Here is a 72089-nt window from a genome sequence, read left to right on the forward strand (position 1 = left end):
AATATAATGCCGAGGTCTCTTTGGTGTTGCGCCTTTTCATTCACATTCTGGAGGCTGTCTGTGGATTCATCTCCGTGCCCAGAATAACCTCATGAGATGTGACTGAGTAGAAATTTAGTCATGCAGGTGAAATTGTTTTGGTGCTACTTGGTACACGATTTGCATTTTCTGATTAAATGGAAAGTCTGTGATATCAATTTATGCAGGAGAAATACTTTGGTGAGTGGAAGGCTTGTATGCGTCCATTTCATGGATTTGCCCTCACAAGAACCTCTCTGGCCGCACATTACAGTGGAAACATTATCGAGTCACCCTCCAATCACTCTGTTTCTTTGAAAATGTTGACATTAATCAGTTGTTTTCTTATTGTGACCGTCCCGGTAATCAGTCTGTTGTTTTATTTTATGTGCCAGAGATGCTTCATGAATTCACAAGCAGACGCTACAATTTGCTCAGTTAGACATGCTTCAGTGTCAACACGAAGAAAAACAAGCTTGACATTACGTCGTTTTCTTCGTGGAGGAGAGGACAAGGGTTTTGAAAAAGCTTGCAGCAGACTTTCACGCTGAGCCGTGAGAGGATATGTTGGTGCAGCAGCAGGGCTATAAACGTATGCCGCTGAGAGGGATCAATTTGTGATTTGGTATGTGGGAGAAGAGGAAAAAGAAAGCTATTTTTAGCCTCAAAGAAAGCCTTCTCATCTCGTGTTATTATGAAAAACTGCATGTGATAAGGTGTCAAAAAAAATCTTTGAATTCATCTTTCAAGTGGCTGAATAACTTTGTTTTGTTTTCTGTGCCCTCAACTATAGAGCAATATTCATGTCATTTTGAGACTATGACACAAATAATGATGCCGACGATGTGAATTTGCCTCTGAAAGCATTCATTTGCCTAATAGTGTGTTAATAATCGAATTCTCTGGAAAATATCTATCATGTTAATATGAACGTCCACGCCTCCAAGCATTGTGGTTGACAGGTTTGAGATTAAGAACTTGGCGAGGTCAGCGACACAATCAAACAAAATCAATCAGATTATATATTTATTTACATCACGCTACTAATGCCCGACATCTTTTACTGTGAGCATTACTCATTTCCAAGGGGACTCATCTGCATGATAGATGGACGGTGCCAAGGTAAACCACCGACTCATAGCTTACCGGGGGTGTGAGTGAGAGGACAGAGTGGTACAGAATCTATGAAAGGAATGCGAAAGCACAAACTCTGCCCGCCAGGGGAGGATTACTTCTCAAATTTATAGCAACGTTTTCTCACACCAGTTTTTTTTCTTTCTTTCTTTAGTTCTGGCTGTTGGTTGCTTTGGCCTCATAAACCGTGGTCAGTGATCAGGCTCCAGTGAGAGCTTGGCGTGGATGGTGCAGAGCTCAGTTATGTGAACAAATGCACGTCAGCCCAAGATCGTAAGCCTCTTCTGTGGCATGACTCTTCTCCTGATAACTCATTTATTGTCCCTCATTATAGTCACTCAGACATTATGAGATTAGTCAGTAATAAAGGAGCATGCAATGGAGTCTGTCTCCACTTCAGCACAAAGGTCGAGATGTTATCTGAAATTAATTTGACAAACTGTGCAATCAACTGAAGACAGAGGCTGTTTGGCTGTTTGTTAACAGGAAAGAAAGATAGAAAGAAAGAAAAGTGCTGGAAGACTTGGAGGTTAAAGAAAGTGATGGTACACTTGTCCCAACCGATGGAATGATGCCACAATCATGTTGAATGGCTCATAGTTATAAAATAATCTGCTGTTTATTTTCTTAAAGGTGAAGTGCAACGATTGCACAAATGCTGAGATATGACTGATTTCGACAGAAGCAAGGCTAGCTGGTTAGCATGATAATTTCAGTAGATAACTTCCTAACACAGGCTAATTTTTTAATGCTTTGCAATAAAATGTTCATATTGCACCAGTGAGTATTCATAATGAGTCAAGCACTAAAAATATTGGATCCATCACTCCCCCATCAAATCAGATGTGCAGGGAACTTCAAATGTGCCTAAATAAAGCGTAGCACAAGCAGTCCAGCATATTCCAAGAAACTGATACTGTACTGCAATTTGTGGGTTGTATCCACATGGGTAAGTGCACTTATTGTCAGTCGCTTTGAATATAAGCTTAACAAGTGAAACATTAGATAATATAAGTAAATGAGATGGAATGTAAAGTGGGATGATGTCCCCTGTCATTATTATAATTAAGAAAATACTTTAAAAGCCTTGAGAACAGCCTAAAATCCAAAGCCAAACAAGCAGAGACGACAATCATTTTGCTCCATTCTCTATGTTTACAAATTAAAACATGGCCATCTGTGCCAGTTCTTTGAGTAACAACATCATCTACCTCGCCACAAAGCTGACAAGGATAACAAACCCCAATACAAATATTGCTCCTATTTCTGCGCTCCTGAATTCCAAAAAAAAAAAAGGGTTGCAATCGCAGTTAAACTATTGACCAGAAGCAGATGTTGAAGCCTTTCAATTTTCCAGGTCACAGCACAGGAGCAGACCTCATGTTTGCCACAACAAACATGAAACAGGCTGGTAGGAGCCAGAGAGCCTTTCCAAAGCCCAGCGGGGTCGGCTGATTGGCCGGGGCTACTTTCCCTTCCCAGTGAGCCAAACACAGATGATGTAATGGGCATCATCAAAACCAGCATTGTTATAGCTTTGTTTTACTTTTGTCCCCATCATCTTAATTTGGGTACAGAGCTGGGAGAGTCTCCAGTTTATCACACTTACTCACACCCACAGTAGTAGCTATGGGCTTATGTAGATCTGATGTGCCTCCGGTTTGGAGAAAAGAGGAAGTTATCTGGTAAGTGTATGTGGGTGTAAGTGTGTGTGTGTGTGTGTGTGTGTGTGTGTGTGTGTGTGTGTGTGTGTGTGTGTGTGTGTGTGTGTGTGTGTGTGTGTGTGAGAGATAAGGTTAAGTGTCCTTCTGGAGATCTCTGATCAAAATCTTCCATCAGAGCATGTTGTCAACTCTTTATCCTGCCATGCAAAGGCAGATAGCAGTAATTACTTAAGTGGATAAGTTGAGAAAGAAAAGGGTGACAAACCGTGAAACAGAAAGAAAAGTTGTGTTACCATTTAGGCCAATAATTTGAATCCCCAAATCCCAGGCATATAGATGCAACATGAATGAATGAAACATGATGCAGTCTGGCTCTTGGCTGTGTTGACTGAACGCAAGAGAACATCATCTAGTCCTACAAATAACGGATTATTTACAGTTTTAAATATCCGTTTTGCTAGCTAGCTGTCTATGTACAATACATATTTATGGTAAAATGTTAAAAATGTATGTAAAAATGAATCTGGGCTGTAAGATAGCTCTGATATTTGGGGATTTAACGGTATCTTAAATCAAAACTCTCGCCAAAATTCAACTTAGGCTTTTTTTTGTGAATGTATATGAGTCAAACTTTCGTGTTAAAGCATAATTACGATAAAAGAGGGACGAAAATTTACCGTATTCTCGTTTCAATGAGATTGCTTGGGCCAAATTAGTGATAGCGTCAAAATCGCTATTTTCAAAACACTAAGAAGGCTCGATACAACATGAAACTTTGCTCGTAGTATCACCAGGGTCTCTACACGTGAACACGAGCGTTGAGAACATTGTATGTGTACACAGAGTTTACTAAAAAGAAGGTTCTTCACTAACTCACGTTAGCAGTAGCTTGTTACGCTAGCCGCAGTCATGGCAGCCGAGAAGTATCGATCTCAGAATGCAACATAACCTGGAGGGCAGTTAAGGTGGACCGCTACTGTCTTCTGGTAACAACCATCCACGCGATATCTCACGTGACTTTTCCTGCTTTTGATTTGAGTATTGCTTCTTATATGAGGCTTCTTTTTCACCTTCAAGGTCAATATTGTTTTTTGCTAATGACAAAACAATGAATTAGATGTGCATTTATATGGAACTAAGATTTAGGAGCGGTCTACCTTAGGTCATCTGCTAATGTGAGTTGTCCAAAAACTTTCTTTGAACTCTGTGTACACAAACAATGTTCTCAATGCTCATATTAATGTGCAGAGACCCTGGTGATACTATGAGCAAAGTCTCATGTTGCGTCGAGCCTTCGACTTTGATGCTATTGCTAATTTTCCCATAGCACTCCCATTTAAAATGAGTTTGACCTGAAAATACAGCAAATCTTAATAGTGTCTCTTTCGTCGTAATTATGCTTTTACACAAAGGACTGACTCATATACATTCACATAAAAATGCTAGGTGGCATTTTGGCACGTGTTTCACTTTAATCAATACATGCTGAGATGGCAGTTATTGTTACTCTGCTAAGCTAGGCTACTTTTTTTTTTAGCCTGATTTTGTCCTTTTTTACCTTCTTCACCATAATCTAGTGAGACTACTGTTCCATTCAGTTATGTGGGATAACACATTGAATTTAATATTTCTCATTAGAGTGCTAGCAGCTACGCTAAATTTGTCTTCTCCGTAGCTTTTCCACTTGAGACAGTTGTCAAGCATTAGGTAGCTGTACGGATGGCTGTGTTCTGTAGTGAGCTTAGTCCAACTAAATTAAAGTGTTGTCACAAAATCATATTTCTATGAAATGTTTATATGATAAAACAGACACCAGGCCTGTTCAGATTCAGGTCTTAACAGCTTTTGACTGAGTTACTGTTATTTTTTATCACATCTTCAGTGGCACTGATCAATTAAATGCATTGAACAACTCGGCCCACTGTGAGACGTATATTATATGTTAACCACAAAATATATTTATTTCAGGATCTGGCAACAATGATCTGAAGTTTGGTAGTGCTGCTCGGTATTACATGCCTGCTGTTTCTGAACCCTCTGACAACTTAGTTCTCAGGAGCTGCCCACTTTCTTTTCTTGTGAAATCTCCATCTTGGCGACAATCACCATCTCATTGATGGTGATGATGCAATATCCCAACTGCTGGGAGACATCATACCGTCAAATATGTCCAATACAGGCTGCAAATGTATGTGCCTCAGGTCCTGCTGAGACCGTAAGAGTCTGATTATTATGTATCACGGTTCATCTATCAGAGGTTTATCTCTTCCATGTGTTTGTTAGCTTATTGTTAACACCGAGTGTTGGACTGAGACGGTGTAGACTGATGGATGGATCAGCAGAGGTGCACTGTGTTCAGGTAGACAAACAGTGAGGAGAGGACACACACTGAGCGACACTTCCCTCTCGCCAGGAGAGGAGCTGACAGCTGTGGACTCAGCTGGCAGTCTGTTTCTGACTAAAGCTCACTTCAATCAGAGTAACTAAAACAAACAAACAAACAAACAAAACATGGTAAGGAAGTGGTAAATGCCAAGTTACATATTTAAAGTTTCTTTAGAATTAGGCCCCAATTACCAGAATAATTACCTCAATATATATTGGAAATTACCCCAACATGATTTATGATAATAATAACAATACTCACAATACAATTTCCAAGATACAGTTAATAAGAAGATCATTTCTATTTCATTTCCAGGAAACGTTCAACTGGTTTATTTTGAAACATCTGCTGATTATGCTGTTTCAACTTCCTCTCAGTAGAAGTGAAGTGAGATGTTGCAGCATCTAGTTCCTGCAGATCAGTTATGATAACGCAGTTCGTTTCTTGAATGTTTTAAACTAAAATTCTGTCCATCACATTACAAATAGCACCTTTAACTGAGCCACAAAATGCATAGACACGACGGGCGAAATGTCCCCAAAGGTGGCATGCTTAATACACCCCATCCAATGAGATCACGTTGACTGTTCGGTCCGTGCAGTACGCTGGATGCATGCTGTAGAAATCAGCCATCTTTACATTTGTTCCCACACAATGGCAGCTACCAACACTCGAACCACAGATACCACAAGATACCAACGTCATTTTACTTCGGTTGCACGAACATTGTTAGTAGCTGGAAACTACCATCAGATCGCTCACACAGAGATAAACAAAATAATCATTTTGGACCCAACAAACAATTTTAAATTTGAGTCACTATTGTAATAATGTTTTGAGGACAACTTTTATTCTGCACCTGTGGACACGCTCTGTAGATGTGTTACATTAAAAAAAAAAAAAGAAGAAAAGATTTGCTTATGTAAAATGTATTTGAACAGTGATAATGAGCAGATATGTGTGTTTATGTTTCTTCTCAGGAGGTGAATAATATAGATTGAGTGAAAACAGATTTAGAGGGATTTTAGGATCCCCTTTCCACGGACCACTGATCCAGAGCATTGGCTTCATGGCCCAGAGCGACCGGGGGGGTGAATGTCATTAACAAGTCAGACTGGACACCAAGTCAACCTTGGCTCGGATAGCAGCCTTTGCATATCGCCTGGAATGGACGACTTCACGACAGAGGGTCCTATTTTTTTTTAATGAAGATTCCAATGTTGATATGAGAGAGAAATTAAACTAGTTTAATTTCACAGACACTAGCTGTGGAGTCCCACTGGTACCTCTCTGGTAATGATGTTACTTTACCTCAGCTTCCTCCAAGGCTGCCCCGGCTCCTCAAACACATTGTAAAAAACAAATTAGCAGTATATATAAAGGGAGACAGGGCTGACAAAGGAGGCCTGAGGTACATGAAGACGTGAGACAAACACACATTCAGACAATTTACTTGGTCAAATTGCTCGTGTTTATTCATTACTGTGCTCCATGTGGGAGCCGCTCAAATAGATACTGTAAACACAGCCTGGCTCTGAGATGCATAATTAGCATGTTGTTTACCCGAAGCAGCGACATGAAACAACCTGCTTCTTGTATAATGGGAATGGTAAAAACGCTCATGTGTGAAATCCATCGTTGGGAATGACAAATGGGTATATTCACACCATAATTAGACAGTCTGGCTAGAATGTGTTTGTGTATAATATGTGAAATTGAGAGGAGTGTGAAATCTTGAAGTTGAGTGTGGAAACCCACATTTGTACGCATATTACACTTATGTCTTCACCGTCCCTCCGTTCTGTGTTAACATTGCACTTTAATGACTACATATCTTGGGGTTTATTTGCTAAATAAACATCATCCAAGAAATAATTAAACATTAAAACCAGACCAATATTAAGATTCCTCTCCCAATCACATCATCTCTTCTTTACATATCAGGTTATAAATAACTGAGGTCAACATTGTACCATTTTATTCATAGACAGTTCCTCAGTTGTCTATACAAGCCTGTGGACCTTTTGTTAAAATTGTTATTGATGCTGGACTGTGGATTTTCTTTGTGATAGACTGGGGTCGGATTCTCCGCAACAGTCCTGAGGATGTGATTTTATGCACCTTTTTCAACAGCCTCGTCTCGGCTCCTCTATCCAGAGAGCAACAGTAGCTGCTGTTGGTTTGGAAAAGGAGTCACTAAACTAAATGAACCAGCAGCTTCAATCAGTGCCGTAGTTTAATGGGGCCCCTTTAAAGTGTTGATCCTGTTCACGGCTAAGCGGCGCTGCGGTCTGTCTCATCATGGACTGAACAGGTCGCCTATCCATCACAGAGCCAACAAAACAAACATAAACAGACGACAATTTCACACTCAAAGGCAAGTAAGAGGTTTCACTTTATATAAAGTGCATTCAGACAGCATGAGGAAACACACGGACAGAGGGAGAGCGTGCAGACTCTACAGTCGGCTGCTGGTTTTGACAAACAAACAAAAGCTAAATGACATTACCGACTGGAATCAAATTCTGGTCAAAGTATTTGATTGATTGTCATGGAAATTGACACTCGTGCTCCTCAGAAAATGAACCATCATGACTCATGAATAATTCCTCTACCACCACCACGAGGTTGACTATTCTTGATTATGAGTGAAATGTATAAAAGCTATTAGATCGACATTCATGGCCCTCAGAGGAAGATCCCTGATAACTTTTGGTGATCCGATGATTTTTAATCTAACACAACCAGTGGATCATTTTGCTTATTTGATTTGTTCCCATATTCCTTGCTTTCCTAAATGTATCGTTAGGGGGCCTAGAAATCCTTTGTAATAAACATGATCTAATCTACTGCATTTGCTGTTTTTGTGTATTTCCCTACTTTCCAGTTTGTCTGATGTAAAACCGAGAGAATTACATCATTAACACATGTTCCGATGTTAATACCCGAACTGGGTATTTGCAAGCTCTGGTGTTTGCCTGTCATACTTTGATTTATCGATTCAATAACAATCGGGTGTACTGGACGTGAGAAAGCTGCTGGCAGCGTAGTGTGTGCACTGTTGAACTGCAAAGTCAAACTAATTTCTCAGAAGTTAGTTTGACTTTGCAGTTCAACCGTGCACACATTACGCAGCAATGTGTGCACGGTTGAACTGCAAAGTCAGACTAATTTCTCAGAAGTTACCGGAATGAAACTCAGTAAAAGCATCAGTTCACCAACATATTCCCTTTGAGAGACAACACACAGCTGGTTTTGATTCAACATGGGACAAAAAGCATGCAGGACTGATTCCGATAGATTTTCCAATATGTAATTTATTTATTTTTTTCTCTTAGAGGTTGTATTGCAACAGTGTGTGGTTGGATTTCTGGGAAATTATGATTAAATCCAAAACCCAAACCATCCAAAACCCTCACGGACTTCAGTATCTAATTTTAAGAATCCATTGACTCTGAGAGATATCAAGACGCCATAATACTGATTAAGCCTTGTTAAATGTTAGTCTTACTGGAATCAGTTCAGTTACGTTCAATTTACTTTGTCTTCAGATTTAGTTGAAATAAATGAGTGTGCAATTTAAAATCCTTTTAGAATCCTTTGGCCTCAGCGCATTTCTGAGGAGACAGTACTGTGCGGTCACTTTGATGTGAAACATCAAACTGATTAATTTTTTAAATGCAAACATAACAAGCTGGGTTTAGAGATGGAGAGCAGAGCGAGCCTGGCCGTGGAGTCATTTCAGAACAGCTGTTTTAGCCCTGACTACTTCTGCCCGCGATACTACAGTTCAAACACCTTTAATTCTAATGTCTTCTTTAGTCGTCCTCACAATTTGAATAGAGCAGTTACACTACACACTAAAAACAAACTGATGTCAGGACTGTTACTGCGGATTTAAAATCGCCGTATCTATACCGACTGTATACACTTGTTCTCTAAAGAGTAATGACTACTATAATTATTTAATCAGGCAAATTCAATAAAGTTAGGGGACCTGAGAGAATAACAAAAGGAAGATTAAAAACAAAGTGAAATGTGACCAGCCCCTATAGACAAACAGTCATCTCAAACTCTGACTCTCCAGTTTGTAATGCAGACTTTCTTTTAAAGTGTGAGGTCTACAAAGCCAAGCGGAGATTGGCTGTGGTCGACAGCAGTGGTTATAATGACAGATACAAATTTAAACAAGACAAAATAGAAATACAGCACAGAATAGAAAACCACTGATGATGAGGAATCAATATGTCACTTGAAAAAATGTTCTCCAGCTTTTCAAAGCTACTCCAAACGCTTTTTCAGAGTTTAAGATGTCATGTTTTTGTTGATACTGCTGGGAATTCAGTTGCAGTGTGTGTTGATCGCTGAGGGCGTAGTGAAGGCCGCTACAAGGAACGCTCATTCCTTGTTCATTTATGTGCCCCACAAATAGAGTATGAGCAGCAAACCCAGGTCCACTGCAGGGAAGATAAACTTCTGTATATGGGACACCTGCTCTACCCACTGAGCTAAATGGCACCGCATGCTCAACATTTTTATACATAGTAGTGTCAACAACACATGAACACTAGAGGCGTTATCTTTGTAAGGTTAGATTTGTATAGGTGTAAATAACAAAGTGGTCTCTGTGTCTATATAGATAGTAAATTCAGTGGAATGCCCCTTTTAAACTGTCTAAAATGTTCACCTCCTAAGAAATTGTCACGTATGTAACATGTTTGTTTCCCAGTCAGGCATCCTTCTCTCAGGATTATCAAGCCTCCCCTCCCTCACATCACCCATGCATCATTACATGTTATGCTCTGAGTAATATCCAGCACACAGCTGTCGTGCCAGTGTTTTATGTACTTCAACAAAATTAAAAATCGTTTGTGTGTAGAGAATCAATTCAGCCCGTTTGAGTTTTGCGATTCCTGCAGCTCTACAGCCTCAACACGCACTTAAAGGACAAACAGACGGTCGTTGTCAGTGTTCCCTTCACTCGCCATCTGCCTCTGAGTCAACTCCACCTTCCCCTCACTGACATTCTCAATCCCTCATCTTCATGCTGCTACCTGCTCCCTTACCCTTCTTCTTAAATATTGCATGGTGTTTATTACAGACAACTGAGCAGCAGTCGAGGTGGCACTTGACAAATTTCCTAAAAAGTTTCCCAACAGAAGAAGTGCGAAGATGCTGTGTGGTTTTCAGCTACTGCGCCAAAATGGAGACTGAATTTCTTGAGAAAAATGTCAGAATTGGGACGCATGTTCTGATCCCATCAGTATAACAGTTTTGACGTCAAGACCAGTACATACTGTATATATTTGTTTACAGGATATGGCGTGATGGACTGGTGCAGATACTTGTTTTTACAACAGTCGTACAGAGTGTATTTTCTCACACTATTTGCCCAAAACAAAGTCCCTTCAGGCAGAATTTCAGAAAACATGCTCTGTTCAGTGTGTGACACAGCCCCAAGAGACTGAAATGTCCCTCTGGAAGACTTTCATGAGTTTGATGAAAAAAAGCCAACCACAACCACTCGTGAGACCTTCCCGTCATTGGTAGAAAATTGCGAGATTGTGTCTTCTTGCGATCGTCTTGTGAGCTTGTCTGGTGTGGGTCCAAATGGAACTGCAATGTTACTGGCTGAAAGAAAGCTGTCCATCCCTGGCGAGAAATTATGCAGTGACATAAAAAGAGAGATGAAAAAGAAGAGGGGTGCATACATGGACTTTCTGGAAACTTAACCTGATGTTATAACAAGTTGTTTTAGTTTATTATAGTGTGTAGGAAGACGTTTGAGGGACAGAATGAGAGATGCAAGGGGAGCAAACTGAAGGTTTTGAGTGGAGCCGTGCCAACGTGACCCTGAGAGCATGAGCTGTTTCATTTGTTGTTTTGGGCAGATTTCAGCCGTGGCTGCAGGAGATTCTAATAGCGCCTTCAGACATAGACATTCTTCCCGTAACATGGCCAAGAATCACGGCAATCTATCTATCTATCTATCTATCTATCTATCTATCTATCTATCTATCTATCTATCTATCTATCTATCTATCTATCTATCTATCTATCTATCTATCTATCTATCTATCTATCTATCTATCTATCTATCTATCTATCTATCTATCTATCTATCTCACCAGAGTTTTGCACAATCTATGATTAGTTTGTGATTATACTACACTCTGTCTCCGGAGTGGCTGAGAGCTGCAGCATATAACTAGTCTCTTAAAAGGTCTATATAATAGCTGTTTTGGAGCATTCTACTGTATCACACCAACTTCCTCCACAGGTGGAGTTTGCATAGTCATCGTGGAATCGCAGATGTGAGAATGACAGTTTTCTGACAAACCATTTGTGGGGTTTGAGGTTGAACAATGAAATTGACATGAAGTGCAAAACATGCCAGCCAAACACAATAAAACAAGAGGGGAACAGTAAAATCCACAAATACAGAGAAAATAAACACATGCATCTGTATTTTGCAATGACGTTAAAGTTTGTTCTCTCGAAACCTCAAGAAAGTGATATCACAGAAAAATGGAGGGGATTACATTATCGACCCGAAAATTTCTTTGGTACTTTATGTGAAAGTTGTTTTGGGCCATTTAAAGTGATTAAGTTCAAAAGGCTGTTTCAGCAATTTAGTGTTAAACTTGCATAAATTTGAGGACATTTTGAAAATAACCATCAAAATCAGGCTGAGCTTTAGTCCCTTGTGTGGGTTGAACTGGACCCAACTTCACTGCACCAGTTTGTAACGCAGGCTTTCTGTTAAAAATATCACAAGTGTGTTTGAGAAGTCAAGCAGTGCACACTGGCTTACTGCTTACTACTGTGAAGAATACAAGGTCATGAATAATGTATAAGAGCAGAGGCGGAAGTCTAACCCCATAGGTTAACCTTGACCAGGCAGTTGCACCATATCAATAGAAGCACACATATTTAAACATACAAACATTCAGCCTAAACTTTGAGGTCATCAGCATTTTGATTTAATGTGTCATCCTGACAGCAATAACATCTTCTGGCATAAGAAAACACTCCTAGAATAATTCATTTCTAAAAATAGTTTGGTTTGATCGTTAACAGCAGGCTAGTAAAAATACAATTCACAAGAAAAATACACATGACACATATTGCAAATATGATGGCACAGCTGAGACACCACACATGCTAGAAGCATCTTGTACATTGGTATGCTGATGGTTGCGTTGAATACTGGAATCAAGTGTACAAACAGGCCCCGGGGGCTTTAGGAGATTCAATCCTGTAAATCGGCTTCGTGCACATTTTCTCCTCGGGACAGACAGGAGACAGATGGTGGTTCAGTTTCATGGGAACAGTGACGACCGTGGAAGAATCAAAATAATCTGTAGGTTTACACGAGAGGACAAAGTTATGAAGGACCGTTGTAAACACAGGAAATAGTTGTTTGCTCGGTATTTGATAGAAATCACTCATGCTCTGCCAAACATGCAACCGGCTTCCTCAGAATTCTACAGAAGTGATCAATTAAATGAATTTTCCATGTAACGATACACTGGCCCTTTATTACCTGCAATGGGACTGAATAAACTTAGAACTCAGTATTGTTGGAAGCTGTCGGAGAAGCGGATACATCGATAAAGACATAAAAAAGCAGAAGATGCCAATTTGAGTGTGAGTGTTGCAGACAAAGAGCTGTAACCTCATTATCATAATTTCCCTCACTGATGATAGTACCTCCATTCTTCTGACACACATCTGTCAGGATCAAACAGAAGAACTTCACATGTAACAGTGTCCAGCAGCCTTACAGAACATGTTTTAGACTCACAAACAGTAAATCTACTCAGCAATATGAAATTGACTTTAAAGGAGCACTCCACTAGATTTGTAATTCAAGATCAGTTTCCTCACTGGCTCATAGAGGCTACTGAAAGTGTAATTTACGACTTTCGAGAGACATTTTTAAAACTTGAATGTAAAAAAAATATATCCAATGATGTCTTCTTTTTTAAAATTTGTACATAGAGGTTAAATATATTGAAAGACTGTTCAGTTGTGTTATTGGAAGTATATGATGACTGATGTATGATGTGGTTATTTTGATGATTAGTCTTCTAATTTAAACATTCCTTTTTGCAATCGGATTGCAATGACCAAGTATTTATTTTAAAATGTTTTGTTATTTGTGACACATTTCATGTCATTGTTCAACCTATTTTGTCTTTCACTCTCACTGTTTGTGTAGCTTCTCTAATTTCCATATATATTTTTTCATTTTCTTTCCTTATAGGGAGGAAAGCATTATTTTAAAATGTTTGTTCTCTGTTGCATCCAAGTCAAGCACTAAAGTCAAGAGAGGTGAAAACTGCTTGAAATCTTCAGTTCTGCATCTTGATGAACCAATTTCTAGTTACTGGACATTTTGCAAATACTTTCAACTTCAGCACATCTTCTGGTGAATGGTGCAGATCAGCAAATGAAGCTCATGATGCGAGGCTCTCGCCAGCAGGAACGTATCTGAACAATTCCCTCCATTTACCCGGGGCTGGAGAGGGTTGATGAGGAGCTGCACGTTCTCTCCCTAAATTATCACGCTTCAACAGCCACTGCACAGATTCAACACAATGGACCTCAATACAAGCAGGGAATCATTCAACAGGCCTGCGGAGCCTCAGTTCTTTGAAAGGGGGAGAAAAAATACTCCCAGATAAAATATTTTTCAGTGTGGAGTGCATAGAAAACAGGTGATGAAAACAACCACATTTTTAACCTTGTTCACTTAAGTGTGTTCACTTATTTGGAAATTCTGGTAAAGAAACATAGAGAAACGACCAGTAGAGCAGGTCCTGCTCCTCCTCTGCTGGATGAATCTCTTCAGACTTTATCGCAGGACATTATTGACTGATTCAGTAAATCTGTCAGATGAAAATCTCTTTCTGCCTAACAACTCATAGATGTCTGAAACTTGACAAGACTCCAACTAGATGGCGATTTTATGCAAACTGGGTTTCATCTCCAGCAAGATACTGAACTCCAGATTGCTCCTGATGTGCAGTTGACACCTTGCATGGCAGCCTCTGCCATCAGTGAGGGCCCTGCGATGAACTGTTGATGAACTTGTCCAGGGTGTACCCTGCCCTCGCCCAGAGAGACAGCTGGGACCGGCTCCAGCAAAAACCCCTGTGACCCCATAAAAGGGATAAAGCCGTTACAGACGATGGATGGATGGATGATTTCGTCACCCCCGTCTTGCCTTTGGGAATAATAAAGTTCAAGCTTAACTTATTCATTTATATCTATATATTTAATCTTTGAATTTGGTCTATATTGTTTCTTGTTATTTAATCTCTTTAATCTCAAAGTAACTTCTAACCTAGACTGGCAAATACATGTAGTAGAATTAAAAATATGATGTTTCCATCTGAAGTTCGGTAGATTAATGCAGACAGTAAATCGAATGGAAAAACTCAAGTGAAGTACAAGTTCCTCCAAATTGTATTTACTTACAATACTTGAGTAAATGTGTTTGGACACTTTCCACCACAGATGCATACAGACTGTAAACACACATGCGCATGACTAAAATGTATGTCTTATATAGTATTACATTGTTGAATTATTTATTTTCATGTAAATACATGCTGCTGCACCATGCTGAGCCTATCTGCTACAACATGCCGTTCCCATTACACTGTAAGGTGAAATTTGAATGACAATAAAAGAAAGTCTAAGACTCAAATGATTCTTTCATTTCCACCATGGTTTCTGTCTCCTCGGGCGAGTACAGTCTCTGTGAAACAGCTGTTGGACTGCAATATGTGGAGTGAAGTTAATGGGTTGAAAAGCTGTTACAGATTACAGATGTAAATGAGGTATGTTATGAGGCTTCAGCACAGTGAAGTAATAATCTCTCCTTTCACTGTTTATGGCCATACTGGGCCTCCATATTTGCATTAAGATCACGCTCGTCATTGGTGAAGTTAAACCATCCTGCACTGTGATAGGATGTGATGTCAGTCGTGGATCCGACATAGGGAGTAAGTAAATATTGAGCAGAGGGATAAGAGACTGTAACAGCCTGGTAGTGTAATGCTATACAAAAAGAAACCTACTAGGCTTATCACCAAAACTCATCAGTTTCAAAATACAGCTCGTCACTTTCGTCGTTAACGTGTCGACTTGATTAACAGCAAAATGATGTAATGTCATGCACCGATGAATCCGTCACATGGGCTCAGACTGAAGTGAAGTGACAGACGGAGCAAATATTTACGGAGATTCGCTCCAAACCCAGGGTCGCCTTCTCCAGTCAGATGTGTGACAGGAGAACAGATTTGGTCCCTCAGTGGTTCTATGTCACAAAGCCCATCCAGCCTGGGCTCTCATGCTGGCTTCTTGCACCTGTTGGCTTGGTGGTGAGTACAAAGACCGGAGCTGACAGTGTGCAGCTAAACCGGGCCACTGTGACAAACAGTCCTCACCTCGATCTGCGCCGAGAGCAACCTCCGGAGACCGTCTCACACTCCTAGCTTTGCCATTGTAGGACTGCGTGGAAACAGCAATGGTATAATTCAAACAATGATTGCAAATTCCCGGTTAAAGCGTGACTTGCAGAATCCACTGTATCATCATACAGACCTCTGTTTCTGGGGGAAAAGATTAAAGCCCTGATAAGGGCCCCTTATTTATCATACACGTTGAGAAGAGAGTGGGTTGCTGGCGAAAATAAATGCTTGGAATTTATTTAATGACTCTTCCAGTAAAAATAGTCTTGTATCACAGAGCGAAACATTGTAACTTAGAAGAGACATTCCATGATATGTCTGTCTGGACGGCCTGCTGAAGGTCAGCAGGCTGTATGAATCACATCAAAATCACGGTCATGTATCATTAATATTAGGTGGTTCCAGCAAAGATAAGAAAGTTTCAAGGCTTTCAAGTCTTCACTGTCTTTCCATGTGTGCACATGCACAGGTAGACACATGCACTCATCTTCAGATGGAGGGTCGGGGGAGACAAAATATTCTTTTACAGAAAGAAAAAAGGACAACAGAGTAAACTTTCGGAGCTCACAAGGTCAGGCACATGTTTTGAGTCAGTCTGCTCCACACAGAAAACCTCAGCAATGAAGAACAGTCACAGTGATAGAGACCTCCCAAAAGCTGCCTGGAAGACAGATAATCATCCTTTACAAGGAAATGCTCAGATGTAATCATCAGCTCTGATTCAGATTTTTTTCTTTTTGTTTGTTTTTCTTTTTTTCTTTTTTAATTGCCTTTTATGGCTCGATTCGATAAGACAGCTTGAAACACATGACAGGAGGTGAGATGAGAGAGATGCAGCAGCTGGCCGCATGTTCGGGCTCGAACCGCGACCGCTGTGGCGCGGACACAGCCTCTGTACATGGGACGGGTGCTCATCAACTGATTCAGATTTTTAAAATTACTCTGATTGCGTTTTCTATAAAACATGCAGAAGCACTCAGTCAGAGCACAGCAAACACAAACAGGATTATTAGCTGTCATCATCTGAGCGCTTTCAAGTGTGGATTTGTCTGACGAGTGCATCCCGTGAACAAATTCAAGGTTACTCAACTTTGGTCATGACACACAATACCAGAGTTACAGAACTGCCATCGTTGCCAAATCATCACGTATTCAGCGTAGTGTGGCAGCACCCCCGGACTCTCAAAGGAAGAAGAATAAGTGGAGAAAAACTGATCACTGGGTTTGCTGTATCGATTTTGATCATTTGTTTTCAGTCAGTCTGTCAGCCTTGCTATTGTTACACAGTACTGTGCTTCAGCTGAAATCAAATAGTGAGTCAAAGTGAAAGGAGTCAACCTTAAAAAAATCAAGAGAAAGTGCAAACGTTAAAATAGCTTTATTATTGTCCTCATACATATGAACATTCAATCGAAATGTGAAACATCTTTTTTTTCTCCTGAAACTGACATTGAAAATGTAGTTTAAAAAACAATGCGATAAATAAAGGTAGCGGACAATTCGCAGATAATCTAACCACTGATTGAGCCAGCGTCTTGTGCTTTTGATTCTAAAAACGTGGGAGGGCTTTTGACAAATTGCACACTCTTACAGCATAAGGCCAAAATATTTCAGGCACCTCCTCGTTATTTATGAATTCTCTGCAGATAAATCGTAGCATTTATTTCTCAGCAAGCCATGGCTAAAAACCAGGCAAGAATTTCTGAGTAGACGTGGCAGAGTGAATCGAGTTCTCATCTGCAGAGTGATGGAAATGATGATGAAAGTCAGGGCGGAGTTGCAGACACATGAAGGATTGAGGACAGAGGCCGAGATAAATCATCCTCAGGGGAAAGACCTTCACTGTAGTCAAGGTGAGAGAAAGAGGCCTCGCGCTGATCGTTTTCCGCCACTGAACAGGTTGTCACGGTGTTGATCTCTTTCCTGACTGGAGAAGATGAAAACTTTGCCCAAACTGTGTCTGTTCAAAAACTGCAGCCCTGCTTGCAATTCAGTACACATGCCTGTGTGAACAGAACGTGTATGCATCACATGCTTTTACGCGACTTGTTTATTCGTCTCATTTGCATCTAGATAGGTTTGTTTGAATGCGTCTGTCGTGCAGCTGAGTCCTGCTGTTTGCCACTGATACCGGGACAACGTTGTCCAGCATTGTTGTGTTGTCTCCCTCCGACACAAATCATCTGGCCGTTTGTCTTGGCCCAGCTTCTTTCTTAGTGTCAGAGCTTCAAAGTCTTGTGCTTTTCAAACTCTCTTCATCCTAAGCTTTCAGCCCAGGTGCCAAGACAACATTTTCTGCAAATCACTGATTCGTTGACATCTGTACGTGTCATAGACGACGTGGGATATTGACTTTTCTATAAGCTGCCTGTAATCACATTCTCATCATGTGTTTATGACCTGACTTTCACATCCAGGCAAAAAGGCGCCAAAGCCAGTGACCCCAGTTCAAGGCTGTGTTTCAACATTTTTAAGTGGGAAAACGCTAGCTAATTTAAATATTGAAAAAATTGTTTGTGGCAACAAAAGAAAAAATATATTTGGGGCAGAGCCAGCGTCTTGTTAGGTCTGAAGGTCCGAAGGTCAGTGGTTCGATTCCCCTGGTCTGCGTGTCGAAGTGTCAGCAAGACACTGAGCCTCAAACTGCTCCTGGTGGTCGGCACCTTGCACGGCAGCCAGCGCCATCAGTATACGAGTGTATCTATGAATTACTGTAAGTCGCTTTGGGCAAAAGTGTCTGCTAACTGTCCTAGATGTAAATTGTATTTTTGACAAGAAGTCTGGAGATTTCTAGCCATGTTTGTGGCGACCAAAACAGGTATCTCAAGCCCAGGCATGATCTTTTCCTAACCCCAACCAAGTGGTTTTGGCGCATAAACCTGACCAGATTGTGCACAACATTAAAGCAGATGTTCAAACCAGAGGAAACTTAATGTTGCATCACATCTGCAGTTTGCAGAAAGTACATAACCAATATTCATACTGGCATGACTGGCATGACTGGGTTAAAAAGGGAGTCTAAATGATGAAATCATGTGTAAACATCAGTGTGAGTTGCATTTCTGACACAATATGCACCTGTCATGAGAATGAATGATGTTCTCCTCCTCAGACATCAGTGTGTCCACTCCCACAGAGGGCCAGCTTTCAGTCACACATATGACTTTGCAGAAAGAAGATCAGGTTTTTTTTAAAAAAAATTTTTATTGTTGTTTTTTTTTTTGTAACAATCTGAACTCCTTTAGTGAATGTCAACATGTCTAAATTTGGATTATTTCGTGAGAAACAATTACCCAGAGGAACATAAACATTTGCGTATCTCGAGCCAATTAAATCGCGTCTGAATAAATTGGAGAGATCCTTCTGGATTGGCTGATGGCGCAATTATCAAAAAAATGAGTCAGACCGAGCAGGAAACGACACTATTTGGGATTAACTCTGTTTATTTAGCCGACCTTTGACACATGCCTGACGGGCTTTGGGAACCTGCTGGTGACTCATTCAGTTCTCCGGTCGGTCCTGTCCCTCTGCCAGCGCCAAACTGCAGGGGCCACTTCATTCTCGGAACCGCCGCCTCGGGACCGTATGGAGACCAGCGTCTTGCGCGCAGCTCGATGTCCTGGAGGAGATCCTAAAATAATACAGCGCATGGGACACTACCTCTACCTCTGTGGGGACATAAAACATGCGAACCCCAAGCCTGGCTGTCTCAGTCGGTGCCAACAAACTCCAACAGGGAACTCCCTCGACGTGTTGTGGAGCCGTTTTCTCCGCTGAGCGCGCACTCCTCCAGCATCCTTGAACATGACTTCGGGTCTGCCTGCCTCTAAAGCCCTCTACATCGGGATGGAGGTGGTGATCGCCGTGTCGTCGGTCATCGGGAACGTGATGGTGGTCTGGGCTGTGCGTATTAACCGCTCCCTGAGAGACACCACGTTTTGTTTCATCGTCTCCCTGGCCTTGGCTGACATTGCGGTCGGGGCGCTCGTCATTCCCCTCGCCATAACCATCAGCATCGGACTCCAGACGCACTTTTACAGCTGCTTGCTGGTCGCCTGCACCGTGCTCGTCCTCACTCAAAGTTCAATCCTGGCGCTGCTGGCCATCGCCATCGACCGCTATCTGAGAGTCAAGATACCCATGAGGTAGGCGGAAAGGTGAATTCTTCTAGCTGTCCATGCCTTGCGTCATGTGTCTGAACCGCTGCCTGGTCCAAGGGCACGCACCGGGGACGGTCATGCGGGGATGTCCGTTTCAGATCCGAGCAGAAGCGGATGATATGTAGCGTCCAGGTGATGTCTCATCATTTTAATTAGTTTACAGTGAAGGGCTGCGCGCATCAGCTCTGACATCTCACAGCGAGCCAGTTCGTTTTTTAACGCTGCGCCAGTTTATCAACAGCTTTCAATATGAATTCACATTCGATTTAAACTTGTCAGATCATCTTTTATTCATTCAAATCAGTGCAACACATAAATTAATACAAAATATGAGCACAAAAACCTGAACATATCGTGACCAGCAAGGGCTGGAAGGTAAAAGATAAATCAGATATGAGCTGCCCTCTTCTTTAAAACTATCCTCCCAAACACTGATACTTGACTTTAAAAGGACTTTGACCTTACAGTTGAACCGAATATATATAGATCGTATTGTATTTTAAATAATTAATAGTGTTGTAGAAAGAACCCGAGACTTATACATATGCAGTAAAGATACTGTATTAAAATGTCACTTGAGTAAAAGTGAAAGTCACCTATAAGAATGACACTTGAGTAAAAGTGTCTGATATCAAAGGCAGAAAGGTATCAACAGTAATCATCAGACAATAAGTGGACTTAAGTATCAGGCATACAAGCAACAATAAATTCATCATTACACATTTGTATATTCTGTGCACTACAGGTAAACATGTTGTTGTCTGTACAGTTATATCATACAAGATCCGATATTTGGCATTTTTCTCAATTACAGTGATTTGTTTCTCTGATTGCTGATGATGTTTATACGTTTATAAATGCACTGCTGGATCTGATGCAGCAATCTGCAAAGTAACTAGTCACTACAGTTATGAATATAGCAGAGTGCAAAGGACAATATTTACCTCTGCAATGTCGTGGATTGGAACTATGAAGCAGACGATGTAATACAAAAGTAAAGTTACCTTTAAACTGAAATTAAATACAGTACTTGAGTTACTGTATCTAGTTACATTCTATCAGGATTGTTTATAGTGGATGAGTGTGTGGATGAGAATATAGATAGATAGATAGGTAGATAGATAGATAGATAGATAGATAGATAGATAGATAGATAGATAGATAGATAGATAGATAGATAGATAGATAGATAATTAGCTTGGTGTAAACAAAAAAATACTTTAATCTATTTATAGGATTTAATTTGGAGTACTCCAGGTCCAAGGGTCAAGGTCCATTTGGCACCTTTAAAGCTGTTGAATTTCACATCTGTTCTCCATCTGCACACCAACACAAGGCACATGTGGCAGTCACACATGTTCTGCTCTTCTTCTTTCTTTTCTCTTTTCTCGTCCGGTTTCCTCGCAGTTAACCTGACGATAAACCGGCATTTCTGTTGCATGGTAACAAGGGCATTTTCTCCTCTGTCCTTGCGTCGCCCGCAATTTTAAGGAAAACTGACAAACTCGAGTTTCCACTTTAAGTTGGCTCATTTAACAATAAGCCTGATGAGTCTGGCACAGAATGCATGACTGGTCAATGGGCTCATGGTGGCTGCTTGATGGATTGCATAATTTCTCAAGCTGGCAACCAGCACACACACAGAAACATGTACACAAACTCCTCAGAAGATGTATATTCCGTTTGCAGTGACGCTACACACGGGAGCAATCAAAACACATTGTGTCGAATTATCTCAAAAATTATAGGCTTCATTGCTGTTCATCAGTTTGCTGCAGGACTGCTCAGCCCTTTTTCATCACACAGTGGGGAACTTAGTCACAATGCAAGGTAATATCTGTATTTATAATTTGGTGTAATGATAATAAAGGTCTTAGGAGTTTAAATCAGTAATCCTCTTTAGAATTTGCATCAGCAGCAGAAAGCGGGATCAGATGCTTCCCCAGAAAACAACAAAAAAAGCCAAAATTTGAGAGAAAATAGACTTCATCCTTTTCCTGTTTAAACTACCACTTAAACCACCTCTGGGGCTCCAGAGGGACACAGTTTAACAAGCGCTGATTGCTTTTTATAGTGGATGTACGGGAAGCACACTGCTATGATGAGGATGTTGTGTGTGAGATTAGAGAATGATGATAAGAAAATAAAAAATAAAACTTTGCAAGTGTGCAGAGCCTGAAGGAGTGGATTTGCAAGGTGGGGAAACAAGGATTTAAATTCCACTGGAAAGATGGAGGACAGTCGAACCCTGAAAGTATTTTTTTGGCAGACGGACAACTGATCTTTATGCAGACACGCAGCTTAGCTTTACAAACAGCTTAACAGAGAGGTGAGATAAAAAACTGTCATCACATAAGACCTACTCCAGACCAAGCCTGTTCAAACATTCTTCGAGCACTTATTCATTCATCTTGTGTTGTGTCTTCTTCACTGTGGCTAACTTCTGAGTGTGTGTGTGTGTGTGTGTGTGTGTGTGTGTGTGTGTGTGTGTGTGTGTGTGTGCTTCACAGGACAGGGAGTGAAAGGATAGAACAAAGAGGAAAAGGGCAAATATGTCAGTCTGGCACATATTTCACTGTGTGTTTATGTGCCTGTACAGCGTTAGCAAGGTTAGCCAGCGTCCAGACGGGATAAGAGGAAAAATTTACTTCACGCATGCCAGAGTGTGAAAGTGTGAGAGTGATTTACTCAACCATTTCATCACTGATTGAGTGCTAACTCGGTTATCTGGTGGATTAAGAATAATCAACAGTTTTTTCCACTGCAATAACCTTGCCATATCATGAGAATGACTAATTCATGGACCTGTCCTGATGACTGTGCGCACGGGGACAGGCCTGGTCACATCATTTGAAGATTTCAAAGAACTGCAGATTGTTGTGTTAGGCAACAACTCGCACTGCCTCTTTCTCTCTTGAAAAGCAGATACATGTCATAGCTCGTGTCTTCCAAGAATCTGATAAGTTTCTTAGAAAAGAGCAGGAGACATTTCCAGAGAAAGACAAACAAAAAGAAATTATGTTAGTGGTTTTAATTCATCACAGAGATCAAAAACGAAACTGGAATTTCATGACAAATTAACGGGATGAATATATAATATAATTATGTCCAAAACGTCAACGTCACAAAAATAACAGCCTTAAAGCAAAAGTGTGTAACTTCTGAAAATGGAGATAATTCAGTCTTCCCTTGACAAATGTAACATTTCAGCACTGCTCAACCAGCCCAAAAGATTTAGCCAATGTTTGCAGACTTCTGTTAGATACTGCTTCACAACAAGGTTTATTAAGCCATTGTGTTGACTTCAGGACTGTCCACCACTTCTGCTACTGCGGAATTAGCATTGTTTTTTTTTTATCCCCAAGACTGTTTAAACTAATCTTCTCTGTTCTGTGATTGGCTATAACTACGGTACTGTGGGGCTAGCATTCATTGCTGCTATGCAAGCTGAAAGGCTCTGTTTGAACTCAAATCTCAAATCTGAACTCATGATCTTTCCCAAACCTGACCAAGTAGTTATGGTGCCTAAACCTTACCAAACTGTGAAAAAACAAAACAAAACAAAAACAAAACAGCAACAACCTGCAACTGATTCACTATGTTTCAGCATTTACGATTATCCTGTGATTGTCAATTGTGGCGACAGTGGATACTTTTCAACAAAAAGAACGACACTACAATCACTTTTGCAATCGTTTAGATGTTTCAGTGGACTGAAATAAAAACGAGATGTTTCTGTTTTTTCCTCTTTAATCTAACGTGCAATATGCAAGATTTTAGTTATAAACATTCAAAAAATAAACAATGATTATCATCAGACTGCGAAGAAATAACAGTTTGGAAGATAGGATGTCTATGTATGGTATTGCACAAATTCTACTTAAGTTAGCATGCTAACCAGTTAGCCCCGGCCTGTCCCAGGACAAAGACCCTGTGCTAACAGTGTAAACAACAACATTTTCATGGTACTTCGAGGTCCCAGTTCAAAACCACTAGATGAATAGCTAATTCAGCTTACTAGCTAATGGCAGCTAGTTAGCAACAAGTAGTGGTTACCCTGGTGATATGCTGTCCCATGTGTTTTGAGAATGAACTCGACAGGTGGCCTGTTTTTTATATTGCACCTTTAAGGTGTTAGTTTTCTTAAACTTTTGATGACATGCAATAAAGCATATGAATTAGTAATAAAGGCACATGCAGATCGAAATGTATCATTCACTTTGCAAAAACAGTATAATGGAGAGTCAAAATGTGTCTATCTTCTCCCTTGTTGCTATAGCTACAAGCGGGTGGTGACCCCTCGGCGAGCTGGCACAGCCGTGCTATTGTGTTGGCTGGTGTCCATTGTAGTGGGCCTCACGCCCATGTTGGGTTGGAACAACCTGCAGAGTCTCCGTGACAATGGCTCCCTGGTCACCGATGACCTCTTGGTGACGTGTCAGTTTGAGACGGTCATCAGCATGGACTACATGGTCTACTTCAACTTCTTTGGCTGGGTGCTGCCCCCTCTGCTCCTCATGCTGGCCATCTACGTCGAAATTTTCTACATGATCCACAAGCAGCTCAACAAGAAGGTGGGTACTTGTGTAGGACCAATCTTGTTTGATTTGCAGCAGTCTAATGACAATCCTTTGCCATTTAAACAGGCCTAATATGAACCAATCAGACTAAAGCTAAATTTATATGCTGATGATATTCTTCTTCGTTTTTTCCACCTCTGTAGGTGACAGCTAGCCACACAGACCCCAGCCGTTACTTTGGCAAGGAGCTGAAGCTAGCCAAGTCGCTCGCCCTCGTTCTCTTCCTCTTCGCAGTCAGCTGGCTCCCTCTTCACATCCTCAACTGCATCACCCTATTTTGCCCTACCTGCAATAAGCCAGAGTTCCTCATTTACATCGCCATTATCCTCACCCATGGCAACTCGGCAGTCAACCCCATCGTTTATGCTTTCCGCATCAACAAATTCCGCACTGCGTTCCGGAAAATCTGGAAACTGTATGTGCTCTGTCAGGATCCTGTTGGTCGGCTTCCTCAAAGAGGGAGCCAGAGAGGACAGAGTCATGAGAGGAGGCTGAGGCAGAACGACGATGACGACGATGACGTGTGACCTGTGTCGACTTACAGGATTGCTGTGTAACTGTTGAGTTTCACTCCACTGGTTCACAGAATGGAAAAGACTGGCTTTTCTTTTCATGATCAAGGGACTGCCAGTCAAAATGGTCTTTAGTGGCATCGAAGGATGCCACAGGGATGACAGAGATGAGGGAACTCCATTGTTAACTGACTGATTTCCTCCATCCAACACACTGTAAGAAGGCAGGATGACAAATGTGCACGGAGACAGGCTAAATATCCTGAATCAGACTTTGATTTAAATAAGACTGATTGTTTATCTCTCCACTGGCTTACAAAACGATGATGATGTCTAATGGGAAAAGGGGCTTCTCATCAGTTCAACCTGTTGAACTTGAATCAGTAAGTGTATATCTGTAGCCCATGCGGTACGATAGTAGGGCCTACTGTGGTGCTTTTATGGTGGTGAACTATAACTCATGGCCTTTTTCATGTGAATGTTCTCATATAGTTAAGCATTGTATTGTGTTTTACATTTACATGTTTAGTCCTGTGGCCTTAATGACAGAAAGTGTCACGAAGAGGAACTAAGGCTTTAGCTGAGTCTGTGAATCTGGTAAACAAGTGGTGGGCAACAGGAAGTTTGCACAACCAGCTTGGTGCTTTGGGATGGACCATGACACACAATTTATGTGTATGCTGGCTGCCTAACTGAAGAAATGTAATATCGACTTGTTTGGAATGCCATCACTGTCATCAGACCCATGGCCTTTACAGATGTGCGGTGCATCCCAGTGGGTGTGAAGGTTTTTTGACATCTCTGAGACCATTTGACTGATAGAATGACTAATCCTAGCTAACAGTTGTCGTATATATATATATATATATATATATATATATATATATATATATATATATATATATATATATATATATATATATTATTGCTAGAGAGCTACAAACTTCATGTGACCTTCAGATTAGCCCAAGTACAGTACGCAGAGAGCTTCATGGAATGGGTTTCCATGGCCGAGCAGCTGCAGCCAAGCCACACATCACCAAGTGCAATGCAAGGCGTCGGATGCAATGGTGTAAAGCACGCCGTCACTGGCCTCTAGAGCAGTGGAGACGCGTTCTCTGGAGTGATGAATCACGCTTTTCCATCTGGCAATCTGATGGACGAGTCTGGGTTTGGAGGTTGCCAGGAGAACGGTACATTTCAGATTGCATTGTGCCAACTGTGAAATTTGGTGGAGGAGGAATTATGGTATGGGGTTGTTTTTCAGGAGCTGGGCTTGGCCCCTTAGTTCCAGTGAAAGGAACATTGAATGCTTCAGGATACCAAAACATTTTGGACAATTCCATGCTCCCAACCTTGTGGGAACAGTTTGGAGCGGGCCCCTTCCTCTTCCAACATGACTGTGCACCAGTGCACAAAGCAAGTATCTAATATTATATATATATATATATATATATATATATATATATATATATATATATATATATATATATATATATATATATATATATATATCATATATAACTGTTGCTGCATCATTCTTTTTGAATGGTGAACGGTGAATCTAAAGAACATTGGAGCGCCTCCATGCAGTTAGCTTCAAGCTGCTGTAAGCATTGCTTTATTTTTAGTGTTAAATAGCCGTATACTCCAGTGGTCATTATGATTCACTCATTCAGTCAGATTTTTTTTTTTGTATCCCTGATCACACTGCCCACAATAGGAGCCTCCTGTTTACAGGCAATGGCTAAACAACATAAGCTACCAATTCCACTGCTCCAGGTGACTTATTCTACCAAACGTGCCAAGCAAGGGAAAATGTCATGTCATCGACCGTAACCGCTTATCCCATTCCGTGGGGTCGCGGGGTGTTGCTGCTGGAGCCAATCCCAGCCTCATCTCTGGGCAATGGCAGGGTACTCCCTGGACAAGTTGCCAGCTCATCGCAGGGCCCTCACTGATGAGCAATGTGGGGTTCAGTATCTCGCTCAAGGACACTTCGACATGCAGTTCAGCCCAACCTGGAGCCGGGATTTGAACCAGCACTAGTCGACCTGCTCTACCCATTGAGCTACAGCCGCCTCCGCAAGGGAACATGCTTGAGGAGAATAAAGATGCAAACCGAGGTGATCCAAATAAAGGCATGCAAGTGTGTTGACTTGGAGAGGAGGAGTCAGGGGGTTGCTATCTGCAAAATGGAGTTGAAGTTAGTTTACATGATGACAATGCTTACAGCAGCTTTCATTTTTTGGTGATAATCATTTTAACACTATAATGTACCTCTGCTGTACACGTTTCACCACATATTGCAGGTGTTTCCAGTGACGCTTTCTTTTTCTTCCTCCTGATTATGACGAAGTCCTTATGGCAATGTAGTATTGTCACTAATTCTCCGTCATTTTTGCTCTAGGATTATATTAAACGTTCGACAAATAATTTTTAACGGGTATACAGTCTAAATTTTATACTGATGCCTTTAATTGACCCCCCTAAACAAACAAAACCAGCGGCGAGAAGCTTGACTGTCTTCTATATAGTTACCTTAGTTATTCTTGATGCCTGCCACCAGATCTGATTCCAACTTGTCCGGGTTGCAAAACAAAAATACATTGCTTCAGTTGTCCCACTTGCTTTCAGAACAAATGCACACACTGGCTAGATCAGGATTTTTACATCAGGATGCAGTGGTGTGCAGGGGCCGCCAGAAAAAAACGAAACATGAAAGTTCCTTGTAGCAGCTTTAATTTGACCAGTGTTGCCCTTTAAAATGAGTGTGATTCAACTTTAAGGATATGTGTTGAGCTGGGACTGCTAATACTTACAATATGTATTGTATGTTTCTAATGTATGTATAAATGTTAATGGAAGCTACTGCATAGAACTCAGCTTACTGATCAAACAGTTGTACATCTCTGACATGTCCTCTGACAGCCGTTGAGCGAGCAGATTGTGAGATCCGTCTTCAAAGCATCTCATTAGATTTTCTTTATGACGTATTTAGATGTAGAGAGGAAAGTAACCAACAACTGTAGCAGCATATCATGCACCTTAATTTCAATAATTTCCTTACTCTGTATGTGCTTTAGCAGGTGGAAGCATCAAAATCCACTCCGACAGAAAATAGCATCTCTTTCTCTCTCGACACGATTCTCTGCATCAAGGCTGAAGCTGAAGCTGAAACTATCAGCGGTGGGCCATTTTTTTGTGGACACGCATCGATCTTCTGTCAGACAGCAGGCTCATGTGTGAATGAACGAGCAGGTTATGGGGAATGCAGGAATTCGAGGGTGAGGTGGGACCGGGCAAAAGGAATATTCTGTTTACAAGGGAACCAGAGGGAGAGAGTGCAGCTGAGGAACTCACCAAGAGTGGAGGTCAACATCAAGGCCACCCTGACACTTTCCCATCTAATAAAGAGACCTGTTAATGTGACCCCTTAACCTGCTGTGGCACTGAGTGTTACAACCTACACAATATATAGGCAGACACATACATATGTCTACAACGGGCAGTTGTACTTACTGTATTTCCAATGCTGCTTTTGTAATAAGGATTTCATGTGATTTTTTTTCTCACTGTGTGCTTATGTGAAATGCTTTTACAGCCACTATATGTAGAATGTGATATTATATGTACAGTATATTATGTTATACTTCATTCTGTGCTCTCTGGTTGAGGGTGAAGATGTGCTCATTGTCTAACACAATGTCTTTTATGTCACTACCACTAGGGGGCACATACATTTTAAATTCTACATATAGTGGCTTTATGTTTTCATCTGTTTACTTTAACTGAACCAGTGTGACAAATGAAACATTATGTGTGCAATATTCTCAGATGTACATTAACAATATCAAAAGGAAATTCTGCAGTTTAGATCGTGTATGTGTAGACACTGTATATCAGTTTTAAGTGCTGGATGATCTAAGCATTATGTGCCGATATTGTATACTGTAATTATGAAGGAATATGTGAATACATATATGTGAATAGATGGGGTCAAAACACAGACTCTTAATCCTGGTTGAATGTGTGGATGCGGACTGTGTCGATTGCTGTGCCGTTGGAAAATAAACTTTTCCATTAAACATGTTCTTACCATGAAACCACTGTTTACTTTCATCTGGCATGTTTCAGCGTCATGTAACTATAACTTGTGTGCCATAATTTCTCTGTCTTTCTTTTGTTGTTCTGACTTGAAGGGGCATTCACGTGAACATTCCCAGTCGTAAAAAAGGTTTTTCTGGTCATTCTGACACTGTATTGTGACACAAGCAGGGTGTCTGCATTCTGGGAAAAATGAACACCAGAGTGCTTCAGTGCTTGCAAGGTTATGACGACTCATGTTAGCGAGCTTTGATGGGATAATTAATATGTCTGTATGCTATTGAATTAGACCTACATTGTATGAAAGGGTTCTTTGAGACCCTTTAATCTTCATCTTGGGATCAGTGCAGTGTGTATGTATTTTTTGCCACACTAATATAATGGAGGTGTGCTTTTTTTCCTAAATGAATAGAGGCCCTTGTAAATGGAAACACATTTTTAAAGGTGTGCACCGTGTCTGTTGGAAATATCCATCTCATAAATAGACCAAATGGATTCCAGGCTTCTTCTTCAGCCTGTAAAGCTTTTCACTGTGGATTCGCCTCCGAGCTGGTGTCATGTGTGGAGTCTCAGGACTCCCCTGTGATGTCTTACAGAGTTAGTGTGCAGCTGGTGCAGACAGCATCACCGAGAGGTGAGGTGTTAGTGCTCAAACTTGTTTTAGGAGCGGCTAGTCCATGAATGCAATGGCTGTAGATTACCTCAGATCAAATAAATAAATGTCAAGCACATTTATCTAACCCCAGAACTCATTTTTCTGTGAAGAAAGTATTTGGTGTGTGTTGTCTCTGACTGTCAGCAAGAATTTCTCACATATTTATGGTCACCCTTGACTTTCCGGCCTCTTCACTGAGGTGAAAATCCACAGTCAGATACCTTTACATCCACGTGTGAACTGCAGCCACAGAGCTGCAGGCTTGGTGATGATCCCAAATCTGCAAACGGAAGAGAAACTTGCAAACGCCACATTAAAATTGAGACGTGGGCTGAAGTGGTTCTTCTTTTTCGTCCCTTCCAATCACACATTTCCCTGCGTGTTCATGATGCTTGGCTGGTTATAAAAAAAAGTGGGCAGCAACTTTCATACATGGCATCTTAATGATTGAAGAGGCTCCGCACTGCACTCTGCTGGTTACACCCCGGTAATGAAACAACATATGAGTCAACGCAGACCTGTGGAGAGTTTAAATCTTAAAGCAAGATATTTACTTTTCTTCGCTCAAAAGTCATTTGAAGATTTGTACACAAAACAGTTTAGTTAAATTCTTCCGGTGGTAAATTATAACAGAATGTAGGTTTAACGGGTAAGAAACACATGCTGAAAAAACGTGGGTCACCTTTAAATTCATATTTAGAAATCAGCAGTTTTTTTTCACAAAGGCACCATGTTTCATGTACATATATGGTAAAAGAACAATCTTTCCAAACTGAGATATGCTTTCCTCTTCCAGTAGCACAAAACACATTTGTTAGAGGTGACATTTCTCATATCTCGAGTCATGTGCTGGCTTTATTGTCCTCCTCCAAATGTAATGTTTCCAGTTTATCTATCTGATTAAAAATGTTACAGCCTGGAAAGCGCTTCATGAAATATGGTCACTGTTTGTGTTATTATTGTGAGATAAAGAGGCAGATATGAGATGTGATCCTTTTACAGAAGCATGAGCCAAAACATGTTGGAGAAATGTGTATACTGCATATGTGAAAATATACAGAACACTGCTCCTCCTGGACACACGAGGATAGAGAATATAAAGATGTTTTATGTGTGTGTCTGTGTTTGCTCCATCTCAGTGATAAACAAAGAGGAGATGGAGCTCGATATTTTACAAGGCTGATCGCTGAAAGTAAAATGTATCTGCCTCCTAACAGCTGCTGTTTCTGTACATGATCCTGGTCTGGATGAACTAGTTGCACATTGATAGAACAGTATAAAATACTGACAGGATAATAAACACAGCAGCCACCTGTTGTACTGCAGAGACACTCTCCAAGGTGGAGTACACGACACGCACAATCAAGAATATGGCTTTAATGTAGAAAAGGTATTAAATTAACATGAACATATAATTGTCATTGTCCAGAATTTAATAATACACACATCAATTTCAGAAGTAATATGTTTAATTAAAAATGCAAATGACAACAAAACCAGCAACAAAATATTTAACTTAAATATTTCGCTGAACTATGTATACACCATACAAAACAAAAACACATTTTTACAAACATTGCATACATAACCCATGTACATGGGTTAAAAAAAAGGAAAAAACAATCATATACAGACATATGTTTTCTGGGACAAACAAAAGAAAACACACTGATTTAGTATCCCACCACATCCTGATCGAACACACACAGATTAGATGCAAACTGATGCCAAAGTGTGAACTGTTTTACTGTTCTAATTTATCTGTGAAGGAATTACAATCACTCGTAAGAGCTTTTCTGGCACTGTGAGTTGTACTATATGGAATGGCAAGCACAAAGCGGCACAGCAACAAAATTAGTCAACTTAAATTAATATCACGTTGATTTAATAAAGCAAGAAATTCAGGGCCTAATAGAGGAACCAATATGGATGGAAAAAAAATACAAAATTGGATCCTTTGATGATCACATAGGAAACTCAGCTGAAGACAAATCTATTTTTCTTTTCAGGACAGTGGAAACAATGATCTAGCGCAGAAAAAAAAGTCTGTAGTATCATGTTGTGATTTTAAGTGTCTTTTGAGGAAAAAACATTAAGAAAGAAAAAGTTACTTATTAATAGTTTGTTTTCTTCCTAGTTGGTATACCAATTAATTCACATTTTTATCAGCCGTAATTCCTTTTAACTGAACAGACGTGGTTGCATTAACCTGCTGTGACTTTCACTGCATCACTTGGACATTGGGGTTGGTGCCAGATTGTTTGAAAAAAGAACTAATTGTAATGAAGGAGGTTAGGCAATCAGATTTCTACCTGTGAAGTGCTGTAAACATACCTGAAAGTTGTACGAAAATGATTTAAAAGTTAATATATCTTATTGATATATTATTTGGTAAAAGTGAGAGTCACCTTTTTGAATAGCACTTGAGTAAAGTCAAAGAGTACATGTTTATTAAGTATATTTAATATACTTAATCATTAGAAGTAATTTTCTGATGACACATGTACTTAGTATCAAAAATACATGTCAAAGTGAATCATACATATATTTACACATATGTATGTACTGCAGCTTAAAATTAATCTGTCAGATTAAAATGATAAAAATACATAATGATAAAATAAATTAATTTAAAAGTGGCTGTACTTTCAGCTCTGATGCAGCAAGCTCCAGAAGAGCTAATTACTAAAATGATCAAATAAATGCAGTGTGGTCAAATGTAAAGTATTTGCCTCCAAAATGTAGTGGAGTCGAAGTATGATGTAAAAGAAAACTGAAATAATCACATGAACTGAAGTGCTTGAAAAAATATACTGAATGACATTCCATCACTGTACCTGTGTGATAACAGACAGACAGTTTACAGATGGATACGATGGGTCCACAGGGTCAGCTGGTGAAATATTGTTGTTCAAGTGGCTGTAGTTTATTACAGAGAGGCTGCTTGGGCAAGATTCAGTCTCAGATGTTCAATTTATTCTGAAGGAAATAAAAAGAAAATTAGAAAACAGAAGAAAATTATAGATTAACACATTTACGTGTAGGCCCACAGACTTGAAATGAAGAAGAAATTAAATGACATCTTGAGTTTCCCCAAAACTAAAAGTTAGTCCAAGATGCGCTGTTTACAGTTCATAAAATAAGCATAGTAGAAATGTCAGATAGGTCAGACATGTTACAGTTACAGTTTACAATGCATATCAACTGCCAGTTTTCCACCAGGAAGTCATTGTTGGTGTTTCCCTGTCATCACAGTGATTCAGTCTATAAGACGGGAAATCACAAGAGCTAGGGGGGCAGTTGGTGTAGACTGGCAGTGCCCCTTCATGCGTTTTGGAAAGTGGCTTTGGAGGGATGAAAGGAGGGATTTGTTTTTTGTTTAGCTTGCTCTTGCTGGTTTCTATCATCTTACCAAACTGGATAGTTTGAAAAACCAAGAGGAAGCACTTTGACTAATTGGTGAATTCTTGTAAAATGTAAAAAAAGAAAATGAAATTCAAAGTGCATGACGAAGTGCAACCCTACTTACCCATCCACCTTGCTTAGCAACCCATTTGCACAGATTCATGTTGAGGAATGAGACCATGGCACTCTGGACTGTATTTTTCAGGTCTGGGGATGATTTCACAACATAAAGGCCAAAGCCCACAGTGGCATTTATCAGCTTCATCTCTGAAGACATTTCAGCACTTTGAGTGGCCTGAGACTGAGACAAGGTCTCTACAGCATGGCAAAATGCTGTTTTTGCATCCTGTGGAGAGATGAGACAAGGTACAGATATTACATCTGATTACATCTATATCTCTCAAGTTCACTTCATTTCAAAGTCTGGAATTCCAAGTTAAGTTGCAACAAGTGTTTTTTATCTTATCAAAGTATGTGTTAAATATCTATATTCCAGCAGCAATCACTCTTATAATATGTTTGGTAAGTAACTGATGTTGCTCCATCCCCTGCCCATCTTATCATAAAGTAACAAATCTCTGTCTTTCTTTCTGTCTGTCTGTAGTTGATATATCTTGAGAAACTTCATCTGATCCACTTAAAACTTGGCAGGTTTTATGTTGATAATCCAAGGAAGAGCGCTGTCAAATTCTGTGCAATTTGGACAAACGACACTTTCAACCTTGATAAGTTTAAACAAACAATTCTACTCTGTGCAGCAGTGGAGGAGGTTCTTAGGCCTCAAGTCAAACAGACAAACCCAACAAACAGACAGACAGCTCCAGACAGGCTCAGTTTGCAGTACGATAGTCGGTTACTGAAAATATGCCCGTTGTTTGCTGCCACAGAGGAGAAATTAACAGTCCCTGTTTATGCAGCGTTACAGCATCTTAAGGCATACTTCACAGACGAGTTGGTCCGCACTGTGAGAAACTAATGGCTTCCTCCGTTACACATGTGCTGGCTCAACCTGACGCGGTCTGACTGCACCTTAACCAGCACGCAGGGATTTTAATTTCCATGACAAAAATGATACTTGCTTAAATGTCTTCAATGACACACTTATGTTGAGGAGTGGTTAAAGAAGTGGCTGTAATAACTCGCCTCTCTTCCACAATGACATTATAACAGATACACCAGCAGCGTGCCTTTCCTGGAGTCCCATTAGCCATTAGTTTGCATTAGACACATGTTTACATACAAGAAATTGTCGCAATGAAAACCTCAAAACAAAATCATCTGCACTGCGGCATAACATTAGGAATACATTTGTGTTTTATATAGTATTTTTGCAATTTGTCTGACACAATCCTTTAAGATATTTTCTAGTATTCCTTCATTGCACAGCTTATCTTTATCAGGGCTGTAAGATGTCACTTTGACTTTCACACATGATTGCAAGCTGTCATCTGTGAAGCAGGAGCGATGTTTGCTTTTTATATAGCTCATGCTGGAGAAAATCTGCTTACATATGTACGTGGATCCAAAGACCGACAGGACTCCAAATGCATAGTGTCAGGAATGGCATTCCATGTTTCGAACACAAGTTTGTCTGGTTTGGGGAAGTTTTCAGTATCACTCCATTGGTGATTCTGAGCAAGAATGGCCTTCTGACAAGCAACATCCTCAAGATCAACTTAAGACACCCATAAGTCTTTGTTAACTATGTCAGCCAGTTCGATCTCAAGATTGGGTTGACTTTCACCTGTAAATGCAGTCATATTCAACAGGGATGGATAGGTGGTCAGGAGGGTGACGGGAAAGGATAATGTGTTTTTTTCCTCTCTTAAATTGCAGAATCTTTTTCCAAACACAGGGTGCATTAGCGCACCTCTCTGTACATCTCTGGCAAAAACTGTCATCTTGCGCTTGAGTTTGGTGAGCTGAGGTGAGTTCTGTTTATCTTTTCCGACAATGATATCAAATGTTTGATGCCTCGAAATATGTACTGGGACCCTGTTTCTAATGTTGCTGAAGTTTGGTGCTGTTCTGAGCATTATTTGTGGCTTTTTGATGGCGATTTATACTTGGATCAATTTACAGCAGTGTATTGTTGTTGTGCGGTTGTTTCTGAGGATGCTAAAACTACGTAAGATAGCGGTCCGCAAACTTTATCTCTCAAGGGGGGGGGGGTCGTCCTTGGTGTCAAGGTGTGTTAGAACATTGGTTAAACTTACACCAGAATATCCCTTTAAGTCAGGATGTGTTTTTCTGTTTCCAAACATATTCTTCATAACGGAGATATTGGCACAGTCAGAATATCCCTTTAATGCTGGATCTATTTACAAATGATTTGCTTACTCTATTTTCAGGTAATTCAACATATGCACATGATATACAGATTCACCTCACCTCTAACGTTGCTGCTGACGCTTTCTTAAGGTCAGCCAGTGCAGCTTGAAGTCCAACGCCATCATTCAGGAGGTCAGCACAGTTCCTCAGCTTATCACATATCACAGCTGGATCAAAATCATCACCTTGAAATAATGAACACATAAACACACACAATGCCAAGTGTTAGGCTAAAAGTCAGCGACAGCAGGCTGAATATGTTTTGTTCCCCTTATGTATGTATTTATGTGCACACTGTATTTCTAACTATAAAGGAGGTGTGTTTCTCAAATCACCTCAGTTATTTGACAAACAATTATTTAATCAATTGGTAAATAAACGGGACGTGAACAGTGAAGTAAATAGGCGTGTCACAGGGCCCGTGTGGCCCTCAGCTGTAGAAAATGACGTGTGGACGGTCAAACACCACCCCCGATGACAACACCTGCTGCAGGTGTGTTACAGTAAGATTCAGTATCTAACGTGAGCTTGAACACGACTTTGACTACAGTTTAAAACTTTAATATAACCAAAGCGTCATGTAACGACCCATTCAGCCTGAAAGTGAAAGTGCTCTAAAGTAGCTGAAGTTCAACGACAGGATAAAGGCACCAACCTGTTGGTTTGTCGGGCGACATGTTAACATCTAATTCCAAACTTTTTCTTTCCGCCTCGTCCGCATTCTCAAGCAGACCTTTGACTATTTCGCCGGTCTGCCACTCAACGTCGCTTTCATCTGAAGCCATTAGTGCTGAGAAATACGAGAGAGAGAGAGCACAGCCGGATCCGCCAACAGCGACTTCCGGTTTTCTTCTTCTTCTTCTACATAATTGAAGAACTTGCACTTTACCGGACTGTTTATGTTTTCTAAAAAAAAATGTGCGCATCTGCTTCACTGGGGAAATATTCTTGTGGAGTCAACACCTGTCAAAGTAATACGGAAGAGTATAAGGGCCAGGGACGAGGAAAGAAAAATGAGAGGGGACATTTTTTTCTTTTCCATTATGCTTTTTTCAATAAAGTCGAGAATAAAATTGACATTTCAAGATTAAAGTCGACCTTGTGAGACTACATCAAACGGTGCATATGACTGCCTCTACAAGCTGTGTGGATAAATTGTTGAAACTACACTTCATAATCGGTATTGATCACACAAATGATTTGTCTTTTAACTCATAAATACAGTGTGCTTGTCAGAATCAAGACTTTGGAAAGATTGTTGCACTGCACACAGGGCGTTACACTAGGAGAGTTGACCTCATTCTTGGCATTTCTTCCTCTCACTGTCTTTCCCACCCCTGGCCAGAATGAATGAAGTAAAAAAAAAAAAAACAAAAAGACAAAAAAAGTCAAAACAAGAAGGCCGCAATGACTGTATAACGTTGGAAATATTCACACAGTTGGACTACTTTTCACTCAGCTTGAGCTCTGACAAGTGTTGTAATGTGTGCAAGAAAAAACTATTTAAACACACAAAACACACAGAGCCATTTAAGTGTTAGTATTCCCAACCAAAAATGCTAGATGAGGACCTCAACTGAGTAAATTTAAACCTGCACCCACTCAATTTGAAGCCAGACACCACAAATAACTGTCAATGCACATACACTCTGTCAAATCCTGCAACAACAGTACTATTTTTACTGGTTGTTTCAACATTTCCAGCATTTGTTAGCACTTGATTTCTTTGACACAATGTTAAAACATGCACATATACATCAGTGTCTAGAATTTAATAATACGCGAGCCATTTTCAAAGTTTCACATTTTTATTGAAATTATTTTTAAAAAATTATAAAAACATGCCCCTTTAATCAAGTCTCAACAAACTGTGAATAACAAAGAAACTACCTGTGATCTATCTAATATGAAGGATTTGTTGGACTTTGTGCTGCATCACATGGTTATGCATGGTCAAAACCAACAAAAAACCTTACAGGGTTTGAAGACTTCATTTTATCTCATTGTAAACATACCATTCCATGTCTTGAATATATAAACCAAACATGTATTACTTGATGTGTCATCCAACAGACTTAAAACAAAGAAAAACAAACAAAAAGAATAGAAAATCAGCATTTAATTGCTTAAGACTATACCCGACAATACCCGTATATATGCAATCAACACAAACACATTCATTTACTTGAAATCAAAGCTTGAGTGAGCTCCCAAACTGGCTGCTTCTGATCGAATAGACACCGCTTAGATGCTATGGATGCCAAAGTGTGATCAGGTTGACAGATTTTAAAATCACTTGAGTATGAAACCTATGTGGACATAAATAAACACAAAACATTCAAGCCTTCACCACTGACTCCACAGAAAACTGCTCATAAGACAATTAAAAACTTATTTTATAAACAGTGCAAACAGTGATGTAGTGGAGAAAAAGATCTGTAGTATCATGTTGTGATATTAATTAGCCCCTGATGAATAAATGTTAGATTAATGACGGTGAAAGTGATTTAAAAATTAAACTCTTATTTGTTTGCCTCTTAGTTGCTATACCAATTGATTCACATTTATACCAACAAAAGCATGGAGTGCAAGTCAGCAGGAAATTAACCTACTTCTATCAATGGCAGTTGTAAATCTCAACACATGGTTGCATTAACCTGCTGTTACTTGCACTGCACTAATAGGACATGGGGTTAGTGCCAGGGCATCCAAAAAAGGAAGTGATTCTGAAGAAAGGGTTTAGTGTGCGATCAGATGTCTTCTTGTATGATAACAGAGCATTGAACGGAAAGATTGCAGACTGATATGGTGGCTTCACAAGGTAAGCTGGTGAAATGTTGTTGTTCAGGTGGCTGAAGTTCATTGCACAGGCTGCTTTGAGAAGATTCTGTCTCAGATTTTCACTTTATCCTGAAAGAAACAAACAGAGCAGAAAAATCACAGACTGTCACAGCAACTCAAAATCACTCAGAATAACATTACATGAAAGATAAATAGAGTGTGAGGGTGCAGATGCGATGTAGCTCTCTCTCTTTGCATGGTTCTTGTGTGGATAAAACATCTATGTTTTGCACTGCATTTTATACTTATAGCTGGTTTAACTGTATATCCAAGAAGTAACTGGCTCCAATTGAAAATTCTTCTCGTTTAAAAATAAAACAAAAAAAGCCCTCATTGCTGAGGGATGTGGTGTTTCAAGTAGTGGTGATATCCAGGAAGATTCAGCCTGAGTATTAGATTCATGAGCAAGGCTAATCAGACAAATGAACACACAGTGCACAGTGGTTTTATAATACTAAGATAAGAATATAAAAGTCTAAAAAGTCACATTCACGATCCTTGTGAATTTTAAATGTGAGGTAAACAGTAGAAATATGGCGTTACATTATGCAAATTGTAGTAAGTTAATCTAGTTCACTGCAGTTTCACTTCATAAGAATGAAACCAGCAGGGTAACATCAGGGAAGTGTTTTCATGACTGCTGCATTGCGTCAGTTATCCAATATCCAGTCAAACAAGGTGGTTTGAAATAAACGGAACAGAAAGCACTTTGACTTAATAATGATTTCTGGTAAAATGAGGGACGTTGATGAAAAGAAAATGAAACTCAACTTGCATATGTTAACTGACTGAAAAACACCTCCAGTAATGCTATTGAAGAGTTATTTTCTTGAAAAAAAAATCTGACCTAAATCAATATATCCTCATCTTATACTGCCAGTGAAATATAGGCGAGCCTGAGATATTTGATGAAATAGATGTATTTTATTTACATGGAACAATTTACAATCAATGACGCATTTTATACGACATTGCGGTGTTGTCATACCTTGATTGCTTGTATAAACTTTTATATTGCACTTAACAGATAACTGTGGTGGCACAAAGTGAAAGGTAACTTCCTGGACTGATGTCTGGTTAAGTTTTTCAGTGGTTGAAAACCTCAAGCCATTCAACAATTATTAAAATATTATTATTGTGAAAATAAACTAAAAAAATAAAAACCCTACTTACCCATCCACCTTGTTTAGACACACGCCTGTTGAGGAATGCTGCCATGGCATCTTGGACTGTTTGCTTCAGCTCAGGGGATGATTTTATGATATAAAGGCCAAGGGCCACAGAGACCTTGATTAGCTGGATATCTGAAGCCACTTCAGCACTCTGAGGGACCGGAGCCTGACACAGGGCCTCCACACTTTTGCTGAACACTGCTTCTGCAGCCTGGTGAGAGATGAGATGGGGTCCAGATATTACACAGAAGGAAAGTCAATATAAAGACATCACAGAAGACATGAAGTTAGGTCCTGATTACAGCTATGGTTACTCTAATCAACTTCCTCTCAAAGTGTGGAACCACTCTTGAGACAGTTACAGTGGGACCGAAACGTTAGTAGTAATAGTAAATTGTGATGCTGAGCAAGAGCAGTGTACGGGACCCTCTTATCAAGACTGAAGTGAAACTCACCTGTATCTGAAACATCCTGACTTAATGCTGCATTACAAATTATTTGCTTATTCTCTTTTTTTTAAGTATTTCAGCAGACATATGCACATTATATACAGATTTGCCATGTATGTTTACCTGTGTTGCTGCTACATTCTTCATGTCAGTCAGTGCAGCTTTAAATCTGACGTCATCATTCAGGGCATCAGCCACACTTCTAAGTTTTTCAGCTATTGCAGATGCGTCAAAACCATCATCTAAAGAAAGAAACAGTGGGTACACATTCACAGTCAATAACAAAAGGATATGATATAATCATATATATCATATATATATATCAGGTAGTGCTTGAATTAAATTCAGATTCAATTTCAGACTAACAAATTCTCTGGGTAGCGTTTGAGTCGAATACTTGCCAATACTTACATATTATTTTGTTGCCAGTAGTTTTACTTGTAACTTATTTTTGGTAATGTAGCTGTACTTTACTACTACTACTACTACTCTATTTTGTCTTGTGTACAGATGTTCAGTTCTCGTTCCCTTACGGATACTTATGACTATGTAGTAGGCAATATGAATGTGGCAATAATACAAACTCAGAAATATATATTTTTTCATAGCTGAAGCTGTTCTGAAAGGAACTTAAGGTCCCTAGAATACTGTTTGAAGCTAGAAAGGTGGCAGGGTGTGCCAAATACAATCAAAGTAAAACAATATGAAACTGTGTTGTCCTTTAACGTCAGTTTGTATATACAGTCATTAGAGTGAAGAGATTTGTTGAGGTGCAATAAAAAAGACCTTCCTCTTCTGATTAAAATTCCTCCCCCCAAAACTACAGAATGCACCTTTAACGTACCTGCTTCACGTATTACGTATTACAGAGTAGACATGTCTAATATTGACGAACATAAGTGAGGGGGGTGTCTCTGCTCACCCAGCTTGTTAACAAAAACTAAATAATGGAAGTGCTGATGGAGACAGAGGTGAACAGTGAGGCGAAGGAGCAAAGTGCCCTGCCTGTGACCTACACTCCGGAAATATGACCCTTTTACTGGTTTAAGAACAATGGACATCTTACACCGTTTGACAAAACCTGCGTGACAACGCTACACTATGTTCCCGTCGTCCGCTGTAACCATTACAACGTATATACAGTACAGACTATCACATAATGACCTCCTCGGCGTTCAGCGTCTGAAAAAACGAAAGTGCGCCTGCTGTAGCTGCCGTTCGGCCGCTGCTGTCCAGTAATGTTCGACATTAGCCGAACAGGACTCACCGCTGTTTCCTGGGCCGTCATGCTCTATGTCTCCAGAGCAATCACATCTAGACTGGGCGTCGTCCCTAAGAAGATAGCCTATAATTTGAGATGTCTGCCACTCGACATCCCTCTTTGTTGGTGCCATTTCTATACACCGATATACACCCAAGCTAGCGAGCCGAGAGGCACTGCGCAGCCGCAAATGGTTACTGTTGAACTTCCGGCTTGTTGTTGAAATCTATAGTCATAAGGAATGACGTAGTACATTTTACCTACGTCATGTATTTGTAGTATTATGTGAGGTACCTTTAGCGGACTGCAAACTCCATATACTTATACTGAACTACATTAAATATTTAATATCTCACAGCTGTTGGCTTGTTAGGCTTAATTTCAAGGTTTTACACCAAAGACAGTGATGCAATGTAATTAAGTACATTTACTCAAGTACTGTATTTTAATTCAGTTTTGAGGCATTTAATTTAATTTGAATATTTACATTTTCTGCCACTTTTATTCAAATTCAAATTCCAATACATTTTGGATTTGCATTAGTACCCTGCTTTTACACTTGATACAAGTACATTTTGCATCCATTCCTGTGCTTTACTTCAGTAAAATTATGAATGCATGGCTTCTACTTGTATTGGAGTCATTTTATTATTGCTTATTTTACTTGAGTAAACCCTTTCAGTATTCCCTCCACCACTGATTGTTTCCTTTAGGATCTATAGAAACTTAGTGTGAGGACAGAATGTACACATTTGCCCCAGTGCCGAATAATGAGGAATAAAATCGAACATCTGGCTTATCATGTATTTAATCAGATTTAATAATGGATATGCTGCTCTATATTTGAAGTGTTTTAACTTTAACCATGTATGGTAAGTAGAGACTGATTTACAACTACAGGACCAGAGATAGTACCAGATGGAGATAAACTAGATTTCTCCCATATGTTACTGTGATGTAAAGTTGCTCATTACAGGCGTAGTCCAGTGTGTGCAGAGCCGTGGCAACATGACTAATTTTTCTGAAACACGGTCCAAAGATAGAAGTATACTCAAGACTTTACTGACAGTTTATTTTTGGACATTTGGACATCAGTCTGATGAAGTTTTCACCAAATTTAACCTGAAAGAATCACAACCAATCAAACTAGCTGTCAGTGCATGTTATCTCCAGAAGATGGCGACATTTACCACCTGAAGATGTTCTTTGGTGCTGCCCCACCCTGGTTCACACACAGTAACAGAGAATAAATTCAAGCTGATCACCAAAAAAATAATCTTTTTTTTCTGCAGCATCTGCATCATTCACATTGGTAATTATAACAGATGTCCTCTGGTGTCCATGCAAATATGTAAGAACCTGGTGTACACACACATCAGGAGGACAAAACGCACACACAAGCAACAACAACACAGTAGCCTTCAGCAAAACTAACACATTTTTTCGTTATTAAACAGTTACTTGACTGTGTCGTTGCCTATGTTCAGTGACCTGCATTGTATCCCAATTGCTCACCGTTGATGCTATCTGCTGATTAAAAGCGTCTCTTTAGCAAATCTTAAAATCTCACATTTAAATTCAATAATAACCCTGAAATGTGCCACAAGCCAACTCAGTCTAATTAGAGGTAATACTGAAATATAAGTGTTCTCTTTTTTTCTTTTCTATATCTTTTGCCACCAAAAGGCAAGCCAGTCAAACACTAACTCCTGGAAAGAGCTATGAGTCTTAGGGTCTGTCACGTCTCCCATCACACCATATTTTCACTCTATTTTGTATTCCTCTCTTTCCATACAGGAGCCAATCACTTAGCAGCGTGCACTTCATTGACCCTACCGCCACCTACACTGCTCTGCATCCATATTGTGATGCTTATCCCAAACGCAACCTTTACCACCAGTTACAATCAGTTTGATTAAGGAAAAGTTGGGAGGTCATGTTACGCGTCTGTTAATTGCATATACATTAACCCCAAATTCTAATCTGCTTTTTCTTGATCCAGAATGTGTTATCCAACATATAATCATATACTTATGATAAAATATCTCCTGATTGTGATCATCTTGGTAAAGCCCAGTTGCCAGAATAAAGTGTTGGCAGTTTCTACATGCCATGGATGTGACCAAGTTAGTTAGTGTCATCAACATTTCGACGATACAAGTCATATGATGCTAACATTTACATGTATATGATTTTAATGTCTGCAAGCGTGAACCCACTGGACATTCGTAACAAGAGTTTGCCGTAATTGTTGTCCATCTTTGTAGTGACAGCTCAAATATGATCTTTTCCTAATCCTTACCAAGTTGTTTCTATGCCTAAACGCTGACCACAACATAACATTTAAAAGTGACAAGAAACGTATGTAAAGTTACAACATGATGAAATGTAAAGTTGCATACATATCTGTGGTTTGCAGAGCCCATGAGCCTGACTGCCATGGCTTGTTTGTGAGGCCTGCCAGAGAAGATGAAAACAATGAACGAGTGTGTTTCATCCGCACGGAGCACAAGATGTGAATCGAGCTGCGCAGTCATGCAATTCCATCTCGTCTGGGAAAGAATAAAGTCTTGATTAGGAATCGCGCACCAGGATAATCAGCCGGGATGTCACAGTCACTTCTGTGCTGTCTGACACACTAGAGTCAGTATGACGGCGTGCCAGCACCCACACACACACACACAATTGGGTTTCCACAAGTCGCAGATGAAATAAAATTCATTTATTTCTCCATAAAGGGATTACCGAATGTTAAGCCTTCCTTGATACTGGAAGAGGTGTCCTATCCAACAGAACCCATGGGCTTGACTGGTTATCATGCAAATATATGTGATTTACATTATGCATAAGGAGATCACAGCATCGTTGGCTATTCAGTTTTATTATTTGTGACATTATGGAACCAGCAGCACACAGATTTCCAGTCTCTTTAAATGTGCAAATCTTCAGAAAACGTGAATGCGGACAAAGAAGAAGAGTCTTTGTTCGTCACATACCATCATACTGAGTACAATGTGCTGGAACTTGTTCCCTGAATCCGACCTACCCCTGAGGAGCAGTGGGCCGACATCATACGCTGCCAGGGTACCATCTCCAGATCTAAGCCAGCGCCTTTGAACTGAGACTTAACCTTAAAGTGTTTCTGATGTATGCTGGAAACCCACACAAACATCGAGAGAGCATGCACACTCCACACAGAAAGAGCCGTTTTCTGAATACCATCATCTCAGTTACCTGATGTGTGAAGATGTGAAAGTATTTTACTCACGCCGTGTATTGAATGTGTAATGTTTGAACGTTAATCAATTAAAACACATTTAACCAGAAACAAAACGACACCAGTTGAAAAACACGAAAAAGCAAAAGAAAGTGAAAGGACCTGTAAAGCAGCCAATAGATGTAATTGGGAAGGCGTAACATATTTAGCACATAATCTCTCCGTTGGATTCTTTTCCTCTGATAGACTGATAAAAACTGTGATTTTAGGCTCAGTGATCAGAAAAGAAAGCACACGACTCAAAGCAGGCTGATGGTTAAATACACTTAGACAAGCAGCCTAGACAAGAAAATAGAGCAGTACATCGACACAGACAATTTGGCAGAGAATTAACAGGCTTAAGAATCTATGACATCTATAACCCCGACCCAGAGGCAATGTTTTCATCAATTTATAACTAACAGATAAGGAGGTCTCAGTACTCAGTCGGGGCAGAATGCTAAACTGGGAGTACCTTTACCGTGGACCTGACACGACTGTGTGCGACTGCCACCATGAACTGAGGCTCCTGATGTTTGGCAGTGGGGCGCTGCTGCCAGCATCATCGGCTCGTTTTCTGGCTACGTGATAGTAGCACCAAAGGGAGTCATTTCTCTGGCTTTGGAATTAGTATCAAAAGGAAATTAGAAGCTAGAGAAGAGAAGCTTTCAATTCGATTCTGCTTAGCTGGGATCCACTCCCCTGACTCTGTGTAATGAACAACCTGGTCTAATGCCAAAGCGTGTAATAGACCTGCTGGGCCACCGTGTCAGTGTCACGTCTTGTCTCGCCAAGGCGTAAAACAGGATGCGCGCTCATTCCATGGTCAAGTTGGCAGTAATACATTTACGCGTCTGGTTACACTTTCAAAATAAGAGAAACATTTGAAACAATGCAGTGGTGGGCATGCGGTTCATGAATTAGTGAGCCCAGGTTGGACTGAGATTGAGAGTGATGTCGGCAGCTCATTTCTAAAAATGTTGTATTCTGGTTTGTTTATCATCTTTTGGAAACAGACGTGGGCTTTCAAGTGCATTCATTAATTCTCAAGGATTAAACACTTCTTTGCGCTACTTGCTTGCTGTTGCTCTTACTACTTATCCTCTTCTCATCACTGCTCTCACTTCCCCTCCTCTTTATGTACCCTTAAAGTGTAGACCTCTAGATAATTGGATGGAAAGTTAGGAAACTGTGAAATGGCCTATTGACTAGTCAGGATAATGTATGGCTTATTCTCTAATTCCCAGTTGTGCTCATGAATTGATCCCTACACTCACACAGTCTAGTTGCATTTATCTGACATGGAGTTGCTTGTGAACATGTTGGCTTTCTCCATTTCGAGTAAGACAGAAACTGGTCTTGGCTTCATGGTTACAGCTATCTCCGGACACTGTGACCTCTCTGTGTCGCCTCACATGTATTAAATAGTTTGTGATATCCGGTAGCCTGAATGGGAGGGAGTTTGGGGTTTCGGGGGAAGAAAGCTGCTGCCCTTTTTATCTGTGTTCGAGTGCCCTTTTCAAATGGCAAATCAAAACATTTTTCCTTATTTGTCGGCGGCGTCTGACATAGAAGAAATGTGGAGATGATGCCTCTTTTCGCCCCAACTTTTTGTTTTACAAGATACTGAACAGGTGGTTTCTTTCTCGCTGTAAGATCAATTTCTGGCAACAAACCACCAACAGGAACAGGAACATTCAATAAAATGTAATAAAGATTATTTACAGAATGTTACTCCCTTATCCTCAGAGTAGACAGATGCATTCAGACAAAGGTCACCAGAAAATCTGCAAACCAGCTGATCTGCTGCTCAGGAAAGTTGAACATATAAACTTTCCCCCCCTAGATTCAACGATTCCTGTCAAGTGTGATACCGAAAGTTCCACAAACTGCAGCTCCAGTTCCACTTCGCATGTGGTTCTACCCCGGGGTGCTCCTAATGTAGGTCATGCCAGACGCTTCTCCAAAGGTTGCGCATCCTTACCAGGTGTCTACATCACCTCAGCTGGCATGTGAGAGGAGCAGCTGTGTGAAGGTCTTGAACTTCCCACTTTATATCAAGCAGAGTGAAGCCAGTTCCCCTGCAGAGGAGCCTGACCTTGTATGATTCTATCTGCAGTTACTTTCACTGCCCACAGGCCGTAGCCGCAGGGACCGAACTTGTACGTTTGCAGCAGACACATCCAGGAGGAACAGGAGCATAGACGATGAGGTCTTGTAGTTCACTGAACTCCCTCAGCACTGTTATCCTTATCTTTGCCCCCCCCCACCCCAAAAAAAGGGTTTCCAGTTTCCAGAAAAGGTGTTGGAAGTATGGGACTGTGATTGAAGACTCTCATATAACAGTAAGAGACTGGTAGGAGTCATTGTACTAATGTAAAGAACTTAAACCCAAACAAAGGCTACAGCAACTGTGGTGCAATGTAACAGTACACTTACTCATTTCCATTCCACAGCAGATGTGAAACAAACTCTTACAGTATGTGATATGCTGGTTTGATATTAATAACAAACTGAGAACAACACAGACAATCTGACAAATGACTGGGAGTGACTGTCGTCTCTGCTGTATCATCCATCCATCCATCCATCCATCCATTTTCTAAACTTCTCTGGGCTGAAGACCCCCAGAGTGCAGATGTGGGGAAAGACAAACACAAGATAAACACACTGAGACACAGAAGAGAGGGATGATGCAGTCATGACAGGAATGCCACATGACAAATGTTCAGAGCAGTTTTGAATCCATACCCAGTTTAAAAACTGCCCTGAGACAGACTGAGGCAGCAAACAAAGTTACTTTTAGCAGAAACCTTCGACGATCTCTGGATAGTAAAAATGATCATGGAGGAGATTTGTCACTTTATGTAACCTTGTAAAAAAGGTGACATTTCTGAATAAGTTTACATTCACAGTAATATGAGGCTTTGGCTGCTGAGAGTGTGTGTTCAGGGCTCAGTTAAGGTGCTCATGGCTTAATTCAGCTGAACATCTGTGTTGGTAGCATCACATTTCATGACTCCAGTGTTTGCCAAGTCATATAACTGCTTGGCAGTAGTCGGATAATTGTTAACATCCCAGCTGCTTCTGCCATCTTCATTTCATTTGTGGGAGACAGTTGACTCAACAGCAGCAACACGAGTGTGACCACAGCACTGCCGTAGGAGGGTTAAAGGCCACTCAGCAGTCCTGTGCCAAAACACAAGTGTTGTTTGATGCCCGCCATGCATTAGACAACACTGTCAGGGCAAAGAGCGAATCTGGGTGAACTAAAATAGACGTGGCAAACTGTTTCATTGAAACACTTCAGTGGCCAGGGTAAAGGCTGCAGGGAAACCTTGTAGAGGAAGCTGACTGTAGGCTTGAAATGTGACATTCTCACTTCATGTTGTACATGATCTTAGTCTTATTTTCAAACTCTTGCTTTTTGATATTTTCTGTCTATAATGTGACCAACAAAGACTGACTATATAGTATTAAGAATGTCCCAATCCAAAAAGTTTAATTATTAGGCTTAGGGTTAAATTATTTATTGGTTTAGGGAAACATGCTTATTTTATTCTTGCTGAGAGTTAGATGAAAATAGACGGCACTGGCTTTTCTGTCTGTTAAAGGTGTAATTTATCACCATCAGCCACTAAAGTTGACATTTGCTAGCTTGACTAGCAAACAATAGCATTCCTAACCCCATCTAACTAGCCAAATTTGCCTTTTTTTAAATTCCACAAACCAACTCTTGCCAAATACCAAAACTCTTGATTGCTGACGAAAGATGCAGATACACAAGATAACAATGGCATTTTTCTATTTGGCTTACAAACTTTGGTAAAAGCTGAAACCAGCGGCCAGAATTCTTACCTTTTCTTTAATATGAACTGTATGCTTGTCATATACATGGGTAGCATGATACTTCCCAAAAAGCATCTTTTGTTTAGGTAAAGTAGTCTAAGAGCAGTTTAACCTTTTGTGTTCTTAATGTTTTAGAGTCCCTTCACTTTGTAAAGTTGAGTTTGTTGTTTGGGAATTATAGATACAAAACTTATTGTGAAAGCAAGCACATACACTTTCTGACATGCAGGAGCAACACAACAAAGACTCTTACAACACCAAACAGATATTAGGGGAGGATAACAGCAGAGCTTATTTATCCAGCCATTATTTAGGTAACCTTTTATGCTCATTAGTTTCAGTCTGTTGGAATTATTCTCCCACCCTGTGAATTATATGGTAGCCTCTCAAATACAGAACAGTCCATCCAAAAAACTTTGGAAATTACTCTTTTCCCCTATCTTGTTATTTCTTGACCCAGAAACTTTATATAACCCAGAAATCTCTGGAGTGTGTTCAAGCGAATCCCTTCCAGACAGCAAATCCCACTTAAAATGTGGGTAGGAAAGCCCAGTTAAATCCCACGCTTTTTAAAAACAAGATGAAAGGATGAGAAAACGTTGGTGCGACGGCTGTTTGTGTTCACTCTTTAGTTGTTATAATAAGGCATTTTCAGAGGAGCAAACAGACCACTTGGATTTTGACGGCAATATTGCTGAGGGAGGTTATTGTCAGCTGAGGTTAACATATTTATGTAAACACAGGATTATATTCGAGTTCGAATCAGTTTTGTGACAGCTGTCGCCACACCCACCACAGTCTGCTGAGACAAGACATGATGCAAACCGAATAACTTACGAAGGAAAACCTTGCGTAAGGTGGAAAAGAACCTGGAGATATTTCTAAGTTTCCTCCAAGCTCGGTGTGGGAGAAACCGCTCTTGTTTGTTTGGAACTGTGTCTGCATGCACCGCAACGGTAAACAATGTAATTAAGTTTGATAAGACATTTGCATTAGTTTTTGGAAGGAGATCCAATTAACACAGATTTTAAAACAGTGTCTAATTTTGGACTTAATGGACTGTATGAATGTGTTATTGTCTTTGACTTTTACTTACTTACTGAAACACCAGTAATCCAGGACTACAAATACACTGAAAAAGAAAGAAATAGCATGATCGCCTGCAGTGGGTCGGGTACACTGTGAACATCTACCTGGAAGCAGAGTTGTGTTGTATGAATAGAAGGACTGATTACCCAGTAGCAAACCTTTCATTACGAGGCGTTTGCGGAAATCTGTCATCATTAGCGCTCACTGATTATATTTAAGAGAGATAATGGTTATTCTCGTGTTATCATTTTCCATCTCGAGTATCCTACACTGATTGTAATGAGCTGATTCGACTGAAAGCCAAGTCGCCTCTGCACATTATCTACCACCTCTGGATGGAGAAGCTAAAATCGAGAAAACAGCTCTTATTAAAAGAAAACATCTTTAATCTCATTGTTATTAGTTTTTTTTTTTTTTACAAAAGAACAATAAGAAGTTGACCATGTCTGTGCATTGAAAACATCTTTGTGAGGATAACAGAGGGATGTTTTGATTATCACTGATATTAGGCAGTAGAAGTGAATGTAAATGGATTTTTACATTCTCCTTTTTCAATTTAAAAATGATATCCAAAATGATTTATGTAATACCCTGGTCCTATTCCTCAGTGGAAAAGATGGAAAAAACAAATCTAAGTTAAAACCAACTTTATGGAACCCCACTAAGCGTTCGATGACTATCATAAAATCCTTTGTATGTGACATACATGGCAGACATGTGACTCAAGTCTGATGGTCCAATTTCCAAGAAAGTCCAAAGTCAAGTTACAGATTGTGTCAAGTCAAGGCAAGTCCCATCTAATTAAATGTATTTTAATATTGGATATTCATTGAAACATATGAAATCAAACAAAAAACAATTACATATATATTTGTTTATTTATTTCTTAATTTCTCTGTAATTGAAAAAAAAACCCAACAACAACCCTTCCCATCATTGTTAAACAGTGATTCAAGTTAAATCACAAGTCTTTAACTTCCAAGTTCATGTTGAGTCTCCAGTCACTTATTTAAGTCAAGTTGCAGGTCAGTAGAACAGTGACCTGAGTCGACTTGAGTTCAAGTCAAAATGACTCAGTGGCTAACTAAACCTGGCACTGGAATCCAATCCATAATAACTGGCTGAATTCAAGCTCTGTTAAATGTGTACTTGACCCCTCATATCAATTGATGCCTTGTCCTAAACAAGATGTTGTGCTATGACAAAACCACTAACATGTACATGATTTTTATTTTCATAGGAATTATGTGAAAATGTTGAATAATGTGAATGTTTATGAGTTTGCCCACTCATAATTTTCCCTCAAGCATTTGGCTCTCAACCCCTCTCAGCTAATCAGCAACCAGCAGCATGACTCCATTTTTTTTTTCAGTTAATCACATTGTTGCGTCTTTTAATTGACAATTTATAACACTGACCACTGAAATCAAATTACAAACGCTCTGATAACTTTTATAAAAGTAGTCATTTTTTAATTAATTTTTAGTTAAGGCAATCCAATACAAAGCATTTCACAACCCACCATATGACAATAATCATGTACAATAAAAACCCAGTTAAAGGAAAGTAGGGATTCATGCAAATCAGAAAACTCAGAGATATAAACAACAAAGAGAAACCGCGGGATTAGACAAAAAAAAAACCTATTTAAAAAAAAGTGTTAACTGTAACATGCTAATTAGCTACAGTTTTTAACCACGGCGGAGACGAGAAATGTTTGGAGAACCAGGCACGAGAGAGAAGAAATAGCAAACAGTCCACAGTACGTACTGCCATGATTGGCACTGACATGCATGTAATCTGGTTGGGCTGGTTCCTATTTTACACATGGCGGCACTGTGGGTCAACACTTTGATGTACCCCAAGAAAAACATGCTGTCAATCCATCACACTAATAAAATCAGAGAAAATCAGAGACAGACATGTGTTGTGGCTTGTCAAAATAAATAAATATCTTTAAAACAGTAGTATTCCCAAAAAATATATCAAACATGTACAATAAGCAGTCCTCTTGATGACAAATTGCTGTTGGATCTATATGCAAGTCAACTCTTAACTTATCACTATCAACTGTTCCCCTGTCTTACACTGTGACAACATTTACAAGCAAATTGCTGCTTGCCATTTTGACCATTAACTCATTATGTCCTCCACCTTACAGCTGAATGTATCCACCTGAACTGCTTTCAAAACAGGACTCAATGAGATGAAGTGACTGCCTTTCACATTATCAAGGCCTTTAGTTTGCTACATTAGACACGAAGAGAACCTTTTCAGCTCAAATCAATTCTGCTTCTGCATAATTTTGTCAGTTTAAAAGGAAAATAAACCTTTTAGGGCCTATTATACTCATCGTAGTGTCAGGGTTTTTTCTGTGTTTGATTATTCTCTGCAACAATTAGTGGCGTATGGAGGTCGGGGTATCAACCTAAGCAAAACCAAGTGAAACTGGGAAATCTATAGTAACAAAACTAGAGGGGAATTGACAGGTGGTGACACAGTGACAAAACCTGAAAAAGCAGATGTTAAATTTAGAAGCACTTTATGTCTTACAGCAATGCCAGCAGCTTTTTAAAGATTGCTAACATACTCACAATGATGATGCCAATGTTCTGATGTTTAACAGGTAACTATGTTCACCATCTTACTTTAGCTTGTAAGCAGGGGCTGGTAGGAAATTTAGATGGATTGAAATTGAAATTGAAATTTCGACCTGATCAGTCGGTCTTATGTTTCCAGAGTCCTCTCTTCCACAGTTCTTATGTTCCCCAGATCCTATGGTTCCAAATTCCTATATTCCCTAGGTCAAATGTTCCTAGGATCCTATGTTTCCAAGGTCTTATGTTCCCCATTTCCTATGTCACTGGGGTCCTACGTTCCCAACATCCTTATTCACTAGTTTTTATGTTCCCAGGGTCCAGTGTTCCTAATTCTCATATTCCCAGGGACCTATATTTTGAAGTTCCTATGTTACAAAAGTCACATTTCCCCAGTTCTTACATTGATAGGGTTCCCATGTTTCAATGTTTCCAATGTCCTATGTTTCCAATTTGATGTTCCCAACATCCTATATTTCCAAATTGATATGTTCCCAGAGCCCTATGTTCTTAAGTTCCGTATCAAGTTAACATACATTGAATCTGCTATTCTGCTCGGGTCAAATACTAATTGTAGTGCTGAGGAACAAAAGACCTTTGAAACATAGGACCCCTGGGAACATTGGAATGACTTACTGATCACTGAAATTAGATTTGCTATGTGAGGAAAGTTTGGATTTCTTTCTCCGCACTAAACTGAGGAAAAGGATTCCTCTTTACCCTGTGGCATTGAAGGGGAACACATGAAATAATTATTTATGTACTGAATGCACTGAATGCAGTGAACAAAAATCCCAAAGCTCTGGAGACCACTCCTGAACCATCCCCCAGCAGAGAAATGTAATACACAGCAGCACGTACTGAGCTGTGAGCTGTGTAAAATAAAAATCTACAGGGAGGAATGCTGTGGCTGTGATTGTACTGACTCACAGCGTGAAGTCTATGACCACGGAGGTTATGTGGCTGCTGATGCATGGCTGCTGGGGGATTACAGATTTGCACTGACATGGGAGTCACTGGATTGCAGAGCTGGTGTGTTGGGGATATTCAGGGCTCGGATCAACTAGCTATTAGGCCCTGGGGGGGCGGAATTAGATATGGACCTTAATTAATAAATCTTCCACAAATCAGTCTGCCAGTATTCCTTTAGTGGAGTGCTTTCTGTGTGCCAGTGAGAAATTGGCATACTTTCCCCCAAAAATAAAATAAAACAAAATAAAATAAAAATATGGGCTCATACAAAAGTAATCCCTCTCCATCATCAGGTACCACTAGAAGTGTGTGGTGGTGTGCGCCTGTATTTTCTTTTTCTCTTTTTGCTGTTTGCGATTTTTCGGGGCAAGATTCAGGATAATAAAAGTTGAGTGTCATTCTTAAATCTAATTCAAATGGCTCGCAAACGTAAAACCTGGGTCAGTGTGTTGGATATGGACTCAGCTGCAGTACAAAGATTCTTGACTTGCATGAATAAATTGGGTACCTTCGTTAGAAACAATGAATAGCAGCACTCAAAATGAATAAATGATTAATCTGATAGCATGTGAAAATGTGTACTTGGTATAAGGACGGTTCGTCCTGTGCTTTTTATATGCAATCACTTAAAAAGAACTTGTGACCACTTCAAAATGGATACAATTTCTGATCTATCATATGTCCATGCCACTCTGAATAACATTCTAGTATAAATATATTGGGATAGGGGGAATTAAATTCTCATACAACATGCTCTTATAAACATTTAGCTAATAAAGAAGAGAAGATGTGACACCTCATGGTATGAAAAGCCTGATTAATGTTCAAAGTAATAAACTGTGATCCTCCATCAGAGCTAATGCATTAGTGGGAGTTAATCCCCAAATATAAAAACTAATTCCAGAGGGGAAAAGGTGTCTAAAAAATATCACTGTAATAGGCCACACCGATGACTGACGAGCAAGGCTTAGGTCAAAGTTCATGTGTCCTGATACACCTAGAGAAACAACCACAGACAGGCACAAGTTTTAACCACAACATGACCTTTTTGAACCAACCTGCTGTCAGATCAGACATGAAACAGTCACTGCCTCGGAGTCGAGTAAAAGGCTTTCACCAACAAAGTCCTGGAAAGTTTGCAGCCTCTCTTTAAGAGAAATCATCCAAATAAATATATCACAGAAAACCAAAAATTAAAAACCAACAAAATGCTGCTCCAATAGTCATTTGGAGGATACGGCACACAATTCAACATCCACTTCCTGGTGCGTCATCTCCTGTTTGCAACAAGAAACAGGAGGGAGAGAGTTCCCACTGGACTCTGAGTGGCTGCTGCATGCTGTCAGTCGTCAGTGAAAAGCCAAGGCGAGGGCTTTAGATCTGTGTGTGGTGGTGTGTGTGTCCAGGTGGTGTGTAGGGAGGTGGTGCTGGGTTGGGTTTGATCCCCCGGCTCTTCATGTAAGAGATGAACTGGTCGGGGATCTCTGCTAGCACGTCTTTCGCAAGCCGGGCCATGCTCAGCACGTGGTTGCCTGTCCGGTCCATATAATCTCTGAAGGGTACAAACTGAGTGAGAAGAGAACAAAGTGTGATATAAGTATACGTATATACAGATGTAACTTAATCTTCATGCGGATAAAGAATGATTTGATGAATAATCCCAATTAGAAACCTTTGTCCTTTTAATGCGACTTTACATAGGGCTTCAAAACATGTGTTTTTTTCTGTGTCTAGCATAACACCATCTGGATTTTTGGACTATTGCTGTAGTGATTCATGAAAAGCTGTAAATACTTTTCGATAATGTTCACAAGTACATTTTTATGAGCAGGGTGGTACACTGAAAGGAGAAATCCAGCAGGCTCATGTTTAAGCCTCCATGTTAGTCAACATTTGCCAGATCCCGCAAGCTTTAGGATGCTGATCTGTTACTAATCCTGTGCTCTGGCTTCCCTCAGGAGTAAGAGGAAATAAATGAGTGAAAAGATAATTTTTTCTGCAAGGGTTTGATAAAAGATTACTTGATTTTTTTTTTCTCCTGTTTTGCATTTTTGGTCATTGCACATCAGGGTTTCCCCTCGAGTCTTCTCAAGCAAACGTGGTAAACCACCGTAACCCTGACACATCTCGTCACACAATCAATTTGATAAGTGCAGTTGTTTGCCAAAATATTCGGCATTAAATGCCATAAATTGAACCCTGAACTCTGTTCTTTGCCAACTACTCTGTCACTTAAACGGCAACTCCACCACAAATTCACCAAATCAAAAACTAGAAATTACACGTGTTTGCAGGTGTTTGGCAGTCATCTGCCCTATGTGAAAAAATAGTACAAAGCCTTTTGTGGCTCTAGAGAAAGCTGCATATAATCAGACAAATTGGCTCTGGCGTTGTCACTCCGTGTCTAAGTAGCATTGTGGGTAATGTAGACACCAGGTTTTGAAAAGGAGACTAAATGTGTGGAATAAAAAAGGCTATAGCTCTGGTTCTTTGATATCAATTTCGATCACTTGTATTCAAACTGTCCAACAAGTGTATAACAGTGGTAGGATTACTATACTAGAGCACTGGAGTGCATTTCAAAACCTGGTGCCTACGTTAACCACAATGCAACTTGGCCACTTTGTGACATCACTTGAGATAATTTATCAGATGCAGCCTCCTCTGAAACCGCGAAAGGCTTTATACATATTTTTTCACATACGGTGTAGTAAACGGCAAGACCTGTAAACACATATTCATGTGTAAAGTTTTGACTTTAGAGACATACGATGATCAGTCGGCTAACACATTAAGTTTGATAGTGGAAAACAATATCCAACTTTTTAGTGTCCTTGTCCCCATGAGAATTCACAGGAAACACACAGATGTCCAGATCTGTTAGAGTCGTCAGCGGCAACAGATGGTGTTTTGTCAGAAACAGGCATTTTAATGTCCCAGCACAACTGTGCTAACAGTGTGAATGCCCAACACAAATGTAAAAATGTGGCATATAAATGTTGCTTATCATTAGAAACACTGTCGCCCAAAAAATACAGAGTCTAAGTCTGCACAGTGGAGAGTTTCTTTTGTACTGTAAAGTGCAGTCACCTGAACAATGTCTCTCTCTGCCAGTTTCCCCCGGGACGAGATCCTGATGTCATCACCATCGAGCTCCACCATCGCTGGGGGACACAAGGTCACACAAACAAACTCAGAGTAAGAACCAAGCAAACACAGCTGCCTCCAGAGCAGAGAAAATGTTGATTAACTACTTATGTAAAGGTTCAGTCATCATCCTGACATTAACACCATATACCTTTGCTTCAGCATCAGAAAAGGAGGGAGAACGTTAGGCTGTGCAGCTGTTATCTATCTTTATTACACGTCTAATCAACTAATAAGTCCCTTACTGTAGCCTGTGTGCAATTTAGAATAATCTGAACTAAGCACTGCAAACCCAGCAATTAACCTCAGCCATTTCTTCTACAATTATGTCTGCATCCACCGACGCATTTCCTTCTCTGACTCAAATGAGTTTGTACGGTAATTCTCTCTCGGGATATTTCTCTGAATAAGTGCCAGAGAGGTTAACGCTGGCTGTGTCAACAATGAGCTGTTTGAATTAAAATGTCAATTATCGACTCATGTTTTAATCTGTTTTAGGAGATGTTTTCATTTCCAGTACCTCTTGCGTGTACTCGCCATACGACATAACTAGAATTACATTCATGCAGCGGGTAAAGGAATTAAAGTCGCCATACCGTCAAACTCAGCCTGACCCACTCCAACTATAATGATGGACATGGGAAGCTTGGCCCCCTGCACAGAAATAAAAAAAAGGAACAAGTGAAAAACTCTTTCGTCTTTTTCTAACACACACGCTCATTTTTCTTTTGTTCGAGGAGAGGAATAAAGAATAAAGCTTGTCCACATCACCACCGACCTGTAGTGCTCATTACTGTATATCCAATGTTATAGCAGTTACATGCTCACACACGCAGGTTACAGCCACACTAATGTTCTGTCTCGCTCTCTAACTAGCTGAATAACCTTTAAGAAAACAAGGCATCGGGAGAGAGAAAGATACGGCAAGTTAGAGCCAGGGAGTCACAGATAGAGGACAAAACAGGGAGATACTAGAATACAAGTTGTTTTTGTCTCTGCTATCCTTATCCGAGACGTCTTCTGTCCCTGAATCCAATTTTCTGCCGTATGAATGCTCCTCAGCTCTTATCTCGGAACGACAATTTGTGTTTGCCCGCTGAATTCTGGTTATCAGACCGAAGTGGAGATTAAACTCACTGACAAAACTAACAGCATTTCCCCGAGATACTGGGCCAACAGGTCAGTAGTATCAGTGCTCAAGCTGTTTTGACAGCTAATCAAATGTATCCCCAGTGTTCCCAGCCTGGATTGAAGAAATGATGACCTGCCAAAAGAACCATGTTTTCTCAATGCACAGATAAACTCTAAGAAGCTGGTGGAGCTATGGTGGCATTTGTGAGCTGGGAGAAGAAGGAGAGGGAGGAGGTGCCAACCTCAGTCAGTACAGCGACCGTCCTCAGTCACCCGCCCAGCCACTCCCAAGCCACACCTCGAGTGAGACAGCACTGCTGTTAGTCTCTCTAATGCGTTCAGTCAAACAGCAACATAGATGTCAACATTTATGGAACACGCAGGGCTGTGAGTCAGGATATAATGGTATCTGGAGTTTTGATGATATGATCCTAGCCTTTCATGAATGTCTGTAGAAACACTGGCACCAATGCATCAAATACATTTTGAGATACACTGATCGGCCACAACGTTGAAAACACTGACACCAGATGTGATCAACACTGATCATCTCATTACAGTGCAATGTTCTGCTGGGAAACCTTGGATCATGGCAGTCATGTGAATGCCACTTGACATGCACCACCCATTCAAACGCTGATGTAGTCCAGGATAACAACCTCCCGGCAATGGCACACTGTATCTGATATAATACATAACAGTTTACTGCATCATCATGTTCATTGAATTGCATCACAAAAATAATTGTTCTATTTCAGTTCTTTGCAAGTTTGCTGCATTTGGATGCCAGTGTAAGAAATCAATGTCCTGATCGTGATATCAGCCAAACCAGCCCTCCAGTCACCCAGATTATACTCCGTAAACTGCTTCTTTCATTCTCTTGGAAAGTGAATATCTCTGCATTCTGCTTGAGTGACAATGACTGCACTTGCACTCTGACAGGCCAAGTTTGTGTCTGTTATTGTAATTTCAGGATAGATGGCAACATAAATACTCAATGCAGAGGTTGCTATTATGTGTAATGAGTTTTTCGCAGTCACACATTTTCACAAAGCACTTATAACAAGTGCAGTTTCTTTCTCAGGCACAAGACAAACGCACCGTGGCAAATCAGGAACCCTGTTTTGCCATGGGGACGAGAGCACTTTCTGTCGACACCACCTCAGCTGCAGCACATCAACCCGATTATCAGTGTTCAACACAGCTCCTGTCAGTGACTGTCCGCCCACGCACACACAAACACTCGCAGGGCCACACACACATATGTGTGTAGCTGGATATATGCGCACACATGAAAACATCAAACGCCACCAAAAATAACCTGGCAATCCACCATGCCCCACTTTTTCCATCCTCCTGTCATCCTGACTGGCAGCCGAGATCCAGTGTAATGAGACAACAAAACAAAGAGCCAGTCGACGCTCATTACACCAACAGCCCGCTATGAAGGTGCTGCTTGAACACAAATGTAGTGCATGGGCTTCTGTATGTTATTGCACATGCGACTGTGCACATGTGCACACCAAGAGGTTTATAGATATATGTCTGCAGAGGGGACTGTCCTGTCAGCACAGAGGGTCAACTGAGTCTCTAGAGCTTATCTCAGAGGAAAGCTTAAAGCAGCCGGTTGAGAGCACTAAAACCAGGGACACTGGGTGATATTCAGCACATGCTCGCCGTAAACTGGCCTCACCCTAACCCAGTTGTTTTATTAGCACATCAGGAATAATCAGCAACTGTCACATACAATATAAAAAAAAGAAATAAAGAAAAGTCAGCATTAAATCGAAATTAAAGTATTTCATAATACTTATTAATGCTGTCAGTTAACTATCAAGACACACATTGAATTTATTCATGACAATTCATTTTGTTGATTTTCTCCATTAGAATAGGCTTAGCCTATTTATTGGCCTCAATTATTTCACCTGAACAAGATCTTGAATTAGCTTAATCACATTCATGTTCCAACAAGACACCACTCAGGGAACACATATCTGTGCCAAGGCAGCACAGTCTTTTGAGTTATCATGAAAACAAATATACTAATATTTGTCTGCCAAATGTATTTAATGTAAAGGAATGTTTTCAATATACACATTGTTATTTCATTGGCATAACTTTCCAAACAAATGTATATATCCTGCTAATTAACCATCAAGAGAGGTATACAATGGGTGAAAGTAATGTATTTTTATGGGCCACTTTTACAGTCACTGCCTGTGGCTGCTGTTTAAAATGTGGCCCCTTTATGATTGTTTGATTAAAGGTAACTCCAATAAACAAGAATAAAAATGTACAGAATAGACTTAGGAATGTGTTTGTCGGCACAATATAGGCTGCAAGAACCTGCTAACTAGCTCACAAATGTCGCCTCTAGTAGGCCTGGTAGCTGTATTTACTTTTATGGCCAAGAAGAACATAGTAACTACCTCAAAAGAACAAAAACCTCACATTACACATCCATATAGTTGTGTCTTCCCACTTTGGGGAGCAGTGCCAGTTCTGGATTCAGGGTCAGGGTTTTTACGCTAATGCTAGCAGCTCTGCCCTAAGTGGCTTCTTAGAAGTTAACTCTTTCAAGCAAACGTAACTTGAGATTACATTACCTTTGCAAATCACAACGCTTTTTCCCCATCTCAACAGCCTTTCCTCTGTAACTTTAAACATTTGTGAAACATAACTGTTCGAAAATACGAACATGTTTGCAAGCTTAGCAGCCAAACAAGGTTATGTTAGAATGAAATGACAGTCTGGTCTTACATTTTGCCTGAACATACTTCATTCAGCAAGAAGCATTAAAGCCCCACTCAAGTGCTTTTTGGTATTTTTATGGTATTTTCATATTTATTTCCTGTTCCTGTTAATGAGCCAGTTCAACAAACATGGTTTGACAAATAACTTCATCTTGTGCTCAAAATTTGAAAAAGAATGAAGCTCAAATGGATCAATGTTGTACGAGTATAGTAGAACCCGTGAGTCATACGTCAACCTCCTAGCTTGCGCAGACGCACTGAGAGGAGTCTTTGAGTGAAATTAAATCTGATCTATGTCTGACTCATCTGTTAAAAAAAAAAAATAAAAAAAAAAAAGAGAAATTTGAAGGTAAATCAGACATCATTATTGCTTCAAACTTCATATGTGCCGTCCAAGAGTGTAACCCAAGAATTCCACTGCTTGCATGAACGGCTCCGTTGTGGTTTTGCTCCGGGCTCCCTCGTCCGTCAACCCCACTGGCCACATTTTGAGTCCAGCTTGGCAGCAACTATATTGTTTTTCTAAACTGTTACTGTTGGTCTTAGCATGAAATGCTTAGCTTTTTTACTTTGAGGATGTAGAAATACAGATTGAGATTCATCGACGGGACTGCACTTGTTGCTGTTCTGTCTATATAGAGATATTTTCTTGCGTCCTTGTTTCACATCACCAGGTATCTATCCCTTTACCTCTTCCGCAACAAAGTCCCGCATCCGACGCACGGTGAATTGAGAAGTGGTGTGCTTCTGCTCGGCCCTGACACTGATAAAGCGATGAGGCACAAAGCGCTAACAGATAACAAGTCCAAGATGAGAAAGGACTGAAATCAAAGGCAGAGGGCGATTTTCTTATAGACTGAATGTGGTGACAGCGTTATGGAGAGAGCAGATGAAGACAAAGAGATTTAGATCTGCGAGAGGGGAAGAAATGGAGAGACACATGAAAGTCTGCGAGGAGGAGAACGAGGCAGCAGCCGAGTCGGCAGCAGAGGAATGGGATGCTGGGTGACTGACAGGTGCGCTTCTGTGATATAGCAGATTCTGTTGTGACTGATAAGCCCCCTCTGTTCCCTCACATGGGTCCAGATCACGGAAACACACAAAAAAACACCTGCTCGCTCAAATGCAAACAGACTCCAGATGTTCTTACTCATCATACGCAGAGTTGTGCACATTCCGGCTTCCGCTCTCTCTGTTTTCTTGAAGATACCTGCCAGCATGAATAAGTATGAGGTAGAACTTATATAACCTCAGCAGTGTGTCCTCCCTCGCCCAATCCGTGGGGAGCGAGAGAAAAGCAGCAGAAGCGGCAAGCAGTCAGAGTGAAGCCAGTGAGATAGAGCAGCAGGCAAGATCTTAAAAGGAAGGTGTGGCTGTTCTAATGTTTTGACTAACAGTCGCAAATTCCCTTTAAATCCAGTCTGCTGGGTGTTCTGTGCCTGTGGGCGGCGAGCTGAGGAGGAAGAGGAGGAGGGGGAAAAGAGGACCACGGAAGAGGAAAGGACCAGCCACCTGCTATGTAACTCAGGGAGGAAAAGAAGGATGGGTTTTGGAGAGAGCTCAGAGGAATAAAACACAATATTGTGTTTTGAATTTACAGACGAAATTTCATCAATACGTTTTTAATGGGAGGGGAGGGAACACATTTGAACATTAAGTACAGTAGAGGATTCACAGCATCTGTCTGTGTTTCTGAGAAAAAAAAAAAGCTGTCGAGCTACTTCGGTGCAGTCATCAGGTAAATCATTAGTCTAATTTGATCTTGAAAGTAATGCACTCCAACAAAGTTTGATACAAGTAATTAAAGCACAAGAATGTCTGTAATGTGAAGCCATTAGGCCAATTCCTTTTTTCTTTACAGACTGCAGAACAACTGCTGCTGTCGCATGCTTTGCTTGAAGCCGAGTGACAACCACAATGAACATCTGGGTGTCACATTTTGTTTGAGAGGGAAGGCTAGAGTTAATCAGACACGCAGCATTCATTACTGGTGTTGAAACAATAAGTTAGTGTATAACATCAATATTAATAATTAACTAATTGTTTGAGTAATAGTGTACATTACCAAATAATGCCAAACGTTTGCTGTTATATCACTGTGAACTGAATGTCTTCTTTTAAATATGAATATCTTACTTTTAATAGTCTTACCTTATCTTGAGCTGGTTGGCAGATTTAATGGTAGGGAACGCGAGCCTTGGTAAATATTCAAGCTACTGACCACAGCTGGTTAGCTTAGCTCAGCACAAAGACTGAAAGATATGGAAAAACAGCAAGCCTGGCTCTGTTTGAAGATAGCTAAGGCCCACTAATGAACACATTACATCTCATTTGTTTAATCCGAACAAAAACTGAAGAGATAAATGACAAGTTGTGGTTTAATAGGTGCTGTGCCATCGTTCCAATGACTCTTAATTAGAACCCCAACAGTTAGAAAAAAATTAAATCCATTTGTCAGTCTGTCATCCTGACAAAAAAAACGCCCATTGCACCACAGTGCCCTTGAAATTACCCACAGTCCCTCCAGATCTAGCCCATTTCCTCTCCAAGATAGTCTAGATAGTAGATAACAGTCTAAATCTGATCATTTCTATCAGATTCAGCACCATCGAGAGGGCCGTCTTTCACTGAACCGACGACTACCCAGAGATTATGAATATTTTGGAGCAATGGGCCCCCGGGGTGTTTGTTTTCCGTATGAATGGCTGTCAGACAAATAGGCCTTCGATCCAGTGGGACATTTTCTGGACTATTGGGTTTTCAGAATAATGGTGTGTTAGAACAATGGCTAGTCCCCCGCTTTATGGAGGGTTTATCTGCGCGACTGTTTCTTTGCTGGGAGCTTTCTAAAAGACCTGTTATCACACAGAGATTTTGCTACCTTTGGTAAGAGCCAAGCTAGCAGTTCCTCTGTTTGCAGGGTTTATGCTAAGCTAAGATAACCACCTGCTCTGCTGCAGTGTCATATTTATCCTAAAAACTTTGGAATGCTATGAATCCTCTCATCTCAATACCTGACTATCATTTTAAAGCCTTCATTCCAAAGCTTCATTGACTTCAGAGGCATCTCCTTCTAGTTTAAACCAGATGACACGCTATCAAACTTCATATACTGTGGTAAAGCCCTGTGTATCCCGTTTTTTCCCATTCTTACATTTACTATGGCCTCTTTGGTCTGGGCCATGTCGGAAATGACGCCGTCTGTGATGATGAGGAGCACAAAGTACTGAGAGCCGTCCTGCACTGCAGCTGCATACCTGCACACACATGCACACACATACAGATACAAACAGACATTAACAGATGCTGTACAAATCTGACTTCAGGATTTATGGGTGGATTTATCACAACATTGATATAGTAAGCAAATCCATGACAATACATGTCTTATCAGGCACTCTCACCGCAGGAAATTCAATGAAAACATGGTTTTTCATTGCTGTACATAAGATAATACTCACTATAATGTCTCACAAATACACAGGGATTGATCGGACCAAACAATCAAGACTGCAACAAAGCTGGCCAGCACTGTTTGATTCGCAGATTAACGCCATTGTTAAAATCTCTTTCTGCTCGAGTTCACCTATTCAAATGCTAAACACCAACACCGGTTGTGTATTCTTACAGCCGTGGCTCCCTGCCACAGTTTAAGAAGAGTGACTTCCATTTTTATCAGGATGACATTTTTAATTACGAGAGACCAATGGCATAATCAGATGGATGATTGTTTGGCAGTGGCTCAACAAAAGGGACGGTGAGGGAAGCAGCGGCAGTGAGAGGTGGAGGTGGATGTCGAAGGGCACAGGAATCCACTGAGCTCATATCATAGTTTGTGTTCTATTCTTTTTGTTCCATCAGATTAATCTGCAGCTCCTTTGATAGCTGTCAGTCAATCTAAATTCATATTCAGGTATGTTACATCCTGTTTGTCGAGCAGGAGAGATATCGTCAGTCTACAAGGTCAGAAAAGCAGTGGCACAGGAAATCAAAGCCAATTCCGAACCAGCAGTAAGAAATGGCAATGTGAGTGTTATTGTGATAACTGGAATAATCTTGATTATCTATATGCAAATATTCTGGCACAAAAACAAGATTATTCCAAATTGTTGTTGACAAAAAGATCAGTTAAATCATCGTCAATGGGTCTGTCATCAGAAAAACAATGTACAATGTGTCACGCTCTCTGCGTACAAACACTTTATTCATCTATTTGTGTGGAAAATCTCTCCAGCTTTTCACAATAATGTAAAAATCAAGATGAAACACAAGCAGAAAAGGTTCATGAACGAAACAAAAATGACCAGAGTACCCTCTAAATATAAAAGACTACAGGTAACACTTTGCTTCTACATTGCAATGGGTAGTGAAGTGCCTCTGTAAATTGTTTTTGCGTGTGCAACAGTGCGGAGATGTTGACAGTATTTTAACTTCTAACTCACACTGAGATGCGTCACTAGAGGCGCATCGCCAGCCAAAACAATGATTTCTTAAGGCAGCTCTCGCCTGACAGGAGCTTCTCTCCTGCTCGTGTGCCACAGTTTTGTCACAGATTTATCCATTAATTACAATTTTGCTGACAAACTTTTCCAAGGCACTTGTGAAGTGGCTGCAATGGAATGCAATGCAATGCACGCTGCAAGTCAGTGGTGCAAACAACATGGGCAGTACTAAAGGAGAGCAATGGTTGTGCTGGTGAATCGCGGTGCAGCCAATCACGTATGTTTGAAGATCTCACATTTATTCAAAGACCAAACTGTTGTCCTTCTTTGCCACTTAATAGGTAAAGGTAGAGGCCGAACATTCGCTTAACTGCGTTCTCACCTGGCAACATGGTTCACCACTGGAGCGAAGTTAGTGGGCCCATACAGCTGCACTGTCCTCAGACTCTGGTGGTATGCCTCTAAGATGCCCTCAATACCATTGCAGTATGGATTCTCTATGTTTCCATTCTGAAAAGGAGAGTACATAAATAGCAGTAAGGATTCATAAAAACCGTGAAATCATAAAAATCAGAAAGTGAGCTTAGAGGACCATGACGACCGTACCAGTGGAAACTCGTGTGACACCCGTCCATCAGGGGGCAGTTTGGCTCCAAAGCCCAGAGCGGGGAACATCTTGTCGCTGTCGTAGTCCTGAATGATCTCCCCAACAGCCTTCAGAGCCATGGCGTACGCGTTGAGCTGGTAGGGGTTCATGTAGTGCAGGGACGTGGACTGCGAGGGGTTACCTGTTGACCGAACAATCAATCTCAAGATCGTTGTGGGAGATGAGGGACAAAGACGTCGCCTGGAGAATGCAACATCCTCCTGCTTTGCAATGAAATCACGTAAGAAAAAGGATTCTGTCCGCTGCGGCCGTGCATCATAACTAACATGCCTCCTGCCAGGCAGAGCTTTCCTGTACAAAGATGATGAATCATTCGCAAACAACAGGCTGTAATTATGAGAACTGGATACCTCGAAATGACAAATTAATTGAGCATTTAAAAAGCTTTTCAATAACTATGATTCTCAAATACCCCCTCTGTAATAACACACCATGAAATCCTTCAGCAATAACAGCCCAGTGTGGATATCCAGGATGTGTTTCAGGAAACATTATTGTCACTACATCCAGTAAGGTTCTAGGTTACATGCGCTCACCATTTCATTTGTTGATCCTGCTGTCTGATAGCAGAAATCCTGCTGTGTACTCACAAACACAAGTAATCTTATCTGGAGTCCAGAGTGTAACAACAAATCGTATGTCACCTTGACCAACAGCATGACTGGAAATCTCGAGTGTTTGGGGAAATTGAATTTTCGCTGTCTTGTTACCGTGGCTTTGTCTTTTCATATGGCACATATGCAGCACAGTTAAGAGTCTGTCCTCATCATCAAAACAACCACATAGGTCAAAAAACAACATATTACAACCCAGATTTATATTTGTTGTTTGCCGGAGATCTCTAGTGGCTGAAGTTATTATTACAGCTGCAAATGAGGAGGTGAGAAGGTGTAGCATGAAGAGCGAAAAGACTACAGGGAGGTCGGGGATGGATGGTCAGGTTAAAAAGCACATAACTTTTTTATTCAGGAGACAGCTGTTGATGTTCAGTTTGAAACCAGAAGTCAACGGCGAGTACAATTGTTTTACTAACATGATGTAATGGAAGAACCGTAGGTAATGTATGCAGGTTTTAACCAGAGGCAACATAATAACATAGTGATTTTAACAGAAGCTAGACAAGTAGCTTGAGTGCTTTGTGTTGCTGTTACACAGTACCTGTCATGTTGTTTTCAAAACAATAATATATATTGTTTTGGGAAATGCTGACAATCCACCTATTTGGCTGTTTAGGTGTGAGGAAGCGCTTTCAGTTGATGGACTCATGGGCTCCAGTAGCAATCAAGTGCCCTGACTTTTGAATTTTGTGCCAAACTTTGTCTTTTAACTTCCCATCCATGCTGGAAATGAGAAGTCAAGTTATGTAAATCTGCTCCTTCATACATTTTAGCAAGTTCCTGTCCTGTTTTCTAATATAATGTGCGGCATGAAAGCTGACAGAGCTGGAAGAGAGACTTTTACTACAGCAGTCTGACACACATTGCAAACAAGCAAAGAAAAGCTGGTCATGTTGCTGTTACAAAAGAAATGGTGACTGGTCCAACGGGTGTTGGTATTTGTGTTCTATGATGTGTTTACAGTTGGCCTAGATGCAGTTATAGCATCAGTTATATAAGAACTGAAGAGTGTTTCTTTAGTGAATTAAGAGCAAAGAGCAGCACTGAAGGCTTTTCACTCTCCTCTCAACTGGCTTGGCAAGAGCTTGATTTGCCATCATTCTCTGCTGGTAGCGCTCTCCCACTGTTGATCTGATTGGTTGAAGTTGGCCTGTAATGGACGGTTATAGAAAGATAGTGTTTTTCTAAAAGTGCGCACCCTATTTCAAACAGTTTCCAAGGACAACGTCCAAGATGGTTCTGTATAACAAACGACCTTCCGATCGCTAGCGACCTGCTCTACCCACTGGGCTACAGCTGCCCCTTTGACCTGAGCTTTGAAGTAACATTTGTTGTTACTACTTTAAGTAATAGGCTAGAAAGACATGCTGGCAATTTTCATCTTGTATTGCTCACTTGTTATTGCTAGGCTATGATTGGTCAGTTGCTGTTCAGCGAGGGGCGAATGGGAAATACACACTTTCTTCAAACAGCAGTGATTCACATTGGAGACCTCGCTCAGACCCGAAAAAAAAAAAAAGGAAAAAAATAAGGCGTTCTTTCACACTCTGGTTGTCTTTAAGTTAATTGGTAGGTTTTTACACCATTAGCTTTAATTCATTTTTGCTAAAACGGCCATTATAGCCTTTATTTAGACTGTACTGACAGAGTGTTTAGGAGGAAGAACAATCCAGGAAAAGCTATCACTTATATGTGACAGTGTGTGTGCATGCACCGTCTGCTTGTGTGTATTTGGTCTGATTGATTCCGAAATCGGACATGCCACATTCAAAGAGCACTACTATCTATTCTCTTCCCTCCTCTCCACACAAACACACACACACACACACACACACACACACACACACACACACACACACACACACACACACTTTGCCTTTAGTATCACTCACCATTAGATGCTGTGAAATCGATGGCCACAGTGAAATTGATCTGCGTCCTAGAAGAGGGATGAAGAGGAGGACATGGATAAAAAAATCAACAACAAGGACCGGCCAATAATAACATGCCAGGCCTCATTAAATTCTAGGGCTCTCTCACACAGGCACATACACACACATTTTTCTGATATAAGAAAAGATGATACCTTAAGTGGAGAACCATCAAACACAAAATATGGCAATTATTTATTTTGGTAAATATTAAATTGCCCTATCTTGCCTTTTTCATCTGTGTAAAGACACAAAGTGCAGTTGCAGATTACATTCCTTCTTTATCTGACTTTACCTCCATGAGAAGGAGTATCACAAGGTGCCAAGCAGCCTTTGAGATGCTGAGCAGGGTAGAAAGCAATTAGACTGATGGATCACTTAAGAGCAAATCATAATCCAATTTTCCCTCCTGATGAAGCACTATAGTGACAATGAGACGAGGCCTCAGGGGGGCCTGAACAAATGTATGATATAGAACATAAAATTAACATGTTTAAGATTCACATTCACTTTTCAGCTTCAAGAACATTCCACACCCCAACACTGATAATATTAATTGAACCTGACTTCATTTATTTATGAGGACTTGTGAATGTATTCCTATCACTGCAAGCACAATTATACAAATGCATCACGCAGAGTGTGTTTTTCAGTTTTATTTTTATTTTAGATGTAGATGTGCATTCCCCATCTGCTCTGTGTGCGCGTGTTTTTGAGCATATGAGTCTTCAAGCTAAAGGTCAGTATTTTAAAAAGGAAGCTCCACTTCATCATCATCTGTTGCAGAGACTTGTCACTCTGTTGAGCCCTTGTAAGATAAGCTTTCTTGACATTGCTAACATGTAGTACTTTCGTGTCTTTTTTTTAAATTTGCAATCTCCTTTCCTCTTTCTTCCTAATGGTCTCAGTTACACAGATAGAACATAGCAACGGTCTTGTTCTACTCTGTGAAAATATCTGATGTTACCATACTTTATTGAAATGTCTCCTGTTCCTGTTTTAGTTTTTCCCTTTCACGACAGTACTTAAAGCTCTGATGCTGTAGAAAGTGAGATTTCCATGAATTTTGGTTACAAATAATATACTATATTTAAAATACTGTGAAAGTATTAAGACAGAAATGCACAAAACCTCTATTCAGAAACTGTTTATTTAAACAAGCCGCCAAGACATCCGTAAGGTTGTGATGTCACATCTACCTGGCTACGCCCTCGGCACAGTCAAGGTTGCAAAAACAGCAGCAGAGCTGACGCATATAACACGATGGGCAGACCCTGCTCAGGCCTGTGAGAGTCGACCAATTAGAGCAAACAGTTTTTTTTTGGGAAGGGGGCCTTAAATAGACAGGACCTAAAACATAGTGTTCAGCCTGAGAGTGACATTAAATCCTTTGAACGTTAAAGCGCATAAACATTTTGTAGCAGACACCCAAAATAAAGGTATGATCATAATATGGGACCTTTCATCCTGATTCAAATTCTTTGCTATCAAAATTTAATCTTCCAATTATTAACCTGATATGAGAAATGCATATTATTATCATTTGAATGGACGGTTAATTTGTGATCGTCACAACCCCTGCAACACCTGACATGGCTTCAACACCTTGTGCAGAATTGTTTTGACATGTGGTGTTTCACCTGCTTTGCTGCATGCAGCTCGGACACTTTAGGTGACACACTTTCCTCACTTCCATCCACTTTGTAAAGAGCAAGAGGCTCAGTAAGTGCCCGAGTAATGTTAGGGTGTAGACTGATGAGAATGATATTTTTGAAGTGAGGCCGCTAAACCTTAAGGTTATTGTATCATACATCAGCCAAAGCCAGGAGCTGTCGGTGGAATCTGTCACACTTGTCAGCGCTGCCACAGCCCATAAAACCCATGACAGCTTACCCGCTGTGATAGGACAGTGGAGATCAAAGTGCAGCCCAACTCGTCTGAAAGGCACACTTCACCTGAGACGTACTTGATATTCACATGTCAACCTAAAGCTCTTTAACTGACGATGTGGCCTTAGTTTGCTCTGTTGAAATATATTTGGCACTTAAATAGGGCCAATTACAGACAGCAGCTACTGTGAACCAATCAATTTAACAAAGCTGGAGTTGAACACTTATGGTGCCACTACTTAAAAGATAACGGGGTAGAGATTTATGCATTTTACTACAAAGAAGTTGTTGTTCTTATTCTTAAGAGCTGTTATCAGTCTTAAGACTGAGTGGATGGCAGTGGATATGGGAACAAATGTGGAGCTATTGGCTCTGAAAGCATACTGTTGAGGATCCAGGTTGGCAGGGATGTTGTATTTGATGTCCTGGAGAAGCCCTCTGCTCAAAACACTTCATCATAATGGGGGTGAGAGCCACAAGGCAGTAGTGATTAAGATTTAAGATACTGCAGGCTTTTTTTTTAAGTATGTTTTTTGGCCTTTTCTGGCTTTATTGATAGTACAGCTTGAAGAGTGTGACAGGAAACAGGGTAAGAGAGGGGGAGTGACACGCAGCAAAGGGACCCGGGCCGGGAGTCGAACCTGGGTCCGCTGCAGAGCCTTGGCACATGGGTTGCGCACTATCAACCGAGGTAAGCGGCGCCCCTACTGCAGGCTTTTTAAGTACAGGACTGACGTGGCAGTCTTGAGGCAATTACTCCAATAAATATTAAAGGGGGTCACCTGTAATGATTAAGTCATCGACAATTATCATCAAAACTCATGCATGTCTCAGTTCATTCAGTGGGTTTTACCACCCACGACTATACTTGTTTTGTTCGGTGTCATGGCTCTCACCAGAGTTGTTTCCAGATGCAGCAGCCTTATAAATCTGACCTTGACTCATTTTTACTTAAGTTGTTTCCATTCCTTGCTCATCCCATTGTTTTGCAACCACATTCAATATCTTATAGCTACCCACTTATTTCCATGAGCTTCTTTTATATGACGCATTGTGTAAGGTTTGTTATGCAAGTGTAAATTCCTGCGTACTTCATTAAACTTGCTGAACTGGGCCGTGCTTTATGCCAGCTTGTTCGCTTAGCAATTGTTGCCTCCAGAACTCTGACTCTAAAGAGAGGAGCCAGTAACTGATCTAATCGATCACAAGAGGTCACAAAATCATCAATCCTAGCAGACAGAATAAAACCCATTATTTAAAAGTACAGGGGTAGAGTGATTATCGTACAGGCTGATTATTGTGGCAGACATTCAGCATTCTTCCAGTCATCTTTATTAGTGTTTCTGATTGCTTATAAAATAAAGAAATGTAACAATGCAGTACTTCTGCTCTGATGTAGCATCTGTTCTGAGTAATGGCCTAGTAGCTAACTGGTAACTAGTAGCTAAATGTATCAGATAAATGGAGTGGACTGAAAGTATTAAGAAGCACAACGCTGGAAATGGAAATTACCTCAAAATTGTACATAGTACAGTACTTGAGTATACCATAGTTGGTTACATTCCAACCAACTATGGCTTTTCTCAACTTTAACAAGGAGACCTGTATTTTTCCCATGAATGTATTTTGGTTCCCATGTCTCCTTCAGAATGAAACGTCACTAAGTTGTGTTCCACCGTGTTTTGTTGGCTAAACAGGAATTTGTGTCCATGAAGGGGCACAGAGAGAAAGCCTTTCATGCTTTCTTTAAGTATGCAGACAGTCGTTCTCACTCACCCTCCTTTGATGTAATCTAAGAACGTGAACTCTGACTCCACAGAGAACGAGAGCAGGGTCACCTGGGATTAAACACAAGGAGAAGCATTTGGTAAATCTTAGTGGTAATGATCTTTTCCTCTGAAATACAGAAAAAAAAAAGCTCCACATCTCGACGTTGTTCGGCACTCAACACACATTCTGGTACTAGATGTGAGTCGGCTGCTTTCTGATGAGATTCATTTACATCGCCTGAGGACAAATTTGAAGAGAGGATGAGATCCATTTGTATGCATTGCTTGCAGATGCCCTCACTGCTGGGTAAGTTGTGTGAAAATTGGTGTCAGAATTGGTCGTTTGTGTCTCTCATTCTGATCTCTCAGATCTTATGTCCTTCAAGTTCTGCAGCAGCTTCATCTTTCATTTTGTCCCACTTACATACAAAACTGCCATCCAGACACACAGCTGTAGTTGTGATTTTTTTTTGGCCACTACTGAATTAGCAAAGCTTAATATTTGTCCCTTTAAACGTGGAATTACTTGGTGTGTGGTATGATAATTAATGAGGAAATCTACTTAATTTTTTCAAAGAGGGCACAGATTTGCATCTTCTTCCAAGGAGCCAACACTGAAAAGCATGATAATTAAAGAAGGAATCATTTGACAGAAGAGAAGGAGGTGTGGAGCAGAAAAAAGGCGCAGTGCCAGTCTTGCTTTTAGTTTTTTCTGCTGAAGCCATACTCACTGTTCCAGAATTGACATATTTCTTTTTCTTCATTTTCTTCTTGGTATTAATCACCTGCAAAATAAATAGAAAATGGTACAGGTAAAC

General features: G+C 40.4%; 2 protein-coding genes across 5 annotated transcripts in view; one reads left to right on the plus strand and one right to left on the minus strand.

The window, feature by feature from the left end:
* The first annotated feature begins 17131 nt into the window (after positions 1-17131).
* LOC119021947 (adenosine receptor A1-like) lies at positions 17132-29030 on the plus strand. 2 transcript variants are annotated; one of them, XR_005075808.1, is made up of 4 exons: positions 17132-19831; positions 24126-24420; positions 24570-25321; positions 28025-29030. XR_005075808.1 is itself a non-coding variant. In XM_037102554.1 (3 exons), the coding sequence occupies exons 1-3, from the start codon at positions 19491-19493 to the stop codon at positions 24951-24953; spliced, it is 1020 nt and encodes a 339-aa protein (XP_036958449.1). In that variant the 5' UTR covers positions 17132-19490; the 3' UTR covers positions 24954-25796. The 2 variants fall into 2 exon arrangements, 1 of the variants encoding a protein (XP_036958449.1); XM_037102554.1 differs by lacking the exon at positions 28025-29030 and having other exon boundaries at positions 24570-25796.
* Positions 29031-50282: 21252 nt separating this feature from the next.
* cpne5b (copine Vb) overlaps positions 50283-72089 on the minus strand; it is a 133837-nt gene continuing 112030 nt past the window's right edge. For all 3 annotated transcript variants that reach the window (XM_037102452.1, XM_037102453.1, XM_037102454.1), the window contains 9 exons: positions 72003-72056; positions 71279-71340; positions 67575-67621; positions 65005-65186; positions 64781-64908; positions 63111-63213; positions 56666-56723; positions 56013-56086; positions 50283-54488 (listed from right to left, as the gene is read on the minus strand). In XM_037102452.1, the coding sequence (XP_036958347.1) occupies positions 54297-54488; positions 56013-56086; positions 56666-56723; positions 63111-63213; positions 64781-64908; positions 65005-65186; positions 67575-67621; positions 71279-71340; positions 72003-72056 (900 nt within the window). In that variant the 3' untranslated portion in view covers positions 50283-54296. The remainder of the gene's footprint in view (positions 54489-56012; positions 56087-56665; positions 56724-63110; positions 63214-64780; positions 64909-65004; positions 65187-67574; positions 67622-71278; positions 71341-72002; positions 72057-72089) is intronic.

Source organism: Acanthopagrus latus, chromosome 6, assembly GCF_904848185.1.
Source record: "Acanthopagrus latus isolate v.2019 chromosome 6, fAcaLat1.1, whole genome shotgun sequence".
Taxonomy (NCBI): Eukaryota; Metazoa; Chordata; class Actinopteri; order Spariformes; family Sparidae; genus Acanthopagrus; species Acanthopagrus latus.

What these genes read in the sequence shown, in the direction of transcription:
- LOC119021947 (XM_037102554.1), top strand. Translation starts at nt 19,491, where the DNA reads ATGACTTCGGGTCTGCCTGCCTCTAAAGCCCTCTACATCGGGATGGAG. An exon ending in AGAGTCAAGATACCCATGAG is followed by an intron (nt 19,832 to 24,125) that starts GTAGGCGGAAAG and finishes TTGTTGCTATAG; the next exon opens with CTACAAGCGGGTGGTGACCC. An exon ending in ACAAGCAGCTCAACAAGAAG is followed by an intron (nt 24,421 to 24,569) that starts GTGGGTACTTGT and finishes CCACCTCTGTAG; the next exon opens with GTGACAGCTAGCCACACAGA.